The sequence below is a fragment of the Leucoraja erinacea genome, unplaced genomic scaffold (assembly GCF_028641065.1).
Source record: "Leucoraja erinacea ecotype New England unplaced genomic scaffold, Leri_hhj_1 Leri_987S, whole genome shotgun sequence".
Lineage (NCBI taxonomy): Eukaryota > Metazoa > Chordata > Chondrichthyes > Rajiformes > Rajidae > Leucoraja > Leucoraja erinaceus.
In genome coordinates this window covers 1-60,313 of record NW_026576935.1, presented here as the reverse complement: position 1 = coordinate 60,313, position 60,313 = coordinate 1, and the positions used below count along the sequence as shown (strand labels likewise).

Below are 60,313 nucleotides of genomic sequence, written 5' to 3'. Positions count from 1 at the left end.
TAGGGTAAAAGCCATCTCAAAAGTCGCCCCGCGCTCCTCAGATGTCTCATCAAAGACAGGGCGCGGTTTTGCGGCGAGGATCCAGGTTGACACAATATAGAAAACTGCGAAAAAGAAACAAAGTCCAGATAAAACCTGATAAACAGAGCTGCAGATTTAACTTGCCGGACCGACCATTAAAGAGTTGATTCTCACCACGTGTAACTGTACCTTAACTCTTTAATACACACACAGATTAAACATGGCCACACTAACTCACCATGTCTGGCACCGGTCTGGAGAGAGAGCGAGAGTAGGGAGAGAAGTGTTTATTATCTTAGAACGAAGCGTGTTAGTGGTACTGAGGTCTACATTAGTTGTTTGTGCATGCAGTAAACCTCTACACAAACCCTATGAATATTTTTGTTTCTCATGGAGTGCAGATGGGATGTGAGGCTGAACACCTCTTAACCTCGGGGCAAATCTTGGACAGTCCTTCAAGTTCGGTTCATTATGATTTAAAGAGGGTGAGCAGCATTGTGTAATTTGCAAGATGTAACTAACAAAGTTAGTTGGAGAAGTTCAGATTCTTCTCAGTAGCACCGGGTTTCCGCATTATGTACCACCATAAAAATGTAACCATAAAGTGTGCAAGATCAGGTTCTGGTGATAACACCTTGACTTGAACATTGAGTTAAACCAATGGTATTATTTCTTCCGTTTCACAGTGGTGTGATTTTTCATGGAACCCTGCATGAAATCAGAATATTTTCCCACAGGGCTGCCTAAAATTACGTTTAGCATTTTCCTGTTTTGTTTTGCATTTCTTAGCATCTACAATATTTGCCTCACACTATTGAATGTTTACATAGGACAGACACGCATTTCTGTTTCTGTTAGTCAGAAGTGCCGGGATAGGCTCGGGGGGAATATTATTGTTAGACCTGGACCGCTGGCCAGTGAGTTGTGCATGGAAGTACCGACTATAATGGAGTTCAAATAAACTGGAGACTATTTAAGAAATACAGATACAGAATTACAGTGATATAGTTTACGCGCTGAGAGCTGGCATAGAATCAGATCAGTTGTTGTATTAGTCCACCCTCCTCTGCTTATAATGATTCTATGATCCCAATACGAAAAATGTTGTACATATCCACCTTTTTTCCACAGATGCAATGCTGGATGCGTTGCCTTAGAGATTGGGATGGAACCATTCATCATTGAATCATTTTATGTTCCCATTTGTATGTTAACAATCTCCTCTGAGGCAATTATGACCATCCTTTGCAGGACTCACTAATGTCAGATCCCCTCAAAAAGGGGTGGTTGTATGAATGTTTTTTGTGCTCCTATTGCTCTGATATCACTTATATCTTCAATTAGATATTTCCCAATCCTCTCTTTGCAAAATTGTATTACAGGCTGAAACTGTCCGTAATCTTGCAATCTGTCGTCTGGCAACTCACATAGGCCAGATCCATATTTTGAATCTGTAGTAACAGGTCCTATATTAACTAACCGACCGTATTTCCCAACAATGACGATGAGATTTTTAACCTAAAATAATCCCGAAATTAACTGCGTCTTGGGGGCCGCAGATTATATTGTTAGCAAGAAAGTAGGACTGCGGCCAAAGGCGCTTTTAAAACGGTGTGGGGGGGTTTGCACCTGTTAATGTAGCCATACCTGGGAAAGCGAGCCGACCTGGTTCTCTACATCAACACCTAGCCCCATACCCAAAAAGACCTCTCTGCCATCCACCTGGGCCCTACAGCCATTCCGGGGCAGGCGAGCCAACCTGGGCTTGCAGGCGACCCTTAGGTCCTTTGGACAGCGGAACCAGCCGGCGCATCCAATGAGCTCCATTCTGCCATTCGCTAACATCCACGGTGTCCCTTCGGCGCAGGCACAACCTGTGGAGGGTGATAGTTGGCAAGTGGCTACTGGGCGGAAGGCTAGCTGCTCCGTCTCGTCTCTCTCGCTCTCTCTCGTCCTCTCTTCTTCAGACCTTCATCGCACTCAACCATGTTTTAATCTGTTTACATATTGCTGTTGTGCAGCAAGTTAAGGATTTCAAAAATGGGGGTGTCTATCTGGACACTGACGTATAAACACCCTTGACTCTGATCAGTCATCCATAAATCTCCTTTGGCTCCTTCTCCATGCCAGCATATCCCTCCTCGGATATGGGGCCCAAAAAAGCTCAACTTCAACATGTGGTGGCCTCACAGTGTCTTATAAAGGCTTCCACATCCTGGCTTTTATATTCCAGTCCCCTCAAAATAAAATGTTACCATTGCATTTGCCTTCCTAACCAGGACTCAACCTGCAAATTAACCTGTGTTTTAAGAGGGCACTGCAGATGCTGGAGAATCGAAGGTTACACAAAAAAGCTGGAGAAACTCAGCGGGTGCAGCAGCATCTCTGGAGCGAAGGAAATATGGCAACGTTGCCCTATTTTCCTTCGCTCCATAGATGCTGCTGCCACCCGCTGAGTTTTCTCCGCTTTTTGGTGTCACCTGCAATTAACCTGTTGGCAATCCTCACCAGCTCTACCAAATGCCCTTTGCACCTCCGATTTCTGAAGTGTTCATCACATTTAGAAATAGTGTAATGCCTTTATTCCTTCTACCAAGAGTGCATGAATCGCACATTTTTGCCTGCGCTTCATTCCATTTGCCACTTCTTGCCCCAGCTCTCACCAACCTGTCCCAAAGACCTTCTGCCGTTTCCTGGTTGGCTCAACAGTACCCTGCCTGTCCGCTATATCTTCGGATCGTCTGTCACAGTTTGGGGCCACATCCTACATACCATCAGCCCATCAATAGATAATGTAGAAAAGTAGTGGACCCTTGTGGAACACCACTAAGTCACCAACTGGCAACAACCAAAAAAAGCCCCCTGTACTTATCTGTTCTTTGCCTTTTTACCATCAGCCAATCTTCTGCCCTGCTAGCAACCTTGCTTCTAAATCCATGCGCGCTCATGCTTGTTTACAATCCTAGACATGTGGCACCTTATCAAAGGTAGTGATCATCTTAATCCTGAAAATCCAAGTAAACAACCTCACTTCCCTCCCTTGTCTATCGCTGCTTGTTACCGCTTTGAAAAATGGCAAACAGATTTTCAGGCGATATTTCACAGTAACAAACCATACTAATTTGATATATTTTATCATGTGCTTCCAAGTACCCTTAAACCACCTCAATCCTGTAATTATGGTCTCTAAAAAAATCTGCAACAACTACAAGAATTCAGCTAATCAGGTCTATAACAGGGCTCGAATTAATGGTTTGCCCGGGTGGCCAATGGCGACCTACAAATCCCGCCAGGCAACCTAGGACCATATACCATTTTGGCCCGCTTGTGCAAGCACCCGGGACCACCTATCGTTCAAACTTTTGAGTGGGCCCCCCTCTCTATCTCTCGCACCGGGCTTAACTCACTCTCCTCTGTCACCTCTCCAATCTCCGTCCACGCCATCCGTATCCCCTGTCCAGGTCCGCGGCTCTCCGCTCCTCCTCATCCGCCAGACACTCATCGGCCGCCCTGCACATGTGCATTGCCATGGCAACTGGTTGGCGTCGGGGCACTTCCTCCCTCCCTTTTGCATTGTGGGAGATCTGGCCGCCATTGCTATGCGGTCGCCACCGCTCGCCCGCCGTGACCGCTGAAAAACCAGCGCAGAATCACTCCCTGGAGCTGGATCGTTGGTTTTTTTTAGTAACCAAGTTATCAACGTATAATTTTTAGTGTGTTGGAAAACAAAATATAGTGGCACAGCTGGTGGACTTGCTGCCTCACACGACAGAGATCTGTGTTCGATCCTGTCCTCGGGCCCTATCTGTGTTGAATTTACTCATTCTCCCTGCAATCGTGTGGGTTTCCTCCCACATCCCAAAGACCCATTGGCTTTGTAAGTTAACTTGCCTCTGTAACATTGTCCCTAATGTGTAGGGACTGGGTGAGGAAGTGGGATAACGAGACTTGTGTGAATGAGTAGGACCAAAAATGCTGGAGAAACTTAGCGGGTGAGGCAGCATCTATGGAGCGAAGGAAATCGGCGACATTTCGGGTCGAGACCCTTCTTCAGACTGTGAGGGTGGTGGGGAAGAAGAAAGAAAGGCGGAGACAGTGGGCTGCGGGAGAGCTGGGAAGGAAGGAGAAAGCAAGGACTACCTGAAATTGGAGGTCAATGTTCATACAACTGGGGTGTAAACTGCCCAAGCAAAATATGAGGTGCTGCTTCTCCAATTTACGGTGGGCCTCACTCTGGCCATGGAGGAGGCCCAGGACAGAAAGGTCGGATTCGGAATGAGAGGGGGAGTTGAAGTGCTGAGCTACCGGGGGATCAGGTTGGTTATTGCAAACCGAGCGGAAGTGTTGGGCGAAGCGATCGCTAAGCCTATGCTTGGTTTCACCGATGTAGAACAGCTGACACCCAGAGCAGCGGATGTAATAGATGAGGTTGGAGGAGGTGCAGGTGAACCTCTGGTGCACCTGGAAAGACTGCTTGGGTCCTTGAATGGAGTCAAGGGGGAGGTAAAACGACAATGTAGCATTTCCTGCAGTTGCAAGGAACGTTTCCAGTGCCAGGAGAGGGGTGGTTTGAGTGGGAAGGGACGAATTGACCAGAGAGTTACGGAGGGAGCGGTCGCTGCGGAAAGCCGACAGGGGAGGAGAGGGAAGATGTGGCAAGTGGAGGAAATTAAATGTACATCTCCAAGTTTGCGGATGACACAAAGCTGGGTTGCAGTGTGAGTTGCGAGGAGATGCTATGGAGCTACAGGGTGACTGGGAAGGTTTGGGTGAGTGGGCAGATGCATGGCAGATGCAGTATAATGTGGATAAATGTGAGGTTATCCACTTTGGCGTGCAAGAACAGAAGGCAGATTATTTATCTGAATGTGTTGTCAGATTAGGAAAAAGGAGGTGCTATGATTAACCTGGGGTGTCCTTGTCAATTAGTCACTGAAAGTAAGCATGCAGGCAGTAAAGAAAGCAAATGGTATGTTGGCGTTCATAGCAAGAGGATTTGAGTATAGGAGCAAGGAGGTCCTACTGCAGTTGTACAGAGCCATCGTGAGACCACACCTGGAGTCTTGCGTGCAGTTTTGGTCTCAAAATTTGAGGAAGGACATTATGCGATTGTGGATTCCATTCGTAGTTTCACCAGTTAATTCCCGAACAACGGGACTGATGTATGATGAAAGAATGGATCAACTGGGCTTGTTTCACTGGAATTTAGAAGAATAAGAAGGGATCTTATAGAAACATAAAATTCTTAAACGATTCTAGATGCAGGAAAAATGTTCCCGATGTTGGGGAATCCAGTTTAAGAATAAGGGGTACAACAATACAATTCAATACGGTAGGCCATTTAGGACTGAGATGAGGAAAAACGTTTTTACCCAGAGATGTGAATCTGTGGAATTTTCTGCCACAGAAGGCATAGGAGGCCAATTCACTGGATGTATTCCAGAGAGAGTTAAATTTTGATTTTAGGGCTAATAGAATCAAGGGATATGGGGAGAAAGCAGGAACGGGGTAATTATTTTGGATGATCAGCCATGATCATATTGAATGGCGGTGCTGGCTCGAATGGCTGAATGGCCTACTCCTGCACCTATTTTTCTATGTTTCAGTTGTTTCAATACTCCCTATGGCCTTAACATTCTCTCTATTCCCTGCCCTTGGTTTTACTAAGGTTTTATACATTTAGAGCTTTTAAAGTTGTAAATGTTATTTCCGCTTTGGCTTTTGTTATCACCTTCTCCTAGACCCATTTTTAACTTCTACGATCTATTCTACAAATTATCTATTCTACATTTCCCCTGATATCATCTCCTTTGAATGTCTTGTTTTTCCACACCTTCCTTATATCTGTGTCTCCCTCTCCCCCTGACTCTCAGTCTAAGAAAGGTATCGACCTGAACATCATCCCCTTTTCTTCTCTTCAGGATGCTGCCTGTCCCGCTGAGTTACTCCAGCATTTTGTGTCTATTTTCAGTGTAAATCAGCATTTGCAGTTCTTTCCAACATCCCAGCTAATGTATAAATAGTAACAGTTTATTATTTAGACTGGTCTCATCCTTAATGAACTTTTTATGCTATGCAATCCCAATTCAAGACAGTGATACCAAATTATATGACATTATGGTATATGGAATAAATGTAATGTTTATTTGATTCACTCTAGGTATTTCAGGCTGTGGGAAACCAAAGTCTCTATCTGGGAGCCGTTTAAACTCGATCTATATCGGATGGGTTTAATCCAAGGTTTAGACCCTATAGTCCTGAGGAGCGTCCAAAACAGCAGCTGGCACAAGCCTTGACAGACTGGTAAGTGCCCCAATGTTTTGATTAGATGCTATTGACCTTACACTTAACAGGTGTCTAATCAACATGCCGTTCCAAGGGAGAGTTTCATTTTGAGTTCCACATGGCTGTTTTCACACAGTGAACTCATCTTGAAGCAAGATGTGAGTTCAGTTCTATTTGGTGCACCAAAAATTAGAAAATAAAACATCCAAATGAGCTATTCAACTCCTCTGAAGGTGGACAAAAATGCTAGAGAAACTCAGCGGGCGAGGCAGCATCTATGGAGAGAAGGAATAGGCAACGTTTTGGGTCAAGACCCTTCTTCAGGCTGATGTCATGGGGGGGGGGGGAGAAAGAAAGGAAGAGGCGGAGACAATAGGCTTGTGGGAGAGCTAGGAAGGGGGAAGGGAAGAAGGGAGAAAGCAAGGACTACCTGAAATTGGAGAAGGCAATGTTTATACCGCTAGGGTGTAAATTACCCAAGCAAAATATGAGGTGCTGTTCCTCCAATTTGCACTGGGCCTCACTCTGGCCATGGAGGAGGCCCAGGACAAGAAGGTCGGATTCGGAATTGGAGGGGGAGTTGAAGTGCTGAGCCACCGGGAGATCAGGTTGGTTAATGCGAAATGAGCGGAGGTGTTGGGCGAAGCGATCGCCAAGCCTGTGCTTGGTCTCGCCGATGTTGAGAAGTTGGCACCTGGAACAGCGGAGGGGGTAGATGAGGTTGGAGGAGGTGCAGGTGAACCTCTGCCTTACCTGGAAAGATTGCTTCGGTCCTTGGATGGAGTCAAAGGGGGAGGTAAAATGACAAGTGTAGCATTTCCTGCGGTTGCAGGGGAGAGTACCAGGGGAGGGGGTGGTTTGGGTGGGAAGGGACAAATTGATCAGGAAGTTACGGAGGAAGCGGTCTCTGCGAAAAGCAGAAAGGTGAGGAGATGGGAAGATGTGGCCAGTGGTGGGATCCCATTGGAGGTGGTGAAAATGTTGGAGGATTATATGTTGCATGCGACGGCTGAAAGGGTGGAAGGTGAGGACAAGGGGAACTCTGTCCCTGTTGCAACTGGGGGGGGGGGGAGCATGTGGCAGGAGCTGCAGGGATATAGAGGAAACCCTGGTGAGAGCCTCATCTGTAATAGTAGCAGGGAACCCCCGTTCCCTAAAGAATGAGGACATCTCCGATGCCCTGGTCTGGAACACCTCATCCTGGGTGCAGATGCGGCGTAGACGGAGGATTTGGGAGTGGGGGATAGAGTACTTACAGGAAGCAGGGTGGGAAGAAGTGTAGTCCAGATAGCCATGGGAGTCGGTGTGTTTGTAGTGGATGTCGATCAGTAGTCTGTTACCTGCGATGGAGATGGTGAGGTCTGGAAACGGTTGGGAGATGTCGGAAATGCTCCAGGTGAATTTGAGTGACGGATAGAAATTAGTGGTGAAATGGATGAAGCCAGTTTGTTCTGCATGGCTGCAGGAGGTAACACCAATGCAGTCGTCAATGTAACGGAGGAAGAGTTCGGGGATAGGGCCACAGTACGCCTCGAACAAGGGTTGTTCGATGTACCCTACAAAGAGGCAGGCGTAGCTGGGGCCCATGCGCATGCCCATAGCTACGCCTTCGATTTGGAGGAAATGAGAGGAGTTAAAGGAAAAGTTGTCATGGGTAAGGACCAGCTCTACTAGGCAGAGGAGAGTATTAGTAGACGGGGATTGGTTGGTTCTGCGGTCGAGGAAGAAACGGACGGCTTTAAGACCCTGCTGGTGGGGATGGAGGTGTAGAGTGACTGGAAATCCATGGTGAAGATGAGGGAATGGGGGCCTGGAAGTCATGAAGGAGACGAAGAGCGTGTGAGGTGTCTTGAACATAGGTAGGGAGGGATTTGACCAGGAGGGATAGTATGGAGTCGAGGTATGTGGAAATAAGTTCGATGGGACACGAACAGGCAGAAACAATGGGTCTGCCAGGACAGTCAGGCTTGTGGATTTTGGGGAGAAGATAAAATCAGGCCGTGCAGGGCTGGGAATGATGAGGTTGGAGGCTTGTGAGGGCGGGGAGCCGGAAGCAATGAAACCAGTGATGGTGCTAGAGATAGTGGCCTGGTGCTCGTCTGTGGGGTCATGGCCCAGGGATAAGTGGGAGGAGGTGTCTGAGTGTTGGCGTGTGGCCTCAGCCTTGTAAAGGTCAGCACACCAGACTATCCCGGCACCTCCCTTGATCACCCAGTCTGGGTTGTTGCAGAGTGAGTGGAGGGCTGTACATTCAGGGGGCAAGAGGTTAGAGTGAGAAAGGGGAGTGGAGAGGTTGAAGCGGTTGATGACCTGCCGGCAGCTTAAATTAAAAGGTCGAAAGCGGGTAGGTGGCCATGGGGGGGAGTCCAAGAGGAGGGGGTCCGTTGGAGAAGGGGGGCGAGGACTCCTTCCCATGGAAGAACGCTTCGAAGCGGAGGTGACGGAAGAAGAGCTCCACATCGTGCTTGGCACGGAACTCATTGAGGTTGGGATGGAGGGGGACAAAGGTAAGGCCTCTGCTGGGGACAGACCGTTCAGTATCAGAGAGGGGGAGGTCAGGGGGGATGGTGAACACATGGCAAGGATGAGGGTTGGGGCTGGAGGAAGGCAGGTGAGTGGACTGAGGTTGAGGCGATGTCTGGTGGGGGGGTGGTGGGTGGTGGGTGGTCAGGGACGAGGTGGTATGAGGACTAGTGTGAGTTGGGAGTAGCTGGGGTCACATGGTTTTAGGGGGAAGGGGAAGACCCAGTGGAACCCTCACTGACGTTACCTGAGGGGGGGGGGGGGATACATTAGGACCCAGCACAATCAGACACGTGGTGTGAGAGTCTGCAGCGTGGAGACTTCAGGCCCGGTGCTGAGCTTAGGACTCTGGCAAGGTGACGGCTGCGGCCTGCTGGTGGGTGCTGGAGTGGCCAAGGTCGGTAGAGTTACTAGTGGAGGACCGCGGGAAGTGGAGCCCGGGTCAGCGGGCGTGGCATCGGAAATCCCGGACAGCGGATCGCCGGGGAGGCGGCGAGGATCGGCGGTTCCTGTGAGGCAGCAAGGGTCGGCGTCATTGGTGAGTTGGCGAAGGTCGGCGGCAGCGGCCACGTGGAGGTTGACGATGGCGGCGTTTACGTTGGTCCGGGCCTGAGATCGGTCAGGTAGGCGGTGAGCGTTGGTGCTGCTCCTCGTGGCAGCAATGGCATCGCAGGACTGCGTCTGGTGGTGTCGGCGCAGGCCAGCGGTGGAACTCAGCGCCTGCAGGCCGTTGAGCCGAGGAGTCTTTTTCTTTTCATTTGAATTCTGGAATTTTTTGAGTATGTGACAAGTAAAATGGATGAAGGGGAGCCAGTGGATGTAGTGCATCTAGACTTTCAGAAAGCCTTTGATAAGGTCCAGCATGGTAGACTCGTGTCTAAAATTAGAGCACATGGTATTGGGGGTAGGGTATTGACATGGAAGAAAATTGGTTGACAGACCGGAAGCAAAGAGTAGGAGTGAACGGGTCCTTTTCAGAGTGGCAGGCATTGGCGAGTGGAGTGCCGCAAGGCTCGGTGTTGGGGCCGCAACTGTTTACCATGTATATTAATGATTTGGAAGAGGGAATTAGGAGCAACACTAGCAAGTTTGTGGATGATACAAAGCTTGGTGGCATTGTGAACTGTGAATAGGATGCTAGGAGGTTTGCAGGGTGACCTGGACAGGTTGAGTGAGTGGGCAGATGCAGTATAATATAGATAAATGTGAGGTTATCCACTTTGGCGGCAAAAACAAGGGGCAGATTATTATCTCAATGGGGTTAGGTAAGGGGGAGGTGCAGCGAGACCTGGGTGTCCTTGTACACCAGTCACTGAAAGTTGGCGTGCAGGTACAGCAGGCAGTGAAGAAAGCTAATAGTAAGATTAAACGAGAACTTACCAGTTCAAAGTTTGATCGTTATTTTATGAGGAGTACGTTGAGGGAATACGTGAAGAACCCCACCAGGACGCATGTGTGTCATTCTTCAAAGCAGCGGTGTGAAATCACAGATAACTGTAATGACTGAACATAGTAAGATTAGAGAAGAAATACCAGTTGAGTATATGACAAGGGTGGGAGCGGAGGGCACGTATTCCCTCAACGTACTCCTCATAAAATAACGATCAAACTTCGAACTGTTAAGTTCTCGTTTAATCTTACTATTTCACTTCGGAGTCACGTGAGTGACTACGTGAAGATTTCAAAGCTCTGCGATTTCATGCCGTGGAAACGAGTCCATGCATCACATCTGCCTTAATTGACTGTGGGAGGAATTGTGTTAACATGTTTAGACATGAATCCAACATTGAAACCTATTAATGGGGTGAAATTATATTACAGAACTTAAAATTGGCTCTGCAAAGTTCCAGTTTAACTACTGGTTTGTGGTAGAATAGTTGGAACATTTTCCCCTGATCCATCCTGCTGTCTCGAGGATTTGGTTCATTGGTACATCCAACTCCATAGCTGCCGATGTAGTTGCAGCCCTGGTGGAATAAGATTTGAATATGTTAGTATCCTCCCCAGCTGTTGTTAAAACCTGTTTCAGCCATCTGAAAATAGTTTGACCCGACACTTTTTTGTGGGTTTGTTTGTGGCTGATTAGTAGTGCCATCTCATAGCCTCAGATGTTTTTGGTGTTCTCCATATAGAACAATAATTGTCTTATTATACAGAGACGATATCTGTAGGGTAATCCCTAAATTCTATTTTGAGGCCTGATGACCCCGGTCTGTTCTGTTTGACTAATTCGTAATGTGAAACGTTATATTCCTGTTGAAGAAGTCATATAGTCTAGCCTTAACTTATGTACGACTGTACCCTTATTGTCGTGACCAAAGCTATCAGCATGACTGTTTTGAGCGTCAGTCTTATGCAGGGACAGAGTTGTTGCTGGAGACCAATTCCTTAGCAACGTTAGGGCAATACTCATATCCCATTTAGAGAGTACCTGGTTCTTGGGGGATAGATATTAAAATTTCCTCTCATAAGTTTGGTTACCAGGGGTGAGTCCTAACAGAATGATGCTCTGATCCTCGCCATAGATATGTTGGTAGGGCACTTCTGGCGCAGTTAATGGCGCTGTAACTGAGCCCCTCATCATAATGTAGGCCTGCCAGGAATTCGAGAACAGACGTTATGTTTATCAACTGTAGGTGATGTTGTTTCTGTGACAATATATCTCCCATTTCCTGATGTATACCAGATATAGTTTTTGGTGGACTGTCTGTGGCCCGCTGAGATAATGTTCGATGTTCGGTCCGCCAGTCCCAGTTGCAGTAGAGGTTTCTTTAGACTCTACAAATTGATAGGTTTGTTGTTTTTGACACGGATGGGTTCCCCTGTTACAGGATGAACCAATAATCTGGTTGTTTCAGGATGGTGATGCATGGTTAAACCCCATGTTGAGTATCACCGGGAACCATGGTTAAGTAGGCCAATCGGCACTACCGATTAACAGACACTGAGCCTTGTTGTATTTTTCGTAATACCCGACTGATGATGCAGAAAATGAGAGAATGCATAGATAAACAATTGCCCCCTCAATGCAGTGAAAAGCATCTGTCCCTGCTGTCCCAGGGTCTGGTTCCCAAGAAACACAGTTTGGTAACTGGTGATTAAGTCTTATTTTATTGAATTTGCGTGACCTGATGTCTGTCACTGAATTTTGGGTTACCTGGTAGGTAAGTAGCTGATATTCAAATATTTCTCTGGATACACCATTACCAAATTGTATTAGCCAGATTGTCACTCTGTAGTCTAACACGCTGGTGATTTATCCCAGAGCAGTATGACTTTAGGCCATAGAACGCACCCCACATTTCCAGGTAGTTTATGCCCAGTGTCTGTGATAATGATGCCTCCTGTGCCTTTCATCTACCTCCACAGATTGAGATGGAAATTGGTAGTACCCCAACCAAGCGCACTGGCATCAGTTTGTAGCACCACTAAGGGTTTGCTGATAACGATAGGGTTGGAACAATGCCGAATGTTATCGCTCCACCATTTTAATTCCATAAGCTTTGATTGGTGGCTTATTGGTCTGTCGAAATGACCAGTATTAACTTTGAGTGTTTATATTTTGCCCGTTGTAGATTTTTGGTAATACAGAGGTCCAAATTCTGTGGCTGGAAAGGCAGACACTATATGCCAATTATACTTGCTACCAATCTGATAGACGGTTCACTGATGTCAGTGGGGTTGTTGCAGGCCTCAGTTAAGACTGTAGTCTTGTCCTTTGGTAAAGTCACCGACATGTGAGCTGTCAATAGTGAACCCCAAATAATCCATTATGTTGGTAGGCGTTTGTTTAGATTTAACTGGATGGATGATAACCCCAGTTTTCACCCAATTGTATGGTGGCTGTTACAGCTAGTTAGGCCAACTCCAAAGTTATGCCCACAATTAGTATGATCATATGATTATGTATTTGGTAGAGCTCTATACTGCCAGAGCTGCCCCATCCAGTTGAATTTTTTTTAATAACGTTTGTGATCAGTCCGTGTAAGCACTGAATAGTAAGCATCTTTTAGGTCGATGTTAGCCATGGAGTAGCCTTTGGAAATCAGTCCTTTAGCAGTTACCAGTACCCATTTTGTACTGAATATATAGTACAATGTAATCCAGCCAATCGTGTTGGGTTTACCCATTACCCCTTTTGCACAATTCAATGGTACAGGTGCACAACCTTTTATCCGAAAGCCTTGGGACCAGACACTTGTCGGATTTCGGACATTTTCGGATTTCAGAATGGAAGATTTTTAGCGTAGATTAGGTAGGTAGCGCGGGCGGCTTGAAAAGTCTGGAGCAGCTGCCTCCTCCCTGGAGACCGGGAGAATCATTGCATAAATGTTAGTCAGTTAGTTTGGAGGGATTTTATGTGGTGGTGGTGGTGTAGGGGTGAAGGGGGAAACTTTAATTCTTAGTCCCCTACCTACCTGTGTGCGACTCCACCTTCCGGATAATGGGGGCTCCGTCCGGCCGCGGGGGCGCCCGGTTGTAGCTCCGACCCGGCAACTCTACCCCTGGCTGCGAGGCGCTCCAAATCCAGCGCGGCCCGCGGCCGGACGTCCCAGCTCCGAGAATGTTTCGGCGGCGTTCTTCTGTGTGGTCTTTGCCTTACCGGGTCACCGTGCAGCAAGCTCCGGAGCGCTGTGGCCGCCTTCTTTTTCGCGGAGCGTCGCTGGATTTGGAGCCGCGGTTGGGGGCTCCGTCCGGCCGCGGGAAAGGCCGGTTGGAGCTCCGACCCCGGCAACTCTATGGCTGCGCGGCTCCAAATCCAGCGACGCTCCGCGATGTTTGTGTGTCGGTGGCCACAGCGCTGTGCCGCACGGCGACCCGGTAAGGCCATTTGACCCCGCTGGTATCCCAGCGCTGCGACGCCGCCGACTTCGCGGAGCTCTTGCGTCCGGCGCGGTGCCGCGCTGGTTTGGAGCGCTCGCAGCAGCAGGGGTAGAGTTTGCCGGGGTCGGAGCTACAATCGGCGCCGCCTGCAAACCGGCCACAGCGCTCGCGGAGCTTACTGCAGACCCCCCGGTAAGGCATTGGCTTTCCTAAGCCTCCTGACCAGGTAGGGGACTAAGAATGTTTACCCCTTCACCCCCCTTCACATAAAAGCCCTCAAACTAACTGACTAACATTTAAGCAATGATTTACAGATGTTTAAGCGTCTCCCGGAACATTCAGGGAGGATGCGCCGCTACAGTAGTGCAGACCTGGTTGACCGTGGGTCGTTTTTTTGCGAGCTTTGGTGTGCAGACCACATCTGGAAAAAATGGCCGGTTTTCGGAGCTTTTCGGCTGGAAACCGGATAAAAGGTTGTGCACTGTATATCCCATGACCCATATCCATTGTTAAAAAGAGTGTATCTATCTGTCGGGGTTTTTTTGGGTTGGGAGGAGTTTGCGCATCTTCAGTAGATTTTGCCTTCCTGCACCCCCTGCACACTTGTATAATTTGTTCGGACCAGACCCACCTACCTCCATTTTTCAGGGAAGTTTGCTTCTTCTGTGTGGTCTTTGTGGAGGTTGACCCCCAGTTAGTTTGCGCCCTCCAGAAAGGCCGTCTGGGCTATGGTCTAAAAGACCGCTGCATGCCCCCTTTGAGCTTTCACCGGCTTCTCTTGTTCTGCTGTGGGTCTTTTGTAGGAGATCCTTAAAGTTGTGCCCCACAGGGCTTTCCTAGTCCTGCTCCGACATGTTTCCAGATGTTATCTCCCCTGGAACATTCAGGGATGCGCTATTTTCCTGGTCCCAAGTATTTTTGCAGTGGTGTCCATCGTGGTCTGGCTGTATGTATTTGAACACCATGACCAGTAGATTTTCTTCCTGCACCCCCTGCACACTTGTAGTTTTGGAGCTCGGTCAGCCCAGAATTGACCCCCCAGCTCCCCTCTGACGAGGGAGCTCTGTGCAGCCCTCAGGTGCTGCTGTGGGTTTTACATAGTGCCCACAGTGACTAGACTCCATCTCCCGGAGCCTGTCATGTTGGAGCTCGGCTCCATAAGCCGCTCCAACGGGCTCCAGCGCTCACGGTCGCTGGCCGCCCAAAGTCGGACTCATCAGTCAACGACTCTTTTGGTTTTCTTCTTGCCTTCCCGCCCAGACGCTGTGTTTAATCTGGCCGGTGCGGGGGCGAAGTCGGGCACAGCTGTTCCCTTACGGGTGATTCCTGTGCCGCCGGCCGCTGCTGGCGTCCGCAAATCCGCGGTCTTCCCCCACCAGCTTTGTCGCAGCTCTGGTCGACTTCTTTGCCTTGTGCATGTTTCCCCCACTTGTAGAACAGTATGGGAACAATAAAGACCGCAGCATCACTTACCTGCAGGTCCAGGCTTAAAACTTGCCGTTAAGGGGGAACATCTTCCACCCCTCCTCCTGCCGTTTTGACTTGTCAAAGCCAACGGCTCCGTTCTGTATAGTCTCCCGCCCAGCCATGGTGTTTAATCTGGCCGGTGGGGGAGCGAAATCGGGCACAGCTGTTCCCTTACGGGTGATTCCTGTGCCGCCTGCCGTTGTTTCCACAGTTCTCCATGTTTCACCACCTGTGAAACAGTATGGGGAGAATAAAGACCGCAGTTTCATTTACCTGCAGGTCCAGGTTTAAACTGTCGCTACGGGGGAACGTCGTTCCACCCCGCCTCCTGCCGTTTCGATTTGTCAAAGTCGACGGCCCCATTCTGAATAGTCTCCCGCCCGGCCGTGGTGTTCTGGCCGGCGCGGGACCAAAAGTCGGCACAGCTGATCCCACTTACGGGGCTTGTGCCTTCAGCTGCTGCTGGCTCCCGCAACTTTGCGGTCCTCCCCAGCCAGCTTCACTCCCAGCACTTGTGGACACTATTTTGTCCAGCTTCCCCCCCCCTGTGTAAAAACAGCGCGGGGACAAACACTACCGCAGAGTAAATCACTTGCCTGCAAGTCGCGGTTTCAAACTTACCGCTGCGGGGGAACACTCCATCCCGCCTGTCGTTTCGCAAGCGTGAAAGCGCACGCATGCGTCCTGGCGGGGTTCTTCACGTAATCACTCACGTGACTCCGAAGTAAAATGGAATGTTGGCCTTCATAATAAGAGGATTTCTTTTTTTTTGTTGTCAATTACACTTCCAGTTCCAGATTCCAGATAATCTCTTTAAATCTTTTATTGTACATTTTTTTTGTTTAGTTTAGAGACACAGCGCGGAAACGAGCCCTTGGGCCCACCGAGTTCGCACCGACCAGCGATCCCCGCACATTAACACTATCTACACACACTAGGGACAATTATAATTGGTATCTGGATAAACACTTGAATTGACACAAAGTGTTGGATTATGTGCCATGACCCCAGAAATGGGATTAATTTAATGTTAATTATTGGTTTACAGGAACACAATGGGCGGAACAACAATGTATGTGCCTTCAATATCTGTGGTTCGCGTATGTTTATGCTATAAAGGATCTGCTCGCATGAAACTAACACATTTAGTCAGTTTCAGAAAATGAGATAAAAATAATAGTTATAAGTGATCAATCTTATTTTTAATGAGGGAACTTCTATCCCTTTCAGGTGACAGATGTTAAAGAAAAACTTAAGAATGCAAAGAAGTTCTGGTCAACTCTCCCATACAACATGTGCAGCAACAGCAGCTCAGCCGCTGAGCTTGAGGAGGATGGATGTTGGAATGGAAGTAACAGTAGCAGGTGAGAATTGACGGTTGACCAAGCTGTTGGTCATTGATCTTACAATTGCCACATGGCTTGGTGTAAAAATGAGTTTGATAACAATACTATGCAGCACGGTGGCGCAGCGGTAGAGTTTACAGTGCCAGGAAACCGGGTTCTATCCTGACTACGTGTGCTGTCTGTTCAGAGTTTGTACGCTTTCTCTGTGATCGACTGGGTTTTCTCCGAGATCTTCGGTTTCCCTGCACACTCCAATGACATACAGGTTTAGACCTGAAGGGCCTGTTTCCGCGCTGTATTTCTAAACTAAACTAATAAGCACCTTTTAGTACTTATAGGTTCCACATAGACCCAAAGTTTGAATGCACGCAACTGCAGGATACAGGATTTGAAAGTGCTAGAGACTATCAAAGTCAGAAAAGAGGACAACGTACAGTCTGCTCTTGTGTGTGCGTGTCTTGTTATTTGTTTTTATTCCGCTTGGTTCAGTTGCAGTGGTGATGACAGGTAAGTTAGTGCAATGCTTCTACAGGATGTGGGAAGTCGGGGAAACTGCTGGTCACCCTGATGACTACACCTGTGGGAATTGTCTGGTGCAGCTCCTTAAAGACTGCGTTGGGGAACTGGAGCTGCAGCTGGATGACCTCAGGACCATTGGGAGACTGAGAGCTTCTTGGACAAGATGTGTGGCGAGGTTGTCATGCCCAAGGTCAAGGAAGAGACAAGGTGGATTACTAGGAGGAAGGGAAATAGACAGGGAGAACAGGTGACCACTGTGGCCATCCCACTTCAAAACAGATACACCCTCTTGGGTGCTGTCAGGGGATGACATATCAAAGTTGAGCAACAGTACCAGGTACGGCTGTGGCACCGAGCCTGGCTCTGAGGCTCAGCAGGCAAGGAGAATGTCAGGCAGAGCCATAGTGGTGGGCAGAGCTGCCTAATTGTGTCAGAGCATTTCAGTATTCTAGTGCCTGAAAATCAGTATTTTGCTGAGGAAATCAGTATTTTTACGCGGTGCCATTTTGCTGATTTAAAAAAAAAAAAATTATGAGCAGTCACACCCATGTAAGAGTACAAGAATGCATGGGCAGGTTTAGGTGAGATCAAGTGTATCCGTGGAAGAGTTTCGGGAACTGAGGAGCCTGCTAAAGGAGAAAATCAGGAGGGCAAATTGGGGGCAGGAGATAAATCTGGCTAATAATATAAAGGACTAGACTAAGTGGGACCCGATGGGTCCCTGTCACACAGGAGGCTTGGTCCCCCAACGCAATATTCCACCACTCACCCATAGCCCCCAACTGCACAGACACAGCTCATTTCCCCTCATCCCTGGCACTCTCTTCCCCTCCTCCACCCTCCCTCTTCTTTCCCCTCTCCTCCTCCCCTCCCCCTTCTTTCCCCTCTCCTCCTCGCCTCTCCCAATCCCTCCCTCACCTCTCTCCCTCTCCTTTCCCCTACCCTCAGACACTCCCTCCCTCCATAACTCCTCTCCCCTCCCTATCTCCCGACCCCCCTCCCATCCCTCTATCCCCCATCTCCTCACATCCCCCTATCCCCCCCACTATCCCTCCTCACCTCCCCCACTGCCCTCCTCCCCTCTATTCCCCACTACCTACTGCCCCCACTCCCCCATCCACTACTCCGCCCTCCTTTCCCTCTAATCCCCCTCCTCCCCCACTCTCCCTCCTCACCTCCTCCTTGTTCTTTCCCTCTCCTACCCTCCCCCAATCCCTCACCTCTCCTTTCCCCTACCCTCAGTCACTCCCTCTCCCCATAACTCCTCTCCCCTCCCTACTCCCCTCCTCTCCCTCGATCCCCTCTCCTCCCCCACTCCCTCCTCACCTTCCCAGGATCTCGGGGGAAGAGCCATGGGGGAGAGGGGGATATCACAGGGGCAGGAGCAGTGAGGGGAACCATAGGGGAAGGGGGCTGGAGCTGCGGGGCGTTGCGATGGTGGTGCAGTGAAGACTCACAGCGGGCGCTGGTGGTTCCCCTCCATCGGGATCAGATTCACCGCTTTCCATTTGGCCGATATCTCCGACGCCGCGCCGCTCCCGGTCCCTCAGCTCCAGTAAAGACGTGATAGCGCAGGAAGAGGCAGTCCGTCTCGGGTAGTGACAGGAGAGGAGACTAATCTGCCCGGCGCTGACTGGCAGGAGAGGAGATCGATCTGCGCAAGCGTGATTTTTAAGATTTTAATTCCATCGATCAGAACAAAACTTGTTGCACTCGTAGCACAGGAGAATGGTGAGGGAGCTGGCAAAAATCATAGTGCTATCGCGTACTGTTTTTGCGCAAATAGGAAAACCGCACAAACCACAAGAGCACAAAATCAGAGCTTTAGTTATGTATAGATAATCCAAACAGATTTTTGAAGTACATTAAGGGGAAGAAGGCAACCTGAAAGAGAATAGGGCCCTCAGGCATCAAAGTGGTCATTTCTGTGTGGAGCCACAGGAGATGGACAAGGTCCTCGATGAGTATTTCTCCTCTGTTTCTACCATGGAGGAAATTCACAAGGAACAGGGAACTTGGGACAGTCACTGGAAATGTCTTGTGGGCAGTCAGTATTATGGTCGAGGAGGTCCTGGACATCCTCATGCATATGAACGTAGACATATCTCCTGGGTCTGATCAGATGTATCTGAGGACACCGTGGGAACCTGGAGATGAAATTGCCGGTGCCCAGGCTGAGATTTATGAGTCATCATTACATTCGGGCAAGGAGCCAGAAGACTCGAGGGTGGCAAATGTTGTGCCTCAATTTAAGAAAGGCTGCAAGGAAAAGCCTGGGAACTAAATGCCAGTGAGTCTAACATCTGTAATCAGAAAGTTACTGGAGAGTATTTTGAGGGATGAGATATACGTGCATTTAGAAAGTGAAAATCTGATTAGGGATAGTCAGCATGGTTTTGTATTTAGTCTCCTCTCCTGTCACTACCCGAGACGGACTGTCTCTTCCTTCGCTATTGCGTCTGTACTGTCTCACCAATCTAAGTTCTTTGCAGATGTGACCAAAAAAGTTGATTGGGGCTGAGCTGTAGACATTGCACACATGGATTTCAGTAAGGCATTTGACAAGGTTCCGCATGGTAGGCTGCTCCGGAAGGACCGATCGCATGGGATCCAAGGAATGATAGCTGACCGGATAGAAAATTAGTTTCATGCAAGGAAGCAGTGGGTGATGATGGGAAGTTGTTTTTCCGACTGATGGCCTGTGACTAGAGGTGTGCGTCAAGGATTGGTGCTGGCTCATTGCTGTTTGTGGTCTATATCAATGATTTGGATGACAATGTGCAAGGCTTGATTAGTAAGTTTGCAGATGACACTAAAGTGGGTGGTATTGTCATTAGCGAGGATGGTTATCATTTACAGCAGCATCTTGCTCAGTCGGGCAAGTGGGCAGAAGATTGGTTCATGGTGTTTAATGTAGAGCAGAGGGATCTAGGAGTGTAGGTATATCGTTCAATGACAGTGGCAACACAGGTAGTTAAAGTGGTCAAGAAGGCTGTTGGCACATTGATCTTCATCTGTCCAGATTTTGAGTACAGAGGTTGGGATGTTATGTGACAGCTGTACAAGGCACAGGTGAGGCTACAGTTGGAGTATTGTGTTCAGTCCTGGTCATCCTCTTATAGAAAATATGGTGTCAAGGGAAATGTGTTGGAAGGAACTGCAGATGCTGGTTTACACCAAAGATAGACATAAAATGCTGGAGCAACTCAGTGGGACAGGCAGATAGATAGGAGAGATATTTTGGGTCAAGACCCTTCACACAAGTCAGAGATGCTGCCTGTCCCGCTGAGTTACTCCAGCTTTTTGTGCCTATCTAAGAATGAAGAAAAGATTTACGAGGATGTTGCCAGGACTTAAAGGCATAAGCTATAGGATAAGTTTGTGCAGGCTAGGACTCTATTTCTTGAAGACTAGGAGAAGGGTCTTCATTCTGTGCTTCATGACTATGAAAGGGTGCAGATTAGATCCAGAGAGAGATTTTTGTGACTGGAGGACACAATAAGGATGTTGGTCTTTTCCATGGAGCATAGGGGGTTGAGGGATGACATTCATTCTGTGCTTCATGACTATGAAAGGGTGCAGATTAGATCCAGAGAGAGATTTTTGTGACTGGAGGACACAATAAGGATGTTGGTCTTTTCCATGGAGCATAGGGGGTTGAGGGATGACATTATAGAGGAATATAAAAACATGAGGGACTTGGGTACTGTGGATGATCACAGACTTTTCTCTAGAATAGGGTGTCTCAAATTAGAAGGCATAGATATAAGATAAGCAGGAAAGCTATGAAAGGGAGGTGAGGGGCAATGTTTTTACACAGGGTACAACTACAATGCTTCAAAGATGTCCATACAGGTACATTGATAAGGAAGGGTTAGGTTAGGAAGATATGGGCTAATCACGGGCAAATGGCACTACCTCAGATAGACATTCCACATCCCCCTAGTCGCAACAGAGACAGAGTCCCCCTAGTCCTTACCTTCCACAGCTGTCGCATACAACTTATAATCCTCCGACATTTCCGCCAACTCCATAGGGATCCCACCACTAGCAACATTTTCCCACCTCGACCCCTTTCTGCCTTCCACACAGACCGTTCCCTCTGCATCTCCCTGGTAAACTCATGCCTTCCCACCTAAAATACTGCCTCTCCAGGTACCTTCCCCAACAACCGCAAAAGATACAACACCTGACACTATACCTCCTCCTTCGACTCTGTTCAAGGACCCCGACAGACCTTTCAGGTGAGGCAGAGGTTCACTTGCACCTCTTCCAACCTCATCTACTGTACTCGTTGTTCAAGATGTGGACTTTTATACATCGGCGAGACCAAACGCAGACTGGGCAATCATTTTGCGGAACACCTTCGCTCAGCCTGCGTGAACCAACCTGATCTCCTGGTTGCCGGACACTTTTAATTGTCCTTCCCATTCCTACACAGACCTTTCTGTCCTCGGTCTCATTGTCAGAGTGAGGCTAAACGCAAATTGGAGGAACAACATCTCATATTATACAGTTTACAGCCCAGTGGTATGAATATTGATTTCTCTCACTCTCTATCCCTCCCTCACCCAAGTTGCACGAGCTTCTCATTTTCAACCTACAAACAGCTAACAATGGTCTGAAGAAGGGTTTCGGCCCGAAACGTTGCCTATTTCCTTCGCTCCATAGATGCTGCAGCACCCGCTGAGTTTCTCGAGCTTTTTTGTGTAACAGCTAACAATGGACTGGTTCCTTTATCATTGTTACTTTTTTGCATATCTTTCATTCATTGTTCTTTATCTCTCCACATCACCATCTATATCTCTCGTTTCCCTTATCCCTGACTAGTCTGAAGAAGGGTCTCGACCCGAAATGTCAACCGTTCGTTCTCTCCAGAGATGCTGCCTGTCCCGCTGAGTTACTCCAGCTTTTTGTATCTATCTTGTGATAGACATTATGTTACAATAGGTAGGTCAGGCCAAGGTGTTAATTTCGTCTGCCTGTCAAGACACTATCAGGAATCCTGGAAAACAAGAAGGTACACAAAGCTCTGGGAACTTTTTATAATCCCGCAAGGGAAGATTGTTGACAAAGTGCGGGCAAGGTTTGCAATTAACATAGTTCAAGAGGGTGGAGAAGTGCAGTTTTCTCAGATCAGAGATGGTTACAGCTGGATTTGGCGGCGCGGCTCTGGCTGCAGCGGCTCACCGGCAGTCCCGTTTGTTTGTGTTTTTTATGTTGTTTATTTTGTTTGGTTAGTCTAGTTTTTTGGTTTTTAGTTTGTGTTTTGGGAGGGGGGGGTTGAAACGGGGTTTGCAGTCTCTCCTTGGATGATCAGCCATGATCATATTGAATGGCGGTGCAGGCTCGAAGGGCCGAATGGCTTACTCCTGCACCTAATTTCTATGTTTCCCTGCGGGGGAATGTGACCTTTTTGTCGTATTCCCCTTCTCTGCCTCCGTCTGCGCTGAGGCCTAATGGAGCTGACGACCTCGAGGCTCCGGAGGCAGAGCCCGTCAGGACTCGCCCTGAGCTCGCTCCCGTGAGGGTGGTCCGGCTCAGGGCTGGAAGAGGTTGGGACGCTCCCGTGAGGGCGGCCAGCCCGAGGGTGGAACGAGGCTCCCGTCGGAGCGGCCGAGCTCGGGGAGGTGTGGCGCTCGCAGCCCGAGGGAGGTTCGGCGCCCATGTCGGGGTGGCCCGGCCCGAGGGAGAAGCGACGCCCAAGTCGGGGCGGCCCGGCCCGAGGGAGAAGCGACGCCCAAGTCGGGGCGGCCCGGCCCGAGGGAGAAGCGACGCCCATGTCGGGGCGGCCCAGCCCGAGGCTGAAGACGGTGCGGTACTCACGTGAGGGTGGCTGGGACGGTGTTCTGGCGGTGGTGGCCTGAGTCCGGGGTTCGGCCGCGGGCCAGCGGCTGCGTCTGCAGGACTGGTGGGCGGCAGCTTCAACCACCCCGGGCCGCGGTGTTTGAGCCGCGGGACTGATTTATAACATCGCCCGGGGGGTATCGCCTCAGCGCAGAGGGAGAAGAGGAGGGAAGAGACTGCAGACCTAAGACTTTTGCCTCCATCACAGTGGGGAGATGCTGGGTGGACTCACTGTGGTGGATGTTAATATGTGTTTATTGTTGTTTTTATTGTATTATATGTATGACTGCTGCAATTTCGTTCAGACTTCGGTCTGAATGACAATAAAGGCTATCTAATCTAATCTAATCTAATTTGATAAAAGTGTTGAAGAATCAAGGGTTTTCGTAGAGTATATAAGCACAAGCAAGGACCTATCAAGGATAAGGTTCAAAGGTGATTGGCAAAATTACTTGATTGTTCGGTTTTGTTCTCTACAACATGCCGTGATTTAATACACATAATAAGAGTATAAAAATCAGATTCAGTGTTTTATTTTAATGGAGAAACAATTCTAGGGTTCTGGCGAAAATGTGCTGTAGGCTGGATAGTCTCCCTCTAGCGTGGATATTTTACGATTTTGGTGCAGAATGCAAATCATTTTGCAAGACGTAAACAAGTTGCGGGCCTCTGTGTAACCTAGCTTTTATTTTCAAATTCTGACAGCTCTCAATATGATAGAAAGGAATTGTTCATTGTTTTTCCCAGGTACAATTTTGCAGTGACGGGCAATGGCCTTGCAAACCAGCTCAACAACCCAGCTGTTCAAGTGGATATTACCAAACCGGACATGGTGATTCGTAGGCAGATAATGGTGCTGCAAATAATGACCAATAAAATAAAGAATGCTTATCATGGAAACGATGTAACATTTCATGATGCAAGTAAGTAACTTTTTCCATGAAAAACATCAGCTGGCATTAATGTTCTTTAAATAGGCAAACGATTGTTCAGGAAGTGAAAAAGTAGTCAAATGGGTATTTTTGGTCATTCAAGTGAGCGAATGTTGCATCTTTATGACTTGAGAACAGTAACGCAGGAATAACATGCTATTATCAATAAAGTAACTGTATAATTATTGAATTGTCAAAAACCAATGGCCATAAGAGCCACACAGCACAGAAACAGGCCTTCATTCCATCAAGTCCACGCCTATACTCATCCCATTGACCAGCACTTGGTGCATGAGATTTTATACCTTGGTAATTCAGGTTCTCATGTTATGAGAGCACCTTCCTGCACCGCCACTTTGTACAGTATTGTCCACACTGCAACACCCTCTGGATGAAAATAAAATCACTCCCTCAAACTCCACATGGGATCAAAGAGTCACACAACATGGACACGGGCTTTTTGGCCCAACAGGTCCATGCCGACCCATTTGGTCCATTTCACTCTAAACCTCTCCTTTCCATATATCCATCCAAATGTCTTTAAAATTGTGTTATTGTACCTGCCTAAACTACTGGCAATTCCTTCCATACACCCACCACCGTGAGCACAGAACAGTTCTGCTCCCTCTGTGTGAAGAATTTGCCCCCCAGACTCCTATTATTTGTTTTTCCTCTCACTTTAAAGCTATGCCTTCCCCCTATCCTGGAAAAAAACTGTCCATTCACCCCATCTATCCTCTTCAATTCAATTCAATATATAAAATATCACCCTCAGCCTCCTGTGATCCAAGAAATAATGTCCGAGCCTGCCCACCCTTTCCCTGTAGCCCAAGTACTCAAGTCCTAGCAAGATTCCTGTACATCCTCTTTCCAGTTTAAAGGGCCCATCCCACTATGTGCTCGCCACAAACTCGCAGCATGTTCAACACGTGGTCCTAGGAGGTCACTGTAACTCTCCTTCATGCTCGAGAGAAGTTCCAGCATACTCACGGCCTCAGTTTGGTGATTTGGACCGAATATAGAGCGCGGTGATTGGAGGAGGGAAACGTGCCCAGGCCATAGGGTCACAACGGCAGCCCTAGACACAGACCTGCGCCTCATCCGCAGCCAGGCTCGATCCCGTCCGGCTCTCCGGTGCTGCAATCGCTGCCGAACCACCACTGGACCATCCGAGTGCCCCCCCCCCCCCCCCCCAACGCCCGGGGGGTTGCCAGAGACATCAGGAGTTGGACGGGCATGGTGCCCACAGCCAACGAAGAGAAGCAGCGCTAAACCCAGCTCAACTACGCCTGGTCCGCCAGGTTAACCTGCAGCCCTGCCTGGACTTAAGGGAAATATGGCCCAGGCTTACAACCAGTGCGGAGAAGCAGCGCTAGCTCCACGGCTCCGGATTGGTATTCCGTCAGTCCAGGCAGGGTTGTGGGTTAATCCGGCGAGACAGGCAGAGTTGAGCTGCATTTAGCGCTGGATTGAGCTGAAATTACAGTTCACAGGGCCCACGGATGAAGCCTCCGAAACCTTGCGTGTGTGCGCATGCGCGCGCGGCTGCCAAGAAATTGTGTCCCCCAGTCCCCTCCGTATATTTTGATAGCGATTTCTGTCATTGCTCCTGACAAATAAATAAACTAAAGTCTAGAAAATCCTGATTGTCCCCCAAGCCTACGCAAGTCTACCAGTGATCTTTTCCCACCATAGCATCTTAGAATCTTACAGAGTGGAAACAGGACCTTCTGCCCAACTTGCCCACACTGGCCAACATGTCCCATCTACACTAGTTCCACCAGCCTGCTTTTGGACCCTCTAAACCTGCCCCATCCATGTACCTGTCTAAATGTTTCTGAACTGTTGCGATAGTACCTGCCTCACCTACCACCTCCGGCAGCTCGTTCCATACACCCACTACCCTCTGTGTGAAAAAGTTACCCCTCGGGTTTCTATTAAATCTTTACCCCCCTCTCCACTAACCTATGTCCTCGGGTTCTTGATTCCCCTACTCTGGGCAAGAGACTCTGCATTTATTCGATCTATTCCTCTCATGATTTTGTACACCTGTACAAGATCATAACCCATCTTCCTGCGCTCTGATGAATAGAGTCCTAGCCTGCTCAACCTCTCCCCATTGCTCAGGCCCTCGAGTCCTGGCAACATCGTGGTAAATCTTCTCTGCACGCTTTCCAGCTTGATAACATCTTTCCTATATCATGGTGCCGTAAACTGAACATGTGATACTATAAATTTGGCCTCACCAATGTCTTACAACTGCACCATGACCTCCCCACTTCTATACTCAATACTATGACTGATGATGGCCAATGTGCCAAAGTCTTTTTGGCACACTGCCTCTTCGCCCCCTCCTTGCGGCCTACCCTCGGACTGGAGCGGCGTTTCCTGTCGGGATTGGCCGGAACCCCAGCTTCGGAGCGGGCGATGCCCTACCCGGGTCACCGTGCGGTAAATTTCGGAGTGCTGTGACCGTCGACTCCAACACCGAGGAGCTGTGACTGCAGGCTTCCAGCCGCGGGCGGTGCTGGATTTTAAACACTGCGGCGCCTGGGATCCGATATAGCCAGAGTCGGAGCTCCAACCAGCGCGACCTGAGGACTTCGGGAGTCGTGGTCTCCAGGGAGGAAGCGGCCGCTCCAGACATTCCAGTGTTCACCCGACGCCGGAGTTCCATCTTCCCGGGCAAGAGGGCCTAAAGCATCGGGTTGCCGTAGCGGCAACTACGGAGGCCACAATAGGCCCGACTATGGGTGAACAGGGGATGGGACTGGACTTTGCTGCCTTCCCCCACAGTGGGAACATTGTGGGGGGATGTTTATATGTTTATTGTTAAATTCTTTAATGTTGTGTCTTATCTTTATTCGTGTGCTACAATGGCAAGTCAAATTTCACTACACCAATTGGTGAATGTGATAATAAATGTCCTTTGTATCCTTGTATCCTTTTTGACCACTCTAGGTACCTGTAATAAGAACTGTGACCCTATACTCCTAGATCATTCTGCTCTACAACATTCCAGTTTAGGTTCTGCTCATGTTAGTGCTCCCAAAATGGAACACCTCACATTGCTCAGTATTACATTTCATCAACCACTCCTCAGCCCAACTGATCAAGATCCTGCTGCAATTTTTGACAACCATCTTCACTATCCGCAATGCCACCCACTTTTGTGTCATCTCCAAACTTGCTAACCATGCCATGTACGTTCTCATCCAAATCATTAATGTAGATGACAAACAGCAATGGGCCCAGCACTGTGGCACACCACGTTACAGGCCTCCAGGTCGAGAAGCAACCTTCCACCATCACTCTCTGCTCCCTTCCACAAAGCCAATTTTCTATCCCCTCAGCTATCTTTCATTGAATCCAATGGGATCTAACCTTCCAGAGCAGCCTACCATGTAGATCCTTGTCGAATGCCTCAATGAAATCCATGTTCACAACATCTACAGCTTGACCCTCATTGACCTTTTTGGTCACGTCTTCAATAAACTCAACCAGTGAGACAGGCCTTCCACATACAAAACCATGTTGACTATCCCTAATCAGCCCATGTCCATCCAAGTACATGTATATCTTATTCCTCAGAATACTCTCTAGCAACATTCCGACCACAGATGTTAAACTCACTGACGGTGCCCCCCTCACTGTTTACAACTCCAAACTTCAGTTTGTCTGAAGATTATCTGTATCCAAGTCACTAATATAAATCTAAAAGTACAGTACTGTCCTCTGGAGAATATCACTTCTTGCTCCTTTAGTCCAAACACCAGTACTTTATTGTAACTCTTTGTTTTCTGTCGGTAGTCTTTGTATCTATTTTGCCAGTGTCTCCTAGTTCCATGTTTTAAATTTTGGTGATTTTTATTACTCTACATTCATATGGCATTGTCAAAGAAATTAAATTTTAATTCTATTTTGACTTTTAGGTGATGAAGGCAGCGGTGGAGAAAGTGGCAGTGGCTGTATTGGACTTGACTGCCACCTGGAGTTCACGTTCACCATCACTGATTCTCCTCTGCTCCTTGCTCCCTTGGAGCCCAAGATAATTAAACCTAGTAACTCTGCTTGCCGTAGCAATCTCTCACAGCTAATTCTACTCGTTAGCTGCCTTATTATAGCCTTACATCTGAGCTTAAGATAATCACCCAAGATGCAAAAGAGTCTTCACAAATGGCTTTAAAAAAAAAACTATTTTCAATTATACCAGCTGATGACTTCACATTAAATTGCAAACTTTTCTTAACGTCTCATCAATGATGTATAGTTGTTGCTTCAAATGTATTGAGATTGCCGTTGTCACCTATGTATCTACTTAATCATAATCCATGAGTGAAAACATGCCATCCACACCATCATTATGTGGACTCCAAGGTAAATACATTACTTGCTAAATTTTTTAAGCATTTTTAATAAAATTTGCAATTGGCCTATTTAAAGAAACAGGTTGCGTGCAAGCAAATCCAAGCCAATTTTCATTATATAATATGGTGAATATCTGTACAGAAGCAAACTTATTTATCTTGAATTGACGGGATAATGATGCACCTTTTGATGCACAAATGTATCTGTTATGTAGTCACGCTAATATCTGATATATGCCTGGTTTAATTTTAGGTAGGTAGTCTAGTTATAAACAGTTGCACAGTAATTAGAACTGTGATCGTTGAGCCCTTCCATCAGGGGACATGTTCCACAGCTCTCTAATTTGTTTAAAGATCAAATTTGGAGAAAGTGTAGTGCAGACACCAGAACAAAATCCAGTGTTAACATTGCTTGATGTTTGAGCAATCTGGGTTTAGTTTCTGGGAGTTAATGTTTGAGGTTGCTGATGAGGTAACTGTCCCTGTGGCGGATTCCTAACGCCCGTGCAGCTTCCTGCATTTGAGTCGGGAGCATCATCATACTGGAATGCTTTTCTAATAATAAAGTTTGAATGCAATATTTGTCCTGTATGCATTTCAGTTTTCATTGTAATGTTAATTATATTTTTATATCAAAATTTTAACTACTTGTAATTGCTAGCTCAGGGTCAGTACACTATTTTAGACATTTCTGTTCTATTATATTTTCAATTAGCAGAAAACTGAATTAAATGCTGTTATTTGCTGTTTGTAAATCATAGGGGTTCTTGCTTAAGTACTGATTTACCGTGACAGTAGATTGTATAAAGCCGTGCCATTGTTGAGCTAGCTGCCGGTGTTATAAGGTTTGTTATTCCATTTTAGATCACATAGTACTTGGTTTTGGCTTTCTGTAAGGGAAAGGGAATTGCCTGAAATATCCATTCATTAGCTGAAATTCAGCTGGAATACCAGCAATGGTGTGGTTCTGATTAGCAGATAGCTCTGCACTCTTTCTTTCATGACAAACTTGTATATTATCTTTAGTCATTTTATAAAAGCTTGTTATAATCCCAGGAATTATGTTTTAAAATACACATTGCTGTACTGATCATCATTTTCATTTCAAATGCAAAGTACAAACTGCTTGATGTAAGTTAAAAAACAATGCAAAGATTGCTGCTCTATTCATGGTGCAGCACCTGTGGGAAATATCATGGAATGCAATTGATGCTGAAGTAAACTTGTGGACATCAAACTTGAGTATTTGAGTTATTGTACTGAAGCTAAAACACTTTTTGAACACAGTTGTAATCTGCAATTTATTTTTGTTAGTATTAGACAATAGGTGCAGGAGTAGACCATTCGGCTCTTCGAGCAAGCACCGCCATTCACTGTGATCCACAATCAGTTCCCCGTTCCTGCCTTCTCTCCATATCCCTTGACTCGGCTATCTTTAAGAACTCTATCTAACCCTCTTTTGAAAGCATCCGGAGAATTCCTGTGGAATTCTCTGAGGCAGAGAATTCCACAGATTCACAACTTTCTGGGTGAAAACGTTTTTCCTCATCTCCGTCCTACCCCTTATTCTTAAACTGTGGCCCCCCCAACATCAGGAACATGTTTCCTGCTCCTAGCTTGTCCAATCCCTTAATAATCTTATGTTTCAATACTTCTAAATTCCAGAGTATACAAGCCCAGTCCCTCCATTCTTTCAACTATTGACAGTCCCGTCCTCCCGGAAATTAACTTTGTAAACCTATGCTGCACTCCTTCAATAGCAAGAATGTCCTTCCTCAAATTTGGAGACCTAAACTGCACATAATACTCCAGGTGTGGTCTCACTAGGGCCTTGTACAGCTGCAGAAGGACCTCTTTGCTCTTATACTCAATTCCTCTGGTTATGAAGGCCAGCATGCCATTTGCTTTCATCACTGCCTGCTGTATCTGCATGCTTACTTTCATTGACTGATGAACAAGGACCCCCAAATCCCATTGTACTTCCCCTTTTCCCAACTTGACATAATTTAGATAATAATCTGCCTTGTAATCCCTTCATCTAAATCATTAATGTATATTGTAAATAGTTGCGGTCCCAGCACCGAGCCGTGCGGTACCCCACTAGTCGCTGCCTGCCATTCTGAAAGGGACCCGTTAATCCCTACTCTTTGTTTCCTGTCTGCCAACCAATTTTCTATCCATGTCAGCACTCTACCACCAATACCATGTGCCCTAATTTTGCCCACTAATCTCCTAAATGAGACCTTATCGTTTGTTTTCTGAAAGTCCAGGTACACTACATCCCCTTGTCCATTTTCCTAGTTACATCTTCAAAACATTCCACGAGATTAGCCAAGCATGATTTCCCCCATCGTAAATCCATGCTGACTCGGACCAATCCTGTTACTGCTATCGAAATGTGCCGCTATTTCATCTTTTATAATTGACTCCAGCATCTTCCCCACCACCGATGTCAGGCTAACTGGTCTATAATTCCCTATTTTCTCTCTCCCACCTTTCTTAAAAAGTGGGATAACATTAGCTACCCTCCAATCCACAGGAACTGATCCTGAATCTATAGAACATTGGAAGATGCATCCACGATATCTCGAGCCACTTTCTTAAGTACCCTGGGAGGCAGACAATCAGGCCCTGGGGATTTATCAGCCTTCAGTCCCATCAGTCTACCCAACACCATGTGCTGCCTAATGTGGATTTCCTTCAGTTCCTCCGTCAACCCAGATCCTCTGACCATCAGGGACATTATTTGTGTCCTCTTTAGTGAAGACGGATCCAAAGTACCTGTTCAACTCATCTGCCATTTCCTTGTTCCCCATAATAAAGTCACCCTTTTCAGTCTTCAAGGGTCCAACTTTGGTCTTAACTATTTTTTTCCACTTCTCGTACCTAAATAAGCTTTTACTATCCTCCTTTATATTCTTGGCTAGCCTATCTCATCTTTTCTACCCATATTGCCTTTTTAGTTATCTTCTGTTGCTCTTTAGACATTACCCAATCCTCTGGCTTCCCGCTCATCTTTGCTATGTTGTACTTCTCTTATTTTTGTACTGTCCCTGACTTCCCTTGTCAGCCACGGTCACCCCTTACTCCCCTTGGAATCTTTCTTCCTCTTTAGAATGAACTGATCCTGCACCTTGTGTATTATTCTCAGAAATACCTGCCATTGTTGTTCCACTGTCATCACTGCTAGGGTAGGTATACTTCCAGTCAACTTTGGCCAGCTCCTCCCTCATGGCTCCATAGTCCCCTTTGCTCAACAGTAATACTGATACCTCTGATTTACCCTTCTCCCTCTCAAATTGTACATTAAAATTGATCATATTGTGGCCACTACCTCCTAATGGCTCCTTAAACTTGTTCCTTTATCTAATCCGGTTCGTTACACAACACCGAATCCAGAATTGCCTTCTCCCTGGTAGGCTCCAGTACAAGCTGCCCTTAGAATCCATCACAGAGGCAATCCACAAACTCCCTTCCTTGGAGTTCAGCACCAACCTGATTTTCCCCAGTCTACCTGCATGTTGAAATCCCCCATAACAATCGTAGTATTACCTTTACGACATGCCAATTTTAACTCTTGATTCAACTTGCACCCTATATCCAGGCTGCTGTTTGGTGGCCTGTAGATATGTCCCATCAGGGTCTTTTTACCCTTACAATTCCTCAGTTCTATCCATCCTGACTCTACATCTCCTGATTCTATGTCACCCCTCTCAAGGGACTGCATTTCATTCCTCACCAACAGAGCTACCCCATCCCCTCTGCCCACCTGTCTGTCTTTTCAAAAGGACGTATACCCTTGAATATTCAGTTCCCAGCCCAGGTCCTCTTACAGCCATGTCTCTGTAATTCCCACAACATCATACTTGCCAATTTCCACTATATTTCTTATACTTCGCGCTTTCATATACAACACTTTGACTTTTCTATTCACCTCCCCTCTCACACATTGGCCATGACCGTACTCTCTTATTCCTTCTCGAACTGCCCTTAACATTACTTTGGGAGCCTTTTGTAACTTTTCCTGTACTCACTTTCCCTTTAACTCAATTTTTATACTCTCAATTTATCAATCCCTCCCCCCCCCCCCCCCCCACTGTTTAGTTTAAACCTACACGTGTAGCACTAGCAAACCTGCCCGCCCGAACGTTGGTCCCCCTCCAGTTAAAGTGTAACCCGTCCCTATTGTACATATCACCCCAACCCCAGAAGAGATCCCAGTGGTCTATAAAGCTAAATCCTTGCTCCCTGCCCCACCAGCCCCCCAGCCACCCATTCAGGTCCCCTATCTCCCTGTTTCTGCCCACAGTGTACCGGAAGCAATCCAGAGATAACCACCCTGGAAGTCCTGCTTTTCAGTCTTCTTCTTAACTCTCTAAACTCACGTCGCAGAACCTCCTTCCTCTTCTTCCCAATGTCGTTTGTGCCCACGTGCAGAACTACTGCCAGTTGTTCACTTTCCCTCTCATTGGCTAACCTTGATTGATGGCTACATGTTTTGTTTTGAATTTCTTACATTTGTTTTACTTAAGTTCTTTATTGAGTTCATTAAAGTTATAAAACTGACATTGTCTTATTTTTTTTCTACGGCCCGCAAAAATGTGCCAAATATATAATATGGCCCTCATGCTGAAAAGTTTGGAAGCCCCTATTGTAAGGTATAATTTAAAAAAAATACAGCATAAGTTAAGGGTAAACCAGCAAGGAAATGTATAATTATCAAAAAATATCAAAATATTTCTGTGTAAAGGACACCTCTCTAATTAGAGTAAACAAGCAAGGTTATGTTACAAGTAGGTGTAGGTGTAATATTAAATATTTTCAATATGACAAGTGTAAACTAGCAAGGAGTTGGTGTCATTTTAAGGTATGTTCATCACAAATTTTCTGTAAATTAAGAAGTGACAAGCAAGTAAAATGTGTTATTTTAAGGTACAATTAAAAAAATTATAGTATAAATTAAGGGAAAACAGGCAAGAAAACTGTTATTTCAAGGTATAGCCTACTCCTGCACCTATTGTCTATTTTCCCAGGTTGTACAAACAATTTAAACAAGGCTTCACACTTTAACCAATCATCAAATAGTAGCACAAACACTCTGCAACATAATTAACAATACCTTTTTACATCCCCCCCCCCCCCCCCCCCCCCTCTATAAGCAATCCTAACCTTGCATTTACAGACTTATCTCTTTCTGCAAACCCTCATACATTTTCACAAAGTAAGGACATCTGGACTTCTCCTTATCCTTAACTTCCAGCCAGGGTCCAGACTCTTTGGAGTCATGTCACTCATCTAACAACTTCCACAGAAAGAGGCCAAGCAGGCCCTGCAAATACAAAGATCCTCCATTTTGTGACCTCTTTAATTTAGCCAATATTAACATTCCTCCATTTTATCATTTATGATAACCCTCATCATTAATGATAACCAAACACAATAATGACTACTTGACTGTACAGATATTCTAACAAGAAGATGATGATGTGTTTTCCCAGAATTTCATCAAGCTTCCCGTGTTTATGTGGGCGTAACTTAGTGATTTCTGAGGAGTCTTCAACTCCCGAGTTTTCGTGGGCGTAAATCTCCTCCACCATCCTGATAACTTCATCTCTGTTGATTCGTCGCAGAGTATGAAGTTTTAAGAGAATCTGGAATGAAACACTTAACAGCCTACAACCCTACTGATACACTTGTTGTGGTGGAGATGCATCCATGCATTCTTGCCCTCTACTTTCACTGAGCTAAGTCGAATCGGGATGTCAAATCTAGGGACAATTTCTTTAATTAACACCTTGACAACAGTAGCCACTTGATTATCAAGGGTTGTACAGGCTTCATTCCATCGGCTGAATGCATCGACTATGACAAGTACATATCTATAACCCTGGCACCTTTCCAATTTGATATAATCCATCTGCAATGTCTCAAACGGACCCATAGGCAATGGGTTAATCCCTCTTTACATCCTACTCCTTTTCCTGGATTATACTTCTGACAGATTAGGCAACTGCTACTTACTTTTTGAGCTAATGGTTGTAACCTTGGATGCCACCAAGTTGCCAAAATAGTGTCTCCTACTGCTCTTGCACTGCAACGAGTTGCATTAACTAGCAACTCTATGTTGCTAGTGAATCTGTCATACAAGTCTGCCTGCTGGTGTGGTCCAAAGTCCTGTCATACAATCCAGTGTACACCCAAGTTGCTTCCATCGTTCTTTATCACTTTCAGTAGTCTCCTCCTGCAACTAAACAATTTCTTGGATGGTTGGCATTAGCTTCTCCGAGGGGGACATTATTCAAACTTTTAGTCTGCCTCATCATCCTTGGCACAGCCATCTACGTTCCGTCTGGAGATGGCGATGGAGATGAAGCTAGAGCTGGAGATTCAGCTGAAGCTGGAGACAGAGCTGGGATGGAGCTGGAGATGGGGCTAGAGAAGGAACTGGAGCTGGAACTGGAGATGGAGCTAGAGCTGGAGTTGAAGATGGAGCTAGAGCTGTAGCTGGAGGTGGAGCTTGAGCAGGAGATGGATCTGGAGCTGGAGATAGGTAAGTAAGTAAGTTTATTGGCCAAGTATTCACATACAAGGAATTTGCTTTGGTGCTCCGCCCACAAAGAACAACATGACACACAGTGACAGTTACGAATGACTCAGCAAACACTAAATATTAATAATAATAATAATAATAATAATAATAATAATAAAACATCAACGATAAAACACCATTGATCAAGCATGTGAACCAACAAAATACCATATCAAAGGGAGGCTACAGATTTTTGGCTGTTGAGTAGAGCAACTACTTGTGGATAAAAACTGTTTTTATGTCTGGCTGTGGCAGCTTTGACAATCGAGTTGCCTTCCAGAGGGAAGTGATTCAAAGAGTTTGTGGCCAGGGTGAGAGGGGTCAGAGATGATCTTGCCCGCTCACTTCCTGGCCCTTGCAGTCAATCTCTGCTGATCGTACGATTTGCTGCAGCCTCCAGGTGTCGTGCTTGGTGGCTGAGCCAAACCAGACCATGGTGGAGAAAGTGAGAACAGACTCTACGATAGCCGTGTAGAATTAGACCATCATTGCCTGTGGCAGATTGTGCTTCCTCAGCTGCCATAGGAAGTACATCCTCTGTTGTGCATTTTTGACTGTGGAGTCGATGGTAGCCCCCCACTTAAGGTCCTTGGAGATGATGGTTCCCAGGAAATTAAAAGACTCCGCAGATAGAGTTGGACATGGAGCTGGAGATGGAGATGGAGCTAGAGCTGAATATGGAGCTAGTTGGAACTGGAGCTGGAGATTGAGCTAGAACTAGAACTAGAGCTGGAGGTGAAGCTGAAGATGGAGCTAGAGATGGAGCAGGAGACTGAGCTGGAGATGGAGTAGAGCTAGAGCTGGAGGGAGCTGGAACTGGAGATGGAGCTAGAGCTGGAGATGGAACGGGAGATGGAGCTGGAGATGGAACGGGAGATGGAGCTAGAGCATGAGCTGGAGATGGAGTTGGAACTGGAGATGGCGCTGGAGATGGAGCTATACTTAGCGATAGAGATAGAGCTGGGAATGCTGGAGCTAGACCTGGAGATGGAGCAAGAGCATGAGCTGGAGATGGAGCTAGGAGCCAGAAATGAGTTGAAACTGGAAATTGATCCTGAGCAAGAGCTAGAAATGGAGCTGTAGATTGAGCTAGAACTAGAGCTAGCGCTGGAGATGGAGTTAGAGTTACAGCTGGAAATGGAGCTGGTGATGCAGCTAGAGCTGGAGCTAGAGTTGGAGATGGAGCAGGTGCTGGAGATGGAGCTGGAGCCGGAGATGGAGCTGGAGCTGGTGCTGGAGACAGAGTGGAGATTGAGCCAGAGCTAGAACTGGCAATTGAGCTGGAGCTGGAGATGGAGCTAAAGGTATATCTGGAGATGGAGCCGGAGATGGAGCTGCAGCTAGTACAGCTAGTAGAGCTAGAGATGGAGATTGAGATAGAGCTTGAGCTGGAGATGGAACGGGGGATGGAGCTAGAGCTGGATACTCATGTGGAGCAGGAAATGGACCAGGAGATTGAGCTAGAGCTGGAGGTGGAGCTGGAACTGGAGATGATGACGGAGCTAGAGTTGGAGATGGAACTGTAGCTGGAGATGGGGCTAGATCTGAGGATGGAACCAGAGCTGGAGATGAAGCTGGAGGTGGAGCTAGAGATGGAGCTGGAGATTGAGCTAGAACTAAAGCTGGAATTGGAGCTGGTGATGGAGCTAGAGCTGGAGCTGGAGGGAGCTGGGGATGCAGCTAGATTTAGAGATAGAGCTGGAAATGGAGCTAGAATTAGTGTTTTAGATGGAGATGGAGATAGAGCTGAATATGGAGCTGAGGTTGGAGCTACAGATGGAGATGGAGATGGAGGTGGAGGTGGACCTAGTGATGGAGATGGAGGTGGAGCAGGAGCTGGAGATGGAGGTGGAGCTGCAGGTGGAGGTGGAGCAGGAGCTGGAGATGGAGCCAGAGGGAGCTGGTGCTGAATATAGAGCTGGGGATGTTGAATATGGAGTTGGGGAAGTGGACTGTTGAGTTTGAATGGGAGTGTCTGATGCTTGAACTGTTATCCAGAATCAGTTGTCTCTTTGGACTGCATTGAGCCGGTTCTTGTTTTAATTCCACAAATGGAGTTAAAACATCTACATCGGATGGAAATATATATATATTTTTCCTCTCATTAATGTGTTCTGTTTCCCTCTACTAATGAAAAAAAACAGTTTTAGAATAAAGGTTTGGCGTACAATTTGTATTCCATTTTGTAGCATTTGTACATAGCAAGTCCAAAGTGGGGAAGGGGTGTGAGCGCTAATGTTTTAAGCTTTGTTTCACTAGATCTTTATGCGTGGTACGTTGCCAGCTAGGCAACATGGAGTCCATGGCTAATGGCAATTGGAAAGTTAGTTGTGATCTGCCATTTGAACCACAGCTGTCCATCCGGTAAATGTACTCTCACAAATGCTGTCAGGTGGGGAGTTTATAGACATTAGGTGCAGGAGCAGGCTATTCGGACCCTCGAGCCAGCACCGCCATTCAATGTGATCATGGCTGATCATCCACAATCAGTACCCCGTTCCTGCCTTCTCCCCATATCCCCTGACTTCGTTATCTTTAAGAGCCCTATCTAGCTCTCTCTTCAAAGTATCCAAAGAACCAGCCTCCACTGCCCTCTGAGGCAGAGAATTCCACAGACTCACAACTCTGTGTGAAAAGGTGTTTCCTCATCTCCTTTCTAAATGGGTTACCCCTTATTCTTAAACTGTGGCCCCTGGTTCTGGACTCGCTCAACATCTAGAATATGTTTCCTGCCTCTAGTGTGTCCAGATAAGATAAGTTTCAATAAGATCCTCTTTCATCCTTCTAAACTCCAGAGTGTACAAGCCCAACGGCTCCATTCTCTCAGCATATGATAGTCCCGCCATCCCGGGAATTAACCTTGAAAACCTACGCTGCAGTCCCTCAATAGTAAGAATGTCCTTCCTCAAATTGGGAGACCAAAACTGCACACAATACTCCAGGTGTGGTCTCACTAGGGCCCTGTACAACTGCAGAAGGACCTCTTTGCTCCTATACGCAACTCCTCTTGTTATAAAGGCCAACATGCCATTCGCTTTCTTCACTGCCTGCTGTACCTGCATGCTTATTTTCATTGACTGATGAACAAGGACCCCCAGATCCCACTGCCTTTTTCCCAAGCTGACACCATTTAGATAATAATCTGCCTCCCTGTTTTTACTACCAAAGTGGATAACCTCACATTTATCCACATTAAACTGCATCTGCCCACTCATCCAACCTGTCCAAGTCACCCTGCAACCTTGTTTGTTTGCACAGGGTCTAAAGCCTTGAAGTAAAGATAGACAAAAAGCTGGAGTAATTCAGTAGGACAGGCAGGAAGGACTGTAAGGAAAATCCATTTTGTTGTCTCTTATGAGACAATGACAATAAATTGAATCCAATCCAATCCAATCCAGAGCATCTCTGGAGAGAGGGAATGGGTGACGTTTTTGGTCAAGACCCTTCTTCAGACTAGTTGGGGATAAGGAAAATGAGATCTAGACGATGGTGTAGCGAGATAAAGAACAATGAATGAAAGATATGCAAAAAAGTAATGATGATAAAGGAAACAAGCCATTGTTAGCTGCTTTTTTGTGTGAAATCGAGAAGCTGGTTCTTTGAAATCTTTGAAGTCATAGCATAATGTTTCCAGGTTAGGGTGGTATGTGACCAACACAAGTCGAAGTGTTTCCACTTGTCAGGTAGAGGTCGTGGGTTTGGAAGTACAGTTAGTTAACTAGAATGCATTTTACAGATGGGAATGGTTTAACCTGTTCAGTGGCGAGTACATTCGGGTCATGGCCAATAGTGAAAAAACACTTGGCAGTGAACAGGTTAAGGGAGGTCATCATCCAGGAAGATGGTGAATAATCCACCCTGATGATGTGCCTGGTATAGGTGGTGGACCAGGCACAGGGAAGCTGTTACTTGCTGCAATTAGTCTTTTAAATAATCTTCATGAATAATGGAAATAGCATTACTTCATATTGCTCCCAATGAGTAATGCCAGATTTCAGCATCCTATTTTCAATTCCACAATTTCATGTAACTTCTGCAAGTGTCTGCAATTCAAAAACGGTTTAGTTTAGAGATACGGTATGGAAACGGGGCCCTTGGGCCCACAGAGTCCATGTGGACCGTAATTCACCCAAACACTAGTTCTGTTATCCCACTTTCACATCCACTCTGTATGCCCCGGGGGCAATTTATTCAGGCCAATCAACCTGCAAACCCACACATCTTTGGGATGTAGGAGGAAACCAGAGCATGTCGAGGAAACCCACTGTCACGGAGAACATGCAAACTCCACACAAACAGCACCCAAGGTCTGAATTGAGCCTGGGTCTCTGGAGCTGGGAAGCAGCAGCTCTCTGATTTACCCACCCATTTGGCTGCTCATGATATATTTTTATCACTCATCACAAAAATTGGGTCCCGAATATCTTGTAATACTTATTTTACCTTTATTGAACATGTTTTGTAACTCCAAATTCACAAAGTTGATTTGATGGGGTTTCTAAATATATACTGGCAGTTCTCTGCATCCCAGTTGCTTTGAAGAAGGACCTGGATTAAAGATCTGGTTTCAGAGTCTCTATTTCCTTTTGGTATTTATCACAGTTTCTGACTTGAAATATTCCTGTGTTCATCTGTTCTGCCTTCACTTTGAAGAAAATAACCTGCTGATGGTCCAGTCGTAATCCTGTGTGTTTGTAATATGGACACATGAAAGTTTATGCACATATTTTTCACATAGGAACTCTTCACAAATGCTTGATTCAATCTTGTTCTGGTCTTGCCTCCTATTACATATTATTGTTGCCCCCCTTTTATTATTTTTGAGGTTTTGCAGGTTTGGTTGCATGCTATTTCTAAGCAAGTGCCTTGCACCATCTGGTGTAGTTCTTTGGTATTGCATCTCAATCAGAAGTCGAACTGTGATTTCCTTTGGCATTTCATTTCTGCTGGTTGATGGAAGCTTCCAACAAATGGTTATTTGAAACTAACCAGAGATAGACACAAAAAGCTGGAGTGGCTTGGCGGGTCAGGCAGCATCTCCGGAGGAAAGGAATAGGTGCTGTTTTGGGTCGACACTAACCACCCTGGCAACTCTAGCCTTGATGTGAAAATGCCTGGTGGCAGTGCAAAATGCACAGATTACATTTCATACAGTGGATCTAAGTGGGGTGAATCAGATATTCAGATGTTTGTCCCAAAACTCATCTGCTTGAAGAACATCGAGCATGTCCTCTGAACGGAAGGTGGAAAAAATGTTGGAGTTTTAATAAATGTTAAGAATTGTTTTAATGTTTTAGATTTTTGCTATTTTGCTTTTAATGCTCAATTGTTGAAGGCTAAGAACTGAGTTTTGGGTGAACATGGTAGAGGATCAGGCTGGGGCATCATGGAGCAGTGGTTGGTGCTCCTTCCACAACTCTCGGGTTCAGCCTTAGCCTCCAGCACTGTCTGTGTGGAGTCTGCATGTTCTCCTGACCATTTGGGTTCACCCCCCAAGTGTCCTGAGACATCCTAAGGATATGCTGGGTTGTAGGTTAATTGGTTCCTGTAGATTTCCCTACGGTAGATAGGTGACAGAGTAGGGATGGGGAACATATGTGAGAAAAGATTACTAGGAATTTGAGAATGGGATCCATGGGCCTGAGCTACTATAGACTCAATGGGCTGAATGGCCTATTGCATTGTGAGAAATATGGAATGATATTTCTTAAATGGCAAAGCAGGGCCTTGATTTAGTTCTGCTGCTCTTGACTTTAAGGCTATCCCTTTTTTAACCACTTATTTTACACAAAGGTACGGCTGGTCCAAGCACCAGAAAGAATATCCACACACTTCATGCTTTGGCCTACAAGAATGTTATCACTGGCAGCCAGTACAATGGAGCAGGAGAGGCAACGCCCATCTCCAAAGTGACCCAGGGCCGTGGGTATGTTTTAAACCAAACCAAAACTAAATTATTTAATGACTACATTGTTTGCTTTGTGGTATGGTTGTGGGTTGTAACAAAAATGTTTGGGAAAGGTTAATATTTGAGCTATTGTATCACATACTAAGTGGATGTGCTGCTGTTGCATGCTGGGATCTAGTCAATGAGGCAAATGTCGATAACAATCATTATTGTCCGATTTTAGTGTGGTATTGATTTAGACTTTAGAGATAACCATATAACAATTACAGCACGGAAACAGGCCATCTCGGCCCTACAAGTCCGTGCCGAACAAATAGATTACAGATACAGCATGGAAACAAGCCTGTTCAGCCCACTGAGTCCATACCAAACTGCGATCCCTGCACATTAACACTATCCTGCACATTAACACTATCCTGCACATTAACACTATCCTGCACACACTGGGGACAATTAAAGGGCCTGTACCACTTTCACGACCTAATTCACGACCTTTTTTACCCGTGGACATTTTTCATCATGCTAGAAAAAACGCCCCTACCTACTTGAAGCCACGAGTACCTACGACTAGCATCACGGCCTGCTACGACCATGCTGTGAGTACGAGTCAAGGGCAAACTTTTTTTTTGAAGTAATACATTACTTGTCTGAAAAAGCCACTTTGGTTGTGCACAAGCAGAGGTTTTCAGGCATGCTTTTCTTTTACATGCTTGCTGTCAAATTCTGTAGCCTAATGAAAGATTGTCTTCCTTCAGTTAAATGACTTGTTGGGTAAAGAAAATATTGATGTTGATCATAGCTATAGTTTTACAGCATGGAAATAACTTGCCCACACCAACCAACATGTACACTAGTCCCACCTGCCAGCGTTTAGCCTATATCCCCCCCCCTAAGCCTTCCTATCCATGTACCTGTCTAAATGTTTCTTAACTTACCTCCTCTGGCAGCTCGTTGCATGCACCCACCACTCAATAGACAATAGGAGCAGGAGAAGGCCATTCGGCCCTTCAAGCCAGCACCGTCAGTCAATATGATCATGGCTGATCATCCACAACCAGTACCCCGTTCCTGCCTTCTCCCCATATCCCCTGACTCCCCTGACTCCGTTATCTTCAAGAGCTCTATCTAGCTCGCTCTTGAAAGTATCCAGAGAACCGTCCCTCCACCGCCCTCTGAGGCAGAGAATTCCACAGACTCACAACTCTGTGAGAAAGTGTTTCTTCGTCTCTGTACTAAATGGCTTACCCCTTATTCTTAAACTGTGACCCCTGGTTCTGGACATGTTTCCTGCCTCTAGTGTATCCAAACCCTTAATAATCTTATGTTTCAATAAGATCCCTTCTCATCCTAAATTCTGCTCCATTCTCTCAGCATATGACAGTCCCGCCATCCCGGGAATTAACCTTGTGAACCTATGCTGCACTCTCTCAATAGCAAGAATGTCCTTCCACAAATTTGGAGACCAAAACTGCACACAATACTCCAGCTGTCTCACTAGGGCCCTGTACAAATGCAGAAGGACCTATTTGCTCACATACTCAACTCCTCTTGTTATGAAGGCCAACATGCCATTCGCTTTCTTCACTGCCTGCTGTACCTGCATGCTTACTTTCAGTGACTGATGAACAAGGACCCCCTAGATCCTGTTGCACTTCCCCTTTTCCCAACTTGACACTATTTAGATAATAATTTGCCTTCCTGTTTTTGCTACCAAAGTGGATAATCTACCCCACCACCAATGTCAGGCTAACTGGTCTATAATTCCCTGTTTTCTCTCCTGCCTTTCTTAAAAAGTTGGATAACATTACCTACCCTCCAATCCACAGGAACTGATCCTGAATCTATAGACCATTTGAAAGTGATCACCAATTCGTCCACGATTTCTAGAGCCACGTCCTTAAGTACCCTGGGATGCAGACAATCAGGCCCCGGGGATTTATCAGCCTTCAGTCCCATCAGTCTACCCAACACCATTTCCTGCCTAATGTAGATTTCCTTCAGTTCCTCCGTCACCCCAGATCCTCTGGCCACTACTATATCAGGAAGATTGTTTATGTCCTCCTTAGTGAAGACAGATCCAAAGTACCTGTTCAACTCATCTGCCATTTCCTTGTTCCCCATAATAAATTCACCTTCAGTCGTCAAGGGTCCAACTTTGATCTTAACTAATATTTTCCTCTTCACATACCTAAAGAAGCTTTTACTATCCTCCTTTATATTCTTGGCTAGCTTACCTTCGTACCTTATCTTTTCTCCCCATATTGTTTTTTTAGTTGTCTTGTGTTCTTTAAACGTTACCCAATCCTCTGGCTTCCCGCTCATCTTTGTTATGTTGTACTTCTCGTATTTTTACACTGTCCCTGACGTCCCTTGTCAGCCACGGTCGTCCCTTACTCCCCTTGGAATATTTCTTCCTCCTTGGAATGAACTGATCCTGCACCTTCTGTATTTTGGATGGTTAATAGTGGTGTGCATTAATATCCTACTTGTTTTGAATTAACATTACCCATAATATGCATCTGTGAATGATTCTCAGAATTATCAGCTAACTACAAGTTTAGTTTTCAACCATAACCTCAGCATTGGTTCTCCAAACCTGCAGTGTTGGTTAACGTAATATATTCACATGGAAACACTTAATGTGCCCTCTGTCTGTGGTAGTTGTATATGTGAATGTCCAACTAAGGACTCGCTGCAGTCAGATTAATGTTACAACCTGCAAATGCCTCGATTTAACTTGTTTCCTGTGTCTGGTTTTTAAATGTTTACATTATTTATGCACGATGTGTTTACAAATAAAAATATATGAATCACTAATCAACTCATTCATGAAGGTAACTTGCTTCATTTTTTTGGGCATGATTTGTCAGTCCATCCCTTTGGTCACAGATGGCAGGTGAGTGAGTGAGTTGAGCTTTGGCATTTTAATTGACTGAAAGGTAAAGAAAGTAAAGAAACTGGGTCATTGGCTCACCGAGTCTACGCTGTCCATTGATCACCCGTTCACACTAATTCTCTTATCAAAGTCAAAAGTCAAAACCAATTTTATTTGTCACATGCACCCAAAGGTGCAGTGAAATGAATTTGCCAGCAGTGATACACTTAAAAAGAACACGCAATACACCATAAGATTTAACGCAAACATCCACCACAGCATTCTTCACTGTTCATCAAAGTTCAGCCAATCCTCCTCCCTTATTCACCCGTGGTCGGGACCATGAACTCTCTGTAGTCGCCGCTACGGACGGCCCGATGTACAGGCCCTCTCGTCGTCACGATCCAAACTCCGACATCGGGACGGTCGATTACACTCTGCGGCTTGGAGAGCCCGAGTTTTCTTTTTCCTTTTCTTCCTCCATTTCCTTACCGGAGACGGCGGCTTTACGATGTTATAGGCCGGCGGTCGGAGCTCTTCACCGGCGATCCCCGGCAAGGGATCCCAGGCTCCGGATGTTGAGTCCACGGCTGTGGCTAGAAGCTCCGCAGACCACAGACCACAGCCCCATGATGCTAAAGTCATCAAGCCAGCGATCGGAGCACCCCTCATTGGCGACCCCCGGCAAGGGTCACCCGCTCTACGATGGAAAAGTCCACGCTGCACCTGCTGCCGATGCTCCGGGCCGGACTCCAGGAAAGGCCGCTCCAATCCATGCTGTTAGGTCGCGAGGGAGGTGACATGGAAAAAGTCGCCTCTCCGTCGAGGAGGCGACCGAAAGTGGTTCCTCCCTTTTTCCACCACCCCCCACACAAGGCACACCCCCCCCCCCACACAAGGCACACCAAGAGACATTAAAACAAACAATTGGACACACTAAAAAAAACAAAAAGTCGATATAACGAACACGCTGCTGGCAGGGCAGCCGACTCTCAGCGCCTCCACCGACCAATGATCCTACTTTCCCACCAAGCTACTTTCTCATCCACTCCCTGCAAAGGAGCAGTACGGTGGCGCAGCGGTACAGTTGTTGTCTTGCAACGCCAGAGAACAGGGTTTGACTCCGACTACGGGTACTGTCTGTATAGATTTTGTACGTTCTCTCCGTGACTGCGTGGGTTTTCTCCGAGATCTTCGGTTTCCTTCCATACCCCAAAGACGTTCAGGTTTGTAGGTTAATTGGTATTGTAAAATTGTAAGTATTCCCTAGTGTGTGAAGGGCAGTTGTGTAGGATAGTGTTAATGTGCGGGGATCGCTGGTCTGCGGACGATGGGCTGAAGGGCCTATTTCTGTGCTGTATCTAAACTAAACTAAGGGCAATTTGGAAGCCAATTAATCTACAAACCTGCACGTCTTAGATGTGAGATGAAACCAGAGCACTGTTGGAAACTAGAGCACATTTTACAGGGAGAACATGCAAACTCCATATAGACAACATCCAAGGTTGGAATTGAACCTGGGTCTCTGGCACTGAGGCAGTGGCACTACCAGCTGCACCACCTGTTCTCCATTGGATTTTTTTTATAATTGTAGTACAACTTAGTAACATCTTGTAATCAGATCATGGCCTCGAATTTTCAGACCATTTTGTAATTAGTACTATTCCCTTGCCTACAATTCCCAGTTTGTGTTATTTTTAAAAATATTTTTACAAAATATGTCAGAAGAAGGGTCTCGACCTGAAACGTTGCCTATTTCCTTCGCTCCATAGATGCTGCCACACCCGCTGAGTTTCTCCAGCATTTTTGTCTACTTACAAAATATAACTGGAGGTTTTTGAGTTAGCTTGAATTGAATTCCTGCCAAATCACAACATGTATAAACCTGTATTAAGAAGAAAACATGGCCAAAAGATGGATCTCTGGTGAAATTAAGCAATTTTGTTTAAAACCATCTGTTCAAGGTGTAGTTGAATATAATGTGAATGTTGGAACTGGTGGACTCAAGTGTTTGTCTCTATACCTCTTCACTACTCCTCCAGCATTCCTACAGGCAGTGCCCTCCAGATTCCAACCACAACCTGGATATCAACATTCACCAAGTAATTCACAAATATACTGCTGTCGTGATGATATTCTAATCAACTGTCTTGCATTGCGTATAATTCCTTAAAGAAGACTGGGACTTTATTCCTGAAAGCACTGCATGGGGATAAAGGGCAATCTTCTGGAGGTGTACAAAATCATGAGAGGAATAGATTGGGTAAATGCACAGAGTCTTTTGCACAGAGTAGGGCAATCGAGATCCAGAGGACATAGGTTTAAGGTGAGGGGGGGGAAAGGTTTAATGGTTACCTGAGGGGTAACTTTTTTTGACACGGGGTTTTGGGTATGTGGAGCAAGCTGCTGGAGGAGGTAGTTGAGGCAGGTACTATCATACTGTAACATTGAAGAGACATTGGGATAGGTACATCGATAGGATAGTTGTAGAGGAATATGTGCCAGGCTCGGGCAAGTGAGACTAGTGAAGATGGGGTGTGTTGCTCGGCATAGGCAGGTTTTGCTGATGTGCTTGTTTCCACGCTGTATGACTATGTTTATTTGCTGAACAGCAATGGAGCCAAGCATGGCAGAAGCAGGCCATCCAGTAGCAACAGCAAACACGGCTACAACAGAGTGTTCGTGTTCAGGAACAAATAGGCACAATTATGAAACTCCTTTGCATGAGCAATTCTTAAACATATTCATCGGAGCAAGGGAAAGCAAATGTTAAATAGGTGTTGAGTGTTTAGTTTGGCTTTGGTGCCGAGCCCTATGGATGGTACCTCTCCTTTTGGTCTCAGTGACACTAAACTAAATAAAAGGGCCAGGTGAAACAAACTTGGAAAAGAACTGCAGTTTTTATGGAGGAGAAAAGGTGGCAGGGCTGGAGCTGATTCTTTTTTTTACGTTTTATTTTTAAAAGAGAATGATCATTTTAAGGTAGTCAGGAGAGTGATGTAAAAGATAGCACTAAGTTAGGACTATTATAAATTGAATGCATCAGGAAGCCTAGTGTAGCATGAAAAACCCATAATAGCATTAAAAAGTGGGTTCAATGGTTCATTTTATTGCCACGTGTACCAAAGGTACAGTGAGATTTATATATTGGCAGTGAAGGAGTGGTTAGATAGCTAGAGTTGGATAAATAAACGGGGTTACCAGTAGATATAGAAGAATTATTAATCAGAGGATGAGGGAAGATTAGACTTTATAGTCTTCCATCACAGTGAGGAATGTGGGGAATCCACTGTGGTGGAAGTTTATGTTAACTTTTATGTAGTTGTGAGTCTTGTTGCCTTTTATTAGTATGGCTGCATGGTAATACGAAAATCACTGGACCTTAATTGGTGCACATGACAATAAAAGACCTTTGGAATCTTTGAAACCCTTGAAAGAAAACATTGACTCTACAAGAATGATCTCGGGATGATTGGGTTAACATATGATGAGCGTTTGACGCCGCAGGGCCGGGACTCGCTGTAGTTTAGAAGGAAGAAGGGAAACTAACTGAAACTTAGCAAATAGTGAAAGGCCTGGATGGAGTGGATGTGAAGTGAATGATTCCAGTTGTGGGAGAGTCTGGGACATAGTCTCAGAATAAAAGGATGTATCTTTAGAACAGAGATGAGGAGGGATTTCTTTAGTCAGATGGTGGCGAATCTGTGGAATTATTTGCCACAGCAAGCTGTGGAGGCCAGGTCAATGGATATTTTTGTGGCAGAGATAGATTCTTGATTAATCAAGGTTCAGGGGTCAGAGGTTATGGGGAGAAGTGGGTTGAGAGGGAAAGGTAGATTAGCCATGATTGAATGGCGGAGTAGATGTGATGGGCTGAATGGCCTAATCCTAAAACTTATGAACTTATAACCTTATGGGCTATCAGGAGCTACCGAAGCACTTTATGCTAATTGAGTACAGGCAACCATGCATTATGAGGAAGGGTTGCATTCCCAGATAATGGCCCAATTCACGAGTTTTGCATAGCTGCATTATTTGCGCATGCGTCAGGAAATGCGAGTTGAACAAAAATTAATTTTGAGTTACTTTAGCACTTTGTACTTATTACGTGATCTGAGCGGTTAGACCGATCAGAACATAGCAACAAATCTTAAAGCGATAGCTTGATGAGTTGCGTTTGTCAGAGCTTAATTCTCCAATGGAATTAATCAAAGGTTATTGAGTAGTAATTTAACCCAGTACCTCAGGCTGAATAAACCAACAGATCCCAACACAGTAACCATCCAACCAATTACACTTGGCATGTGAATGACCTGCGTACATCGTCCTAATAACACATTTCCAAAAACATTAACCGTATCATTAAACCAAATTAAGAGCTTCATTTAATAGAACAAATTAAGTTTCCAGTGACAAACTGATGGATCAATGAATCTTTCTGCAACATCTATTAGTGAGAGGTCAAAGGTTGTAGATTATTTTTATAGCTGAATGTTGTGCAGAAAATACTTTTTGTTCCAGCCTTTTATCCTGTTGACTTCATTTTGTTTCCATCTTCCTCTCCTTGCCCAGACTTTTCCTCACAGATATTCCCCCCCCCCCCCCCCCCCCCCCCCCCCCCCCCCCCCTCATCTGTATCCACCTATCACTTGTCTGGTTTTGTTCTGCCCCCATCTACAATCAGTCTGAAGAAGGGCTCCAATCCCAAACATCACCTAGTCATATCCTTCAGAGATGCTGCCCGATCCAATGAGTTACCCCAGCACTTTGTGTGTGTGTGTGTTTTCCCATTGTTTCCAAGAGTGCAAGGCTGTTCCGGGCATTTTTAAAGTGTGATGTGTCTCTCTGCCTCTATCTCTGTCAGACAGTGAACTGCAGATGCCTTTGATGCATTATCTTAAATCTGTGCACCCTAGTTATTTTTTTGTAATGAGATTAAGCCTTTGCTGTGCCACCATTATTAATATTAAAATTATTAGTTAGTTTACTTATTATACAATACAATACTACTTTATTAGCCAAGTATGTTTTACAATATATGAGGAATTTCATTTGCCAAGTCATTCATACAAATAAATAGCAACAGAACACACAAAATACAATTTAACATAAACATCCACCACAGTGACTCCTCCACATTCCTCACTGTGATGGAAGGCGTAAAAAAGGTTCAATCTCTTCCCTTCTTTGCTCTCCTGTGGTCGGGGGCCTTGAGCCGTCTGTTGATGGGGCGATCTTACCTCCATAGCCAGTGATCAGGGTGATCAGCTCCTGCATTGGGGGGGAATCTCACCTCCCCTGCACCGGCAATCAGACCCTGGGTCGGGGCTGGTCAAATCTCTACGTCATTGGAGCTTCCCGACTCGGTCTCTCCCGAGACTGCGAGCCCTTGATGGTCGCGGCTGGAGCGATCCCAGGCAAGGGGTCGGTCCCGATGGTAAGTCCACGCCCCGCGCACGGTGGGGCCCAAAGTCAGTCCCAAGCAAACGACCTGAAAACCGATCGCATCTCCGGCAAGGTAAGAGACGGAAAAAAAGGTTTCCCCCGACTCACATAAAACAAACCAGAGAACATTTACACAAACTTTTAAAACACACCAAATATAACAAAAAAAGAGGAAAAACCAGACAGACTGTTGGTGAGGCTGCCAATCGTACGTTGCCCCTGGCGGTAAGAGATACATAGAATTGCTTGTTCTGCATGCTACTCAATCAAATCAAACCATACATGAATACAATAGATCCTCTTCTGGAACAGCGCGTAGAGTGTCACCACATTCCATGCCATCTTGCAACTTCCAGCTCCCTGAAAAGTCTAATGTTGGACCAAAGAGATGCGCAATTTCTTATTTTCTCACTTTAAGGCAAGTATCCTAGCAGCTAACCATAAAACACTTGTAGAATTGCAGAGGGCATGGATTTAAAGTAAGGAGGGCAAACGTTAAAGGAACGTTTGTTTATATAGAAAGTGGTGGGTGCCAGGGTGATGTTGGAGGCAGATATGATAATCATATTTAAGAAGCTTTTAGATGGATATGCACTTGGATATGCGAGGAACGGAGGGATATGGATCACGTGCAGGCTGAGGAGATTAGTTAAAAACTTGGCATCAAGTTTGGCCTGGACAATGTGGGCTGAAGGACCTGTTCTTGTGCAACACTGTGGCATGATAGTGCAGCAGTAGAGTTGCTGCCCTACAGCGCTTACAGCGCCGGGGACCCGGGTTCGATCCCGACTACGGCTGGTTGTCTGCACGCAGTTTGTACATGCTCCCCGTTACTGCATTGGGTTTTCTCCGAGATGTTTGGTTTCCTCCAACACTCCAATGACGGTGTGTCGAAGGGCCTGTTTCCGTGCTGTATATATATCTAAACTAAAGTAAATTGTTCTATGAAAGGGAATGGGAATAGCCAGTAATATCTCATCAGGAAAGTGCATTTCCTGAATTGACGTTCACACCACAGAACATTTTTGCATTTTATGCTAGTTTCATCCTGTTAATACTATTATCACCCTGATATCAGCAAGCAATTAAGGTATGTTTAATGTCCTGTGAAATTATTTTTGAAAGGTACTGGATCAGAGAAGGATTTTAACTACCAGGATGTGCACTGCAGGTGGTTAATGATCCAATGACAACACCGGACTGCCACATATTCAATGTGTTTAACAATTGGCTCAGGTAATTTTACATGAAAAATAAGGCAGCATCTAATTGGCCGGCAAGAAATCTCAGGAATATAAAATTTGTCCGAATATGTGCCTTCTGCACATCTCGCTCATGGACACTTGAGTTAGACAATAGATAATAGACAATAGGTGCAGGAGTAGGCCATTCAGCCCTTCGAGCCAGCACCGCCATTCAATGGGATCATGGCTGATCATCCCCAATCAGTACCCCGTTCCTGCCTTCTCCCCATATCTCCTGACCGCTATTTTTAAGAGCCCTATCTAGCTCTCTCTTGAAAGCATCCAGAGAACCGGCCTCCACCGTCCCCTGAGGCAGAGAATTCCACAGACTCACAACACTCTGTGAGAAAAGGTGTTTCCTCCATTCTAAATGGCTTAGTCTTAAACTGTGGCCCCTGGTTCTGGACTCCCCCAACATCGGGGACATGTTTCTTGCCTCTAGCGTGTCCAAGCCCTTAACATAAAAGTTAAAGTTAAGTTAAAATATTTACCCCCATCTCTTCCCCACCTTGATACAATGATATTAATCTCATCTTCATGAAATGCTGAAGATTCAGAGAAAGGAAAGGGGTGAATGGGAACGTATCCCAGAGAGAACGGTGCCTTGAAAAGAAGATTCACTCTGTTTGCTGGAGATAGACAATGGCTGTCAGGGATAAAGACAGGAAATGCTGGAAACATTCAGCCAGTCAGACAGCATCTGTGGAAGCAAGAAACAGAATTGATGTTTCAAATCCTTAGGTCCATAACACCCTTGCCAAACAAGACACCATGAACACCTCTTACCAGCCTGCACATAATCCATATCCCTGTATTTCCCAACCTGTGCCTGGTGAAAATGCAAAGACATTTGTCAAGGCTCCCTACTCTCTAGCCTCTCTTAATAACCTGGATATTTATCCACCTTAATGATCTTCCTGAGGCCCAACACCACCTCCTCCTTGATCTCAAACTGCGTTTGCATATTAGTATTCCCCACGCCAATCCCACTGTCCTCAAGTACTCATCCGTGGTGAAAACAGATGCAAAAGGTACACACATAGTACATCCCAGAATCCTTTATCCTGGAGCGCTCCAACCTTCTCCTGGTTTCCCTCTTGTTTTATAGATGTGAAAATCCTTGGGATTTTCTTTAATCTGACTCATCAAGGCCATTTCAAGGGTCGAAGCCCTTTTGACCCTTCGAATCGCCCGCTTGAGTTCTTTCCACAACGTTTCTCAAATGCCCTGTCTGATTTAATTTTCTTAAACCTGGCATGTGTTTCCTTTATTTTTCCGACTAAATATACAACCTCTTTGGTCATCCAAGGTTTCCTTACTTTGCTCTCCTATCCCTCCTTTATATTGGAACTTGCAGGCCTGAACCCTGACCGACTTGCTTGTAAACAACTTCCACATGTCAGACGTGGACTTACTCAATAACAATTGCCCCGAGTGCACCCTCCAAAGCTCCTGTCTAATAAGTTTGCAATTTTCCTTACTCCAATTTGGTAACATCCCCCAAGATTCAGCCTTATACCTGTTCAAAACAATTTTCAGTCTGAAGAAGGGTCTCGACCCGAAACATCACCCATTCCTTCTCTCCAGAGATGCTGCCTGCCCCGCTGAGTTACTCCAGCATTTTGTGTCTATCTTCAATCTTAAAACTTATGTTGATACTGTGATCACTATCTCCAAACTTTTGTATTGTACTTCCGATGGCGCTGGTGCCAGCAGCCTCCACCTTCAGCCGGGTATCTTTTTGTTTTTTTGTTTCTTTAGTTATTTTGATGTGTGTTTTTTATGATTTTTTTAATGTCTTTATGTGGGGGAAGAGGGCACGGTGCGGGGGATACCGTCCTTCAGCCGCTTCCTGGTGAGGACGCGACTATTATTCGAGTCGCGTCCTCGCCCCCCCCCCCTCCCCCCCAGCGGCCTACCTACCTGGATTGGCGCGGCCTTTCCTGCCGGGATCGACCAGAGCTCCAGCAGCGGCGGGACAGCGCTGGAACATCGCGGGGCTGGCGATGCCTTACCGGGGGTTGCCGTCTGGAGCCCGGAGTGCTGGACCTGCTGCACCGACATCATGGAGCTGCGGTTTGCGGAGCTCCCAACGCGGGCGGCGCTGACTAACAACGCGGGGTCCTGTGACTCTGCCCGGCTCGGCCTGCGGACTCGGGAGCTGTGGACTCCGGCTGCGGGAGGCGGCTGATCGGGAGGTCCGGGCCGCTGAGGAGGAGGATGTTCACCGTCGGGGATCGGCGTCGGCGTTCCACCAGCCCGGCGCGAGGGCCTGAACATCGGGCCACCCGGGGCGGCGACTGCGGGTGCTCGGAAGGCCCCGACCACGGATTAACATCTGGGAAGATCGGAGGGGAGGCTGGCTGGACTATGGTGCCTTCCTCACCTTGGTGCCACTGTGTTGTGTTGTGTCGTGGACTTTCTGTGTTTGAGCTTTTTTTTTCAATTTCTATTTTATTTTTTTAATATGTTTTAATATTTATTATTTATTTATTTTTATGATACTGACTGTAAAGGGAAATTCATTTCGTTGTCTCTAATTGAGACAATGACAATAAATTTGAATACAATACAATACAATACAAAATGCTCTTCCACTGAAACACAGGTCTCCTGGGCAGGCTCATTATCCAACACAATGACTCTTGGGCACACCTAACTAATTTTGCCCCATCTAAGTCTTTGGCACTGAGTCAATATTGGAGAAGTTCAGGTCACCCACTAAGACAACTTTGTGCTTTGACATTTTGCAGCAATGTGTCTACATATCTCCAGCTTACTATTGGGGGGGGGGTCACTTGACTGTCCCTCTCACAACCATGTTCCTGCAATGGCCACAACATCATAGCCCCAAGCAGTGGTCCAGGCTCTACATTCATCCGCTTTCCTCACAGTACTCCTTGCAATGAAATAAACATATTTCAGACCATCAATTTCACCATATTCCTTCTCCTCTTCCTGTCAGTCCTTCCTTCGAGACTAACTAGTTTTAAACTCTGCCTTCCCATCACTCCTTACAATTCTCTGGTTCTCACCCCATTGCTTCTATAGCTTAAACCCTCCCAAATAGCGCTGGTAAACCTCCCTGCAAGGATATTCGGAAGTTTAATCTTTCCTTCTCCAACTATACATATATACTTGACCACTATATCTATCTGATTCACTCTAATACAGTAAAACTCCATTTGGGTAACACGGCCAGGACTTTAACGGCGCCAAGTTAGTAGGATTTCCAAACTGCTGGATATTATTCCTCTTAATACCCGAGACCAGACCGCACCGCCATTAGTTATATTTCCTCAAAATGATACTCTGAACACATAAACATGGCTGAACACTAAACAACAGACACACTTACCCACAAACAGTAGACACAAGACACAGAACACAAGACACTACCCTCCCCTTTATACCGCTATCACCCCTCTCCACCCCAAGAACCTCGTGATCTCCTGGGGGAGGCAAAAAACCGGATAAAAACCCAGGTCCAATTCGGGAAAAAAATCCGGGAAATTCCTCTCCGACCCCAATCTAGGCGATCGACACTTGTCCAGGAGATCACTCAGGTCTTACTATACTAACCATACCTAGGTCCATATCCCTGCCCTCTCCCCGTAGCCCCTTATCCCCTTGGCAGCTAAAAAAACCATCTATTTTAGTCTTAAATATATTTAAAGTTTCTGCTTCCACTGCTCCCTGGGGCAGTGAATTCCATAAATTAACCACCCTCTGGGTGAAGAAGTTCTTCCTCATCTCAGTTTTAAAAGAGCCCCCCCTTATTCTGCAACTATGTCCCCTAGTTCTAGTTTCCCCGATCATTGGGAACATCCTCGGTGCATCCACCCGATCAAGGCCCCTCACGATCTTATATGTTTCAATGAGATCGCCTCTCATTCTTCTAAACTCCAAAGAGTAGAGTTCCAGCCTACTTAACCTTTCCTCATATGTCAATCCCCTCATTGCAGGAATTAATCTTGTAAACCTTCGCTGCACTGCCTCCAGGGCTAGTACATCCTTTCTTAAGTATGGACCCCAGAACTGTACACAGTATTCCAAATGTGGTCTCACTAATACTGTGTACAGCTGCAGCAAGACCTCCGTGTGTTTTTATACTCAATCCCCCTAGCAATAAAGGCCAAAACTCCATTGGCCTTCCTGATTGCTTGCTGCACCTGCATACTAACTTTCAGTGATTCATGTACTAATACCCCTAGATCCCTTTGCGTTGCATTACAACGCAGCTCCTCCTCATTTAGAAAATAACTTGCCCTATCATTTTTTTTCCCAAAGTGAATGACTTCACATTTATTAGTATTAAATTTCATCTGCCAAGTTGTTGCCCACTCACCTAGCTTATCTATATCCTTTTGCAGACTCTTCCTATCCTCCTCATCCCCTACTTTTCCTCCCATTTTTGTATCGTCCGCAAATTTTGATATATTACACTTGGTTCCCTCCTCCAAATCATTTATATAAATTGTGAACAACTGGGGTCCCAGCACCGACCCTTGCGGAACCCCGCTAGTTACCGGTTGCCATCCCGAGTATGAACCATTTATCCCCACTCTCTGCTTCCTATTTGTTAGCCAATCCTCTACCCATGCTAATATATTACCCCCAATCCCATAATTTTTTATTTTTAGCAATAGTCTCTTATGTGGCACCTTGTCAAAAGCCTTTTGGAAGTCCAAGTATACCACATCCACCGGTTCCCCTTTATCCACCCGGGTTGTTACTTCCTCAAAGAATTCGAGCAGATTCGTTAAACAGGACTTCCCCTTCACAAAACCATGTTGGTTCTGTCCGATGAAGTCATGTTTATCCAAGTGCCCCGTTAGTGTTTCTTTAATAATTGTCTCTAACATTTTACCCACCACCGATGTTAGACTAACCGGTCTATAGTTACCCGCCTTCTGTTTACTTCCTTTTTTAAATATAGGTGTTACATTGGCCATTTTCCAATCCACTGGGACCGTTCCTGCCTCCAGGGAGTTTTGGAAAATTATCACCAATGCATCCACAATCCCCACCGCTATCTCCCTCAAGACCATTGGATGTAATCCATCAGGCCCAGGGGATTTATCCTCCTTCAGTCTCATTAATTTCCCTAATACCACCTCCTTGGTGATCTTAATAGTATTTAGCTCCTCCATTCCTACCGCCCCCTGTTTATCCAGCGTTGGAATATTTTTTGTGTCTTCTATGGTGAAGACTGATACAAAATACTCGTTTAATGCCTTTGCCATTTCCATGTTCCCCACCAACAACTCTCCAGTCTCACCCTCCAATGGACCAACGTTCACCTTAGCCACCCTTTTTCTTTTTATATAGCTATAAAAACTCTTACTATTAGTTTTTATGTTGTTCGCTAAATTCCTTTCATAGTCTATTTTCCCCGTCTTAATTAATCTCTTAGTTATTTTTTGCTGACCTTTAAATGCTTCCCAATCCTCTACCCTCCCACTATCTCTGGCTACCTTATATGCCCTTGCCTTCAGCCGAATACTATCCTTTATAGTTTTACTGAGCCATGGCTGACTGTTCTTACCCTTACCCCTTTTTTTCTTCATAGGAATAAATTTTTCTTGAAGGTTATACAGTATACCCTTAAACGTACACCACTGCTCATGTACCGTCTTATTCTTGAGTCTGCTATCCCAGTCAACTTTGATCAGCTCAGTCCTCATACCTTCATAATCCCCCTTATTTAGACTAAGCACCCTAGCCTGAGTTTCAACCTGCTCCCCTTCTATTTGAATATGGAATTCGACCATATTGTGGTCACTTGTTCCCAACGAGTCCCTAACTATGACATTTTTAATTAATCCTGCTTCATTACACAGGACCAGATCCAAGATTGCCCCCCCCCTTGTCGGTTCTGTGACATACTGTTCTAGGAACCCGTCTCTAATACTTTCTATAAACTCTTCCTCTAGTCTACCCTGCCCAGTTTGGTTTGCCCAATTAATATGAAAATTGAAGTCCCCCATGATTACAGCAGTTCCCTTTTTACATGCGTCAACTATTTGCAGATTTATGTTCTGACTAACAGCGTCACAGCTATTTGGAGGTCTATAAATTACACCCACTAGTGTTTTTTTCCCCTTATTATTCTCTATCTGTACCCAAGCTGTTTCACTATCCTGATCCTTCAACGCAATATCCTTCCTCTCTATTGCCGTTATTCCCTCCCTTATTAAAAGGGCCACCCCTCCTCCCTTTCTTTCCTGTCTATCTTTCCTAATTGTCGAGTACCCCTCTATATTTAACTCCCAGTCCTGATCCCCTTGCAGCCATGTCTCCGTAATGGCCACGATATCATAACTATATATACTTAATTGCACCGTTAATTCATTTATCTTATTACGAATACTCCGTGCATTTAGATAAAGCACTTTCAGATGATTTTTACTACCCTTCCTTTCCGTTTTTTGCCCCTTTTACATCTAAAGCTTTATCTTCACACATTCTGTCTCCTGTCACATTTTGACTTTCCGCTTCCCCACTGATACCCTGCTCTATTTCCTCTACCCCTGCCGTTATTACCCCCCTTGATACCTCCCCCCCGCTACTTAGTTTAAAGACCTCTCTACTGCCCTAGTTATATGATTTGCCAGGACCCCAGTCCCAGCACCGTTCAGGTGAAGTCCGTCCTTACAGAACAGATCCCCCCTGTCCCAGTACTGGTGCCAGTGGCCCAAGAAACCAAACCCATTATTCCCACACCAGTCTTTGAGCCACGCATTTAGCTTCTTAATTTTACGTATCCTCGCCGATTTGGCCCGTGGCTCAGGTAGCAATCCGGAGATCAGTACCCTCGAGGTTCTGCTTTTTAATTTATTCCCTAACTGCTCAAACTCCTTCAGCAGATCCTCCTTCCTCGTCCTTCCTATGTCATTGGTCCCCACATGGACCACGACCACTGGATCCTCCCCCTCCCACTGCAAATTTCTCTCCAGCATCGCAGAGATATCCTTAACCCTAGCACCGGGTAGGCAACACAGCCTTCGGGACATGTTCTGCTGGCCGCAGAGAACCTTATCTACCCCCCGAATAATACTATCCCCTATCACTACGGCATTTCTTCTAACTCCCCCCTCTTGAATGGCCTCCTGATCCACGGTGCTGCAGCCAGGTTGCTCATCCCTCCCACAGCCCCTGATCCCGTCCTTACATTGAGTAAGAGCCTCGGTCATGCTCGTCAGGGACAAGGGCTGTGGCTCCTGCCGCATCTCCTCCTGGTTCCCCCTACCTGCCTCGCTTATGGCCACACCTTCCTTTCCTTGCTCACTGCCTACTGAATTAGTTAAACTGGTCGGTGTGACCATCCCCTGGCACAAAACATCCAGGTAATACTCCCCCTCCCTGATGTACCGCAGCGTATGAAGTTGGGTCTCCAGCTCATCAATGCGGAGCTGGAGTTCCTCTAGCCTCAAACACTTACTGCAGCTGTAGGGATCTTCTACATCAATGGTGTCGACAAATTCCCACATCTCGCAGTATTGGCACATCTCCTGACCGCCCATCTTATATAAGTAATTAACTGGCCTATTTAAGAATCCCCTACTGTATTGATACACCCCTTATTTATATAATCCTACCTCCTATAAATGGGAAATACTCACCCCAGCCGTAAATTACCTACTGGGTTGGCTGTCTAGTGGTAATTCCGTCCGCTCTTCCTGTCTGGCCCACTGCTCCCTTGCAGTGCGTGGCAAACCTCTTTGCCTCTCCCAGAATCCTTAGCCTCTCAAGCGTATTGCGTGGTCTCCTCTCCTCAGCCTCCTCTCCAAAGACTCTCGAGCCAAAGACTCACACTTTTCTCACAGGGCACTTCCCTCACTAGGCCGCTCACTCACTGCCGCTCGCAAAGAGCTGTCCTGCTTAAATTGACTGATAAATTGCCTATTTACCAATTTACACAGCCAATTCCTCAGTTTTCAACTGTTTTCACCCCTCTCCTCACACTTGGGCTAGAGCCAATCAGTGGTATCTCTAGCTAATCTGTTGCTGCTGTTGCTCCTCCCAAATCTACAGCAGTACTGAACGAGTTTTTTGTTTATGTTTTCATGTGGACCATTGATTTTTGTTTGCTTAGGTTTGACACCAGCATCAATTAGGAATCCTGTACATCACAACATATTGTCACAATAACATTGTACACAAAACCTTCATACGACAAATCTACCATGGCAATTCTCAAGCATCTCCTAAAGTCTCACTGAGTGGCAGTGGCAGATGCAGCATAAATTATAGCAGCTTTTTGTTTAACAGTTCCAAAAAAAACAAAGATGAGTTCCTCTTGACACATGTTCAGCAGACATTGTGGGGGGAAAGCCCTGTTCCTGTGCTGTACTGTTCTATCTGTTTTGGGTAGTATTTTATGTGGGAAATATTCCCCATCGGGACTGTTAAATATGTTATCCAGCAAGGGCTGGTGAGCACACAAGCACGGACAATTTGGTCACTCATTCAGTCATTATAAATAGGTCGCACTCTTGCCTCCTAAGTTAAATCTATGGCAGACTTCAGCACATCATTTTTACAGTGCGTAGGGAAGGCTGGACTGTTGGAACTCCTGTCCTGCAGATGTGATGTTAAATGTTCTCTCGGATAGGCATTGCTAGTTGATCCCAATCCCCCTGCCCTGAAGCTCTGCATTCACAAATTATGACCAGATTAGGATGACAATTCTTTCTCCCTGAAGGGCAATGGCTGTGTTTACAAATGTTTGGTCATCTCATGTGTGTGAAGGAACTGCAGATGCTGGTTTAAACCAAAGATGGTGGAGTAACTCATGTATATCAAAGATATCTTTGGTCATATCATGGTCCCTATCATGTTTTTTAAACCAAGTCCTAGGTTTATTTAATTGTTTAAATCATTTAAAATAACTCTTTGATTGACACAGTGGGATTGGAATTCATGCATCTGAATCAAGAGTCTAGATTGAACTACTAACAACGTAATCACAATGCCACTACGCACAAAAAATGCATAATAGAAGAACAAACCTCAATGCTCAGACCAGCAGTTATCCCCTAACCAACAGCACTAGAAAATGGCTTCCATTTCCTCACTCTACTGTGGAAGCTCCCAGGCTGAATCCCGGAGTTCATATAACCTGATGGAGAGAATTAATAGATTGTGCAAAAGGAAAAGTGCGTAAATGCAACTTTAAGTGAAAGTGTCTAATTGATATTATGTGTCACAAAGGATAGGCACAAAAACCTGGTGTAACTCAGCAGGTCAGACAGCATATCTGGAGAAAAGGATAGGTGACGTTTCAGGTCGAGACTCTTAAAGGGTCTTGACCTGAAACGTCACGTATTCCTTTTCTCCAGAGATGCTGCCTGACCCGCTGAGTTACTCCAGCGTTTTGTTTCTATCTTCGGTTTAAACCAGTATCTGCAGTTCCTTCACACACATTTGTCACAAAGGGTGTGTTTCAAGGAACTCATTGTTTTACCAGTTTCCCCAGGCTCATAGTTTGCTACTGTACAAGCTCATTGCACCTTGCACTCAAAATCCATAATCCCCACCTAAATCATTCTGTCCAATGAACCCACAAGTGTAAAATTCTTTCACATCGTCCTTCACTCTTGTTAAAAAAAAGGTTTTTAAGTCTTCAATGCAAATCAGTAGCTGATTCTCTGCACAAAGGTATGACCTGACTTTCTGAGTATATCAAGCATATTCTGTTTTTATTTCAGATTTCATGTATCTGCAGCCTTTTTAATTTTCACTTTTTAAACATAGACAGAACTTAGTTTCACAATGTGTTGATTTATCTTTTTATTTTCTTTCATTCTTACGGGTATTAGACACTTAATGACAATGCAATTTGAATGATTGATAAACTTTTAAATTCACAATTTATTTCCGAAAACCTTTAGTCAGATGACTAATGAATATCATACAAACAAATCTGGAGATCAAGATCGTTAATTTGTCATTTGCACTGGACATGAACCGGAACAAACATGCTATGATTCTATCTATCTATCTATCTATCTATCTATCTATCTATCTATCTATCTATCTATCTATCTATCTATAAAACTCTGTGCCTGACGACTGGCTGCCTTTCTGCCTTTTGATTCGTGCCCAATACTCGCAGA

The 60,313-nt window shown here is 45.9% G+C and overlaps 1 protein-coding gene across 1 annotated transcript; it reads left to right on the top strand.

The window, feature by feature from the left end:
- The first annotated feature begins 6,235 nt into the window (after window positions 1-6,235).
- Window positions 6,236-29,368, top strand: LOC129695200 (glypican-6-like). The gene is made up of 4 exons (XM_055631975.1): window positions 6,236-6,324; window positions 16,351-16,484; window positions 23,580-23,755; window positions 27,697-29,368. Exons 2-4 carry the CDS (start codon window positions 16,414-16,416, stop codon window positions 27,909-27,911), a joined length of 462 nt encoding a protein of 153 aa, XP_055487950.1. The 5' UTR covers window positions 6,236-6,324; window positions 16,351-16,413; the 3' UTR covers window positions 27,912-29,368.
- Window positions 29,369-60,313: the final 30,945 nt, after the last annotated feature.

What these genes read in the sequence shown, in the direction of transcription:
- LOC129695200 (XM_055631975.1), top strand. Translation starts at nt 16,414, where the DNA reads ATGTGCAGCAACAGCAGCTCAGCCGCTGAGCTTGAGGAGGATGGATGT. An exon ending in AATGGAAGTAACAGTAGCAG is followed by an intron (nt 16,485 to 23,579) that starts GTGAGAATTGAC and finishes TGTTTTTCCCAG; the next exon opens with GTACAATTTTGCAGTGACGG. An exon ending in TGTAACATTTCATGATGCAA is followed by an intron (nt 23,756 to 27,696) that starts GTAAGTAACTTT and finishes TTTGACTTTTAG; the next exon opens with GTGATGAAGGCAGCGGTGGA.